General features: G+C 41.5%; 4 protein-coding genes across 4 annotated transcripts; 1 reads left to right on the forward strand and 3 right to left on the reverse strand.

Annotated features, from left to right (window-relative positions):
- Positions 1–6,100: 6,100 nt before the first annotated feature.
- Positions 6,101–7,171, reverse strand: LOC139653229 (probable G-protein coupled receptor 21). The gene has a single exon (XM_071530208.1). The coding sequence runs from the start codon at positions 7,169–7,171 to the stop codon at positions 6,101–6,103; it is 1,071 nt and encodes a 356-aa protein (XP_071386309.1).
- A 21,344-nt stretch (positions 7,172–28,515) lies between these two features.
- Positions 28,516–46,776, reverse strand: p2rx7 (purinergic receptor P2X, ligand-gated ion channel, 7). Its single transcript, XM_071530205.1, has 13 exons — positions 46,658–46,776; positions 45,533–45,680; positions 45,063–45,134; positions 44,733–44,805; positions 42,624–42,720; positions 41,115–41,195; positions 39,383–39,518; positions 37,251–37,387; positions 34,875–34,965; positions 33,058–33,123; positions 30,980–31,084; positions 29,616–29,723; positions 28,516–29,040 (listed from the first exon to the last, which is right to left on the reverse strand). The coding sequence occupies exons 1-13, from the start codon at positions 46,774–46,776 to the stop codon at positions 28,516–28,518; spliced, it is 1,758 nt and encodes a 585-aa protein (XP_071386306.1).
- Positions 46,777–50,160: 3,384 nt separating this feature from the next.
- Positions 50,161–52,966, forward strand: tas2r200.1 (taste receptor, type 2, member 200, tandem duplicate 1). The gene is given in 5 exon segments (XM_071530191.1): positions 50,161–50,175; positions 51,684–51,822; positions 51,825–51,890; positions 51,893–52,294; positions 52,923–52,966. Coding segments are annotated over 5 exon segments (666 nt in total).
- A 391-nt stretch (positions 52,967–53,357) lies between these two features.
- Positions 53,358–57,019, reverse strand: gstt1a (glutathione S-transferase theta 1a). Its single transcript, XM_071530198.1, has 5 exons — positions 56,750–57,019; positions 55,780–55,867; positions 54,941–55,097; positions 54,456–54,632; positions 53,358–54,032 (listed from the first exon to the last, which is right to left on the reverse strand). The coding sequence occupies exons 1-5, from the start codon at positions 56,859–56,861 to the stop codon at positions 53,832–53,834; spliced, it is 735 nt and encodes a 244-aa protein (XP_071386299.1). The 5' UTR covers positions 56,862–57,019; the 3' UTR covers positions 53,358–53,831.
- Between the last annotated feature and the right edge of the window lie 4,558 nt (positions 57,020–61,577).

Raw genomic sequence — 61,577 nt, forward strand, 5'->3', positions numbered from 1 at the left:
CACATTAACATCAGTGTGTTTGCTGGCTAGTTAGCTAGCTAACGGTTTGTTCAGGTTAACTGAGCTGACTCTTTTCAAGCTACAACTCTTCATGTTTTGGAGTAGAGACTAGGGCTAAAGACAAGACAGTTTACTGTGTCACAGTAACCTACATTTGGAAACAAATCCACCTTGTCACACTATTTAGCCGACTATATTTACATGTACTAGGCTGGTTGTTATAGATTTAGTAATTATTTGTGCACAGCCAGTTCTCCATTGGATCTCCATGATGGAGCCAGCCGAGGTTGCTGGGAGATTTGTGACACAACTGCAAAACCTCTGTTCTTTTTCGCTGTCAATCACTCTCAAAGCATAAGTGTCTCTTTTTTAAACTGGTGGATATCTCCTTTAGAACTTCATACGTTTACAGTGCTAAACATCAACACTGACGTACACCTACCAGCCAGCAGGAAGGCATAGCACTGCTGTACACATCTTCATTTCACATTGGATAAGTAATATCAATCAAAAATAGTTGTTTTAGTCTGCATTTCTCTGTAAATATGCATCAGAAACAAACTTGGGATGTTTCCACATTGTTTTTCTGTCTGGTAACTGATTGGACAGATTGGACTGATTGATGACGGACAGACACTTGATAGAAAGTTCATTAACTGACAGAAACACACTTCATAGTCAGGTGAAGGGTTTTATTCCAAGGGTTTCAAACACTGTTACCTCATGTTCATTGCTCAATACTTCCAAAGTACACATAATTCATTGAACACAGGTTTTTAACATAGATAATAACTTCAAGAATATTCAATAGTGAGTTTTGCTTTCATGCCGGCAATCATCTTGTAAGAGTAGACGTCACATTTGTCAGATCTCATTCAGGAATGATAGATAAATGATAGTGTGGGTGGAGGAGAGCCGGGCCGTTCCAAGCTAAATACATAAAATCTCACCCACTTCCAGCCTTCAGCTCCCCCCGTTCTCCCCGGTCCTGCTCCAAATTTGGCACTGTTGGCCCGGGATCGCTGTGAAAAGGCATTTCCCCCGGGGACCGCGGCTCTGTAGCTCTTGACTCCCGTCCGATTCTGACAACATCACGATTTTCCCACAGGAAAATAAAAACATACGCTTTGACATGGCATGTTTTTAAATCAAAGGATCAAAGCTTGGAGCGAGGAGGCTTCGTGGGATCCGGTGCCACGCAGCAAACAGCCGGACCGCTTGAGTTAAAGCTGCTTCCACCAGGGGGTTTCAGAAAAGATTCAACGGTATCATGAACACACATGAACTCACCACTTCACAGAATCACATAAATATGAAACAGTGCAATGTTTCTTTAACAACATTAAGAGGACATACAGTGGAGTCCTGCATCGCTAAAGCTAGGGCTGGACCGATACATTGGTTTTCCGATATTAGTCTTTTATTAAATATCAGATATGATGGAGGCTCCTCCTGACCGCAGCTACAGAAAAACATTTTATTTATTCATTTCTATTAGTTCTATTAGATAAACTTTATTATCCCACATGAGGAAATTCAATTATGCTATGTTATGTTTTTGGTAAATTAATTCTTCATTTTCCATTCCATTGAATAGGTGTGGTGGGTCAGTCTGCCTTTAAAGAGCTGCTGACACTTAAATAATGTCATCAGTCTGGGTTTCAGTGGAGAGTTTTAGTGTCCCATGATGGTGTGAACGCTGCTTCAGAGGCTTTTCCACCCTGTAAGAATACAGTTCTGTGAAAACACTAATTGCGTGGCATAAAAATGGCAAAATTTCAAGTATCAGCCTTCAGAAACCCGTATCGGTCGAGCCCTAGTTACATCATCACAGCATCTGAAGTGAGGTCAGCATCAAAGCAAAGCAACATTTGTCTCTCAGTTGTTTCAAAGCGACATGCTGGTGGTGAAGCTGTGAACTCACCGCACCGCCGCATGGCCACATTACAGAAAGCCCAGAATGCACTGCGTGGGTCAGACAGACAAAAAACCACACGCTAAGAGGAACATACGGCGCCGCCTCACCGCCGATCAATAACTTTCATGTGAGCCTAATCAATCGCATCAAACACGAACAGTGGCGTCCTGTGAGCGCAGCGGGAACAGTTTGTCTCTGCAACACAGCGGTCATGTGAGACAAATAAAGCTCCGCGCCGCTAATCTGCTCCCTGCAGGCCGGCCGGGCGCGAGGGGGGGGGGGGATTACATGTAGTGGGATTACAGCAGTCACATTACTACAAAACATCTGTAACAGTTACTTTCATCTGTAATCATTTACAGTACGATAAAACACAGTATTCACACTACAGATCACCTGCTGAATTAAACAAGTTTGGATGATAAGGTATTTTTGCTAACATGATTTTACTTTGGGGATAACAGTTGATCATTTAGCCTCTATTGGGAGAAATTGTTTAATTGGTATTGGATTTTGGATTACAGTAATCCAAAAGTAACTGAGAGTAATCAGAATACATAATTCACTACAGGGAATTACTTTACTATTACAGTAAGTAATCAATAATCTGTATCAGATTACATTTAAAAGTAACCTTCCTAACTAACATGCTTTTACAAATTTTTGGGATGACGGTTGATCATTTAAATTTTTTAAATTGTTTAAAGGCATATTCTGTGAATTTTGGCATCAGAGCAATCCAAAAAGCACTGAGAATAATTAGAATACATGATTTAATCCAGGGGATTACTCTACTCTACAGATTACACTGTTAAGAAAGTAATCAGTAATCTGTAGCAGATTGCATTTTAAGTAATTTTCCTAACTTTGATTTTATATCACGCTTTTACAGACTTTGGTGATAACAGTTGATCATTTAAATTCCAGCCTCTTCTGGGATAAATTGTTTAATGTCATATTCTGTGGATTTTGGCATCAGTAACTGAAAATAATCAGAATACATTATTTACTCCAGGGGATTACCATATTTACAACAACCAGTAATCTGTAGCGGATTACATTTTCAAAGCAACCTTCCCAACTGTGTCTTCAGATCACATGCGAGCAGCGCAGTAGCAGTGAGCTCAGCAGAGCCGAAGCCTTCAGTGTGATTTCCTTCTGGTGTTGATATGTTGTCATTGGAGACAGAAAGACAGAATTGTATTGCACTGACTCCCACTGTACAGCAGCAGAGCGCCGCTGTCGCCGGAAAACTACAAAACTGCTTTTTCTTTTACTTAAACTCAAAGTTTACATGGTCATTTGTGTTGAGTGAGTTCTATGACACTTTGGCCCTTGAAACCTGTCAAAACCTCACTCTGTAACTATGTTTCACTCCTGAAAAATGTCCTTTTTTTGCAGATTTGTGGTTTCTGCTGACAGCGGCGTGAGGAGAGGACGACAGGCGGGTCAGGAGTTCTTCTTCAGGTTCTGTCCACACGCTTTCCTGTCCAGAAAGCTCATTCTGTGTCTGACACGAACCCGATAAAAAAAAATAATAAACTCGTTCCATTCGAACTACGTGTCTGTTTCCGCAAACTGGCAAACGGAGCGCTTTGCCGTCAGAAACGTGATAAGATATCTGCAGTATACAACAGTGTTTATATTCATGATACCAAGAAAAGAGCAGAGTCACTAAGTTGCTGTCAGCAGCATCGTGTGACAGCAGGTGTGAATCTGCCAAACTTCACACCGTCTGAACCAGAGTCATGCAGCAAAGTCTGTTGGTAGAGCATCTTAGAAAACAAGATGCTGATCGTTAAAGTAATCAAGCAGAAATCAAACATCTCAACACCTTGCAGGAAATTACATTTTCATAACAGATACTGTATACAGAGACATACTATTACATAGCAAAGAGTATATATATTATACTGTATATCGATGCAGGCTGGTGGTCAGACAGGAGGTCACAGGTTCGATCCCCACAGCAGCCAGTGGTTCCGTCCCTGTCGAAACCCCCCCACCCCCCACCCCCCCCGCTGACCCCCAGCTGACCTCTGACCCCTCTGACGAAATTGCAACCATGTTTGCGTGTCTCAGAGGGAAATGCAAAGAAACAAATTATCCTCTGCACCGTGTTTTTTTTAATATGGCAACTGAACTGCTTTTAAAGTCACAGTGAAGTGAAAAAATTTCTTTTTTGCCTTTTCCACATCATAATATACACCTGTTTAACAATATCAAATCAACAAAATCCAATTACTTTTACTTCCTGGCAAACAGCGTATTTCCCAACTAATTAAACCATCTCCAACTTTTGAACAATCCCGCCCCTTTTATCAAATAAAACTGCCTTTCTCTCTTTAACTGACATCCCATTGGTTTACACCGTTTGCCACTTTTGAACAATCCCTCAGTGCGGTTTGTCTCGCCCCAATATCCCGGAAAAAAAGTCAAATTATGGAGGCGAGATGCTCCCAAAATGCCGTTTCATTGTGACTTTACTATATTTCCCAGTGCCAAAAGGCTGCAGGACTGGAACCTTCCTTGAATAACAGGATGAGCATCAGTCTGCTCTCTCGGCCTTGTGTGCGGGGCGTCTGAGCTCCAGGCTGTGACAAATAACTTATCTTTTTTAAACACTCCTGGAGGTCTGCTTTACATAAGAGGCTGCTTTAAAAAACCCCAAAGAGCCCAGTTAGCCGCTGTTTAAATATTTAAACTCTGAAGTGTATTTACATGAAGGCAAGAAGAAAAAAAAGCCACAAGGCTGTAAGAAGCGACTTTGACCCTCTGATGCTCTGAGGCCGGTCTGAAGAAGATAAGACTCCTCCACCTCGCTCTCCTCTGAAGAGCTGTCAACAGCCGGAGGGCAAAACGGACACGAGAGCCGAGAGGTTAGAGATTACAATGTAGGAACTCTTTGTGTCGAGGGCTTGAGGGTCTCGGCGGACAGCAGAATTATTATCCGGAAACCGTAAGACAGGTCAAGAGGTGATATCTTATGAAGCGGTGTGTTACGTGGCTTGTGATTTCAGAGTCATGTACTGTTTCAGCTGTTTCAAAGGCAACGGCCCAGAGGCTTAACACAGAACTGCTGATGAACCTGAGGAGGAAACACAAACAGAGAATAAAACTCTCTCAAATAAATATAATATCTTATCTCCTTGGCAAGGATACACCGCCGTCTGCCGCCCGGTCAAAGGAAACAATTTCCCCACTATGCTCGTGGGCATGTCCGCTGCCATCTTGGAAAATAAAGCTAATTCTTAAATCAACATTTTCATCTGAAACTGGAGACTGTGTAAACATACTTGGAGCTCGCAACTAACACTCCACTTCAAGAGAGAGAGGAATCCCTCTGATAAAACACACATGAGCTCCTGAATAAACCTCAAGCTTTTCTCTGGGAAACGAGCTGAGGCCGCTCCTCTTTAAATCCGTCCGCTTTGAACGTGATACACGTTTCCAGCACACACAGGACAATTATCAGATGATCTGATGGTGAAAGATTTGCTTTTTTCATACGAACATGAATTCATTAGCATTTGTAGTTCCCTAAGGGAAACAGATCAGCCTGTTTCAAGTGTTTTTCAACATTTTTTGCATCACTTAATTTCTACCCTGAAAGAACCAATAAAATTTGCAGATTTTTGAGTCTTGAAAAGACTTAAAACAACATTTTTTGCATTTCAGTGGATTGCACAACACAACAAGTCGTACTGTGTTGTCCTTTTTTTTGCATATGGGAGTTCTTAGGTCAGTGCAGGCTCACAGACGTTTGAAAATGGGCCTCGACAAAACCGTCGAGTGTTTATTAATCCTTCATAATTCACACACTGAAGCGTGAATCCTGTTCCTCCGGTCTGCCGTCTTCATCACCGTCTCAATATCCACCATCTTTGTCTCCTTGTCCTCGCATTGTGTCTCCACGCAGCCATGAAAGGGCCGCGTCACACCGACGAACAATCGAGAAAGACCCGGAGGAACTTCCCAGGCTCCTGCTTTTCCCACAAATCTGCCTGGGAGAGGCCTGACAGGCATCTGCAGGGGCGCCTCTCTGTGCTCCACACAGGGGTCCTCAGCATCTCACTGCGGGACCAAAAAGGCCTGTGTCACGCTCTGCGGCTCAGAGCAAAGCACGCACACAGAGGACCGACGCCTCCGAACCGACCGAACCGAACCCGTGGCGGTCGGGTGTTACACCTGGCAGCGCGGGTCGGGGCGCGGCGCCGCGGGAGCCGGAGGCTTCTTCGCTTCTGTGCAGCCGAGGCAGGAGGGGAACAGGGGGCTGAACAGGCGGCCCAGGCCCTTCCGGAAGACGCTGTTGGACAGGCTGTAGATGAGACAGTTACAGAAGCTGTTGCTGATCGCCAGCCAGGTGGTGAAGAAGGACGCCACCATGTGCCGGTAGAGCCCGGCGCTCTCCAGCAGGAAGTAGAGGATGTAGGGCATCCACAGCACGTAGAAGACGCTGGTGATGCGGAACAGCACCATGGCGTAGCGTTTGTCGGGGCAGCCCTCGCACCGCTCCCCCCGCTCGCCCTTCTCGCCCTCCGCCTGCGAGCTGAAGCGGGCGTGGCGCTGGGTGATCTCCCTCGTGTGCTGCCGGCAGATCCGGAATATACTCCCGTAGGTGAAGCAGACGGTGAGCGCGGCGGGCGCGTAGAGCAGCGCCACGATGAACGTGCTGAACCCCGGGTCGGTCTGCCACGAAGCGGCGCACCACCGGAATATGTCGCCGTGGTAACCGGGCTTCCCCCAGCCGAAGAAGGACGGCAGGAAGATGGAGGCGGAGTAGACCCAGATGAGGACGATGCACACCCTGAGCCGGCACGGCGTCACCAGCGTGGCGTAGGACAGCGGGCGGGTGATGGCGATGTAGCGGTCGACGCTGATGCACGCCAGCGACGCCATGGAGACGCTCTTCAGCACCGACACCATGTAGCCGAACGCCTTGCAGGTGAGCTCCTCGTTCAGGCCGCGGAGGTAGTGCAGGAGGGAGAGGGAGGGGACCAGGCAGCTGACGCCCACCAGCAGGTCGGCGTAGGCCATGGTCTGGATGAAGTGGCTGGTGGTGTGGTGGTGGAGCAGCGGCGCGCAGTGGAAGACGAAGATCACCACCAGGTTGCCGGCGATGATGAGCACGGTGAGGAAGAGGATGACGGCCACCTCCAGCACGCAGGTATCCAGGCGGTGGGAGTAGCCCACGGCGCCCAGCAGGCAGAACGGGGGAGAGCTGCTTTGGTTCACATCGGAGGAAGAGTTCATGTTTGGACTGGAGGGGAAGGAGGAGGAGGAGGAGGAGGAGGAGGAGGAGGAGGAGGGGGCGAGGGGTTCAGTTCGACGCAGCGGCCATCCCGAAGTTGTCCGACTCGTCTTCCTCTGCTTTCCTTCAGCTCCAACGCAAAGTGTGTCTCTTCTTCTACTTAAATCAGCATCTTTCCTCCCACAGCAGGCGGGGAAACCATCTCAGAAAGTGTCAGTAATCCGTCGGTGCGTCCAAAAGGAAGCCGGCCTGCTGCTGCTGCTGCTGCTGCATGTGTTTCAGCTCCAGAGGAAAAAAAAAATCCTTCCCAATGTAGAACAAGAGATGCTGGCCTGATGCTGCAGTACAAACCGTCTCCCCCCCCCCCGTCCTCCCCAATGTTTTATTGCATCCCCCCCACTTCCAAACACTGAGGTAAGCAGCTCGCACACAACAACCACAAAATCCAGACATCCACTTCCGCTCCTCCTCCGGTACCGGCAAAGGAAAAAACGCTGAAATTCCCGGCAGCTCGGATCCAACACTCCTCCACGCGAAACGGAAGGAGAAAAGCTGACGGTGCCTGAGCAAACAGAAAGGAGCCGTACAAACAAACACGGTGTTGTCGTTCTGAGGCTGTGGCGGTGGCGGTGGCGGTGGCTGTGGCGGCCTCGGTCTCATCCACAGTCCAGAGAGACGCGAACACACAAGGATCCAGCTGGAAGAGTCCAGGAGCCGAACATCCAGAGGCGATGGATAACGTCTCTGCTCTGTAATTCTAAGCTTCTTGTGAGCCTGGGAGGCTGCCGGCTGACTTCCAGTGTGTGTGTGTGTGTGTGTGTGTGTGTGTGTGTGTGTGTGAGAGAGAGAGAGAGAGAGAGAGAGAGAGAGAGAGAGAGAGATTAGGGAGGCAGCCAGTAACTGCCTCTCCTCTCTGCTGTAGTGGCACTAGTGATGATGCAGCGCTGCTACTGCTGCTTCCCTCTCCTCCCCCTGCTCTCTCTCTCTCTCTCTCTCTCTCTCTCTCTCTCTCTCTCTCAAACACACACACACACTGCTGATCCCTCCCCCTACTCTCTCTCTCTCACACACACACGTTTTCCCTTCCTCATGCTCTCTCTCACACTCCCTTTCCCTCCTTTCTCTCTCTCTCTCGCATACATACACACTCTTATTCTCTCGGACTCCCCTCCTCTTCCTCTCTCTCTCACACACATACAGTCTTGTTCGCCCTCTCTCTCTCTCTCTCTCTCACACACACACCCTCTCTCTCTTACACACACACACACAGTCTCTTTGCCCTCCTCCCTTGCTCCCTCAGTTGCTCTCACTCTTTTTCTTTCTTTTCTACTTTCTCCCTGCTACTGTTACTGTATCTCCACTGCACAACACCATTACTGTATTAAGCTCTATTCACACAGGACTAATATCACATGGGGACGTCCAATGATTTGTAATAATCATCAGTGATCTTGAGCTTTGCAAATCAGCTGTGTCTGACATTTGTAAATTTGTAAATTCCGGCACAAATGACCTTCCGTATTTTGGTGATGAGAGAGATTTCCTGATTACGCTAATCCCCTGCGAATCAAACTCATTTCAGCTGTAATTTGATTTAGGCACGCAACTTCCTTTTCTTCTTCTTCTTCTTCTTCTTCTTCTTCTTCTAGACATGAGATTCCTATCTTCCTCCTGTCACGAAAAATGGAGGCAGTAGTGGAATCTATAGAGGAAAATGCTTTGCTAAATCAGGACGCGAAAAATTGTAAAATCTTGACTTAATACAGTTGCATCCGGTGATTTCTGTAAATTTCATTATCCGATTATATGCAAATGCAGAGAATTCATTAATTACATGAGGTTTACACATAACATAAATGTGAATATGACTTTACTCTGCTTCTCTCATTCTCTCTCTCTCTCTCTCACTATAACTGTATCCCCCCCCCACCCCATCCTTTGCATCCCTCCATCTCTGTCTCTCTAGCCCCGCCCCTCCCCCCCCCCTTAAGCAGGAAGCTCCTCCCCCTCTTTGTCCGGCAGCCAGTGAGCCGCTGAGCAGGTTCCTCTCTCCACGGAGACGGTGCACGCCCACCCACGTGCTCACACACCCTCCCCAGCAGGCTTCCGCCACATATGAACCGTACCCGTGCAAATGCAGACACACACACATGTTTAACACACGTATAGACACACACACACGTGTACCGGAACACAGTGGGGGGATGTTCTTATACATGGAGACACACACACACACACACTGTCACACACACACACATGCAGCTCACAACAGAGGAGAATAAAGTGAAGCAATTCTTTTGATTAGGCAAGACGAATTCCTGCAGCTGCCAGCGTCTGATGAAAGGATGGATGGATGAAAAGACGGATAAAAAGACAGCTAGAAGATAATGGACGGACAGGAGAGAGAGGAACAAAGGTTGAGGCAGTAAAAGTGTTAAGGGAATGGCAGGAGGGAAGATGGGGAAGACCGGGAAAAGATGATGTGTATTTTTTTTTTATTCCTTCTCCATACCCGTCCGCACACAGCTCACCTGCTGCTCATTAAAATGCATGAGCAGCCAGATGCCGGTCTTAGGATCTGCAAACAAAAACCAGCTCAGCCCAAACAGGAAGACGCTGACAGCAAATCTGATACATGCTGTTTGTTTGTGGTGGAGGTGATGTCACATGACCACAAATTAGACGTGAAGGGTTTGATACCCAGCGATAAGGACGGGACGATATATTGAAATTCAATCTAGAAAAATGTGGCAATACGTATAGTGGGGTCAGGAACATGAATGGTGATATCAGCTCCATGTTATTCTGCTGTAGTAATCACAGCAAAAAAACGCGAGTAGAACTGAAGAAATTTGAAGAAATATTACGTCTCAACATTCACACCAATGACATTGAGCTCTCTTGATTCTGAAATGCAGGTCCAATGTATTAAGCATATAAATAGCCTCAAAATCGACTCCAATTTCATCAAAATCGAAAAAAATCGTTGAAATATGGCCACTTCTGGTTTAAACGGCCATTTTGAATTCTGAAAATGTCAGAAATGGATTCAGCATCCTCAATAACCCCCAAAACCACTCCAATATTGTCCAAATCGGCCAAGCAGTTGCTGAAATATTGTCCATATAGGTGATTATGCTAATTATGCAAATTGCCCAACATATGCAAGTTAGCATCCGGCAGTTTCTAAATGCTGGGGACCCATACTGTACATTTCTAACATAAAACTTTGGGGTACTCAACATTTCCGGGTTCACAATAGGGCTCTATAGGCTGGCAAGTAGACTATTGTGCTGCTGTACTGTATATCAGCACGGCCTCGAGTGAGATATTGCTTTTATACAACAGTAGTATAAACAAAGCTATTCATCAGGTAATGGTAATTTGAGACAACAGATGATTTTTGTCTGTTATTTGTCTCCGCCCACAAAAACAGCTCCTTCAGGATTCCACTACCAAGTGTTGCCAAGCAACAGGTAAACCCGACTGCAAGCTAGCAGCTACTTTTAGGTTAGCACAGACGATTTCAGCGTACTTTCTTCCCAACCTTCCGCCTTGGCCGACCGTTCATAATTAAGGTCAAATCTATCCATATTTGCGTTGTCGCTACTAGGTGCGAATGAAGTTAAGAGTTTTGTGTGGACGTGTACTGGGAATATCTGGTAAACATTTGTTTGTTGCACAACAGTATTGTCTGGTAGAAGTGCTAACCAGCTACTCAGCTAACGTCAGATGACATTGTCGTGATCTGCTTTTTATTTCTCCTCACAAGAAGCTCCAGGCAGCTTTCTCCACACAGAAAAACACCCTGTGTGAACGCAGCCTGATCAAGGTTACATGAGAACACCTGTGAAGCGGAGGGATACGTACAGCACAGCGTCCCAGTGCTGTTATACTGTCTATCAGCACTCATGGAATGCCTCTTGTCCAATCAAATTGCTCGACCGGAACTAACTGTTGTATAATGAACTTTTATTTGTTACATCATATCCTGGTTGTATTGAATCATGAAACTCATATTGCGTATGAGATAAGAATATCGTCCCATTCCTACCCAGCGAGGGATTGACGGTCAGAGATTCAAATCAATTCCAGGTTTTATAGGTTATATCTTTAAGAAAACATTTAAAAATTCCTTCACTGGACGGAAGGTGGCTAAGTTCAATGGCAAACCAAACAAGCACAACATTTTCACTATGATATTATGATATATTATGATATTATGGCATGATAAAAAATCATATCAAACCAGCTTTGAAAACTGTTTTGAACTGATATCAGACAGATATTTGTGAAGTTGTGTAATTGTGATGATGTATAATGTAGGGTATTTTTTTAAATCTCTGTACTTCCTATTAGCTTATGGAAGACATGTTAGATAGTTGCAGTCTATTTAAAAGCCCAACTAGGGAGTAGGGCTGGAAATTAGCAGCAGCTACAAACTCCATGTGCACACATCTTTTATATTTCAACTGTGAAGTGTAATTATGTCAACTGCACTGTCCCTGTCAAATAAACTACTAAATAAATCAAATCAAATTTAGATCTCAATTTCCCAAAACGATGCAGGCAGCAGCTCTGGACGACTACAGGCATCAAATATGGACATTTTGCTGGTAGATTTACAGGCCGTCCTGTCAACATCTATTCAACGTCCAGAATGTTGGCTGGGTATGTAAATTACCTGAAACTAATCACTCAACTGATGCGTTGAACAGTATCAGTTCCATCTGCAGAAACAGCCCAACTTCCCCAGAGGGAAAAATGTAAGAATCATTTAATCTTTTTCTTTTTTTCCGACATCAAATCTGACCCTCAAAGGCAAAAACAGGCGATGCAAATTGTAACTAAAGCACGCCACAACAACAACAACAACTGAAGAGATCAATTCCAAACTGTTTGTCCCTGATGTCTGCTGATCCACCACATCCAGCCCGAACCTCACCGCAGATATTTGGTTCAGCGGGGGAACCGGGGTCAAGACGAGCACGCCGCTCCCTCCGGGCCGCCTGTCACCGGGGAACAGGGCGGCCATTCACAGACCGTTTGTTTGTTTTTTTTTACCATATGGCGAGCGGCGAGGCGGGTAGCCGGGTCGGAAGACCGTTAGCCGCCGTGTTTACGTCTTACTTTTTACTTTTGTTTTCTAGGTCGAGGGTCAGCGGTCGCACATCTGCCGGCGTTATGGGGCCGAACGTCGGGCCGCGGCCGGCTGAACAAGCAGCCAGTTGTCTGACACCCTGTAGGCCATGTAAACATGAACCACACTCACACACACACACACACACACACACACACACACACACACACACACACACTCACGTTACCAAGTGAACGGTAAACGGCTTTGAGTAAACAGTGGCGGGCGGCCGGGAGGGGAAGCCGCCTTGTGACCGAGTGTTTGGAGAGAGAGAGTGACGTCGGTTCGAGTCCCGGCAGAGAAAGTCCCAGAACCTCTCTCCTTTCCCTCAACAGGTACTGCGATTATTCACTAGAGCAATGGTTCTCAAAGTAGGGTCCGGGGACCCCCAGGGGCCTTTGTGGGTGTTCCAGAGGGTCTACAGCTAAATGAGGAATAGTTTAAAGTGACTGTATTATGTACTGTACTGTATTATAATAATAAGTAAATATGCCATAAAATGTGTATATAGATATATATATAATTGCTATATTCGTTTGTTCCCTGGGCCATCAGGCTTAACAACGCCTCTCCACTATGCAGGGGGCTGGTCCCCTGGGATCCGGGCCACTGAGATGGGCCGCAACCGGGCCTATGCGTGTCTGTATGTATGTATATACAGTATGTATATATATATATACATATATATATATGGTGATGATGTAACCAGTCTCTGCCAGGACTGGTTTTTATCTTTGTTTATTCCTATTTGTTTTAGTTTCTTATCGTGCTTTTTCAGAATTTTTTATCTGTACCTTCCTATCCTGTAATGTACACGTTGGAAGCTACTGTACACCAGAATTTCCTTCGGGATCAATAAAGTATCTATCTATCTATCTATCTATCTATCTATCTATCTATCTATCTATCTATATATATATAAAATCGCTGCATGTATTACACTGTGCAGAATACATACAAAACAGAGACTAAACAGCCAAATCGGAAGTCTTGTTTCTGCTAATTCAAGCTAGTCTTACCTATCGAGGCTGGGGTGCGCAAACGTGACGTATTTTGAAATAACAGCTAGAGTGGAGATTTCAGCTAAATAATGGTGTAAATGTCTTTTCAAGTCACTTTGGGATCTTTTGGCTTCAGGAGACTTGGATTATGCTGTGAGAGCTGCATGGAGACATTTTATGGTTATTTTCTGTTATTCTTTTGAAGTCTGAAGACAGATCTCCAGCTACTTCAGTTGTTTTGGAGAGAGCTGCAGTGTACTTCTTCCAGGGATCTCCCGGATTGTTGGCCTCGATAGGTAAGATTAGCTAAATTTTTTTATGGCATTTTTCGTTATTATTATGACACCAAATATTAATATAGCATGGGGGTGAGTAGATAATGACTGAATTTTCATTTTTGGGTGAACTATTCCGTTAACGGGAAAGCTGTTCCAAAGTTTCAGGGCAGCGATAGCAAAAAGATATTGAATATCGGTTGATAAGTATCGGCTATCGGATGTTTCAATGCAAAAATATCAATATGGCCATTCAAAAACCCATATATCAGTCAAACCCTACTGTCCAAACATGTGTCTATCTGTCTTTTTAGAGACCATAGGGCATTGTCATGTTACTTACAGGATAATTAGGAATTCATTGCCTTGTGATATACATAAGGACTCTTCCATAGGCAGGCACACATTGGACTGAACTTGTCAACTTCTGGCCACAGGAACAGTCTCTCCACCCCAATCGATCCTTCCATTCTCATCTCCACACTATTCACAACCCCACGCATTTATATATAATTCAAACCTTCATACATCATTCATATATTCATAAACCCACACATCCTCGCCCCCGATTTTCAGCCGGCTCTTTACAGGGAAAACGCAGTCGCTTTGCATCCGCGCCGTGACCCTCTGGAGGTCCTGCCCAAATCGAATCAACCTCAGGCACATGGTTCGTTAGGAGAAGGCCCGCCTGGTGCCACGGGCAATTAATTCCTACAGCTCCAGTCTGCATGGCTGCTACTGTCTCCTCACTGTCAACAGCCGTACAAACACAGGAGCGAGCGCAGTGCCCTATGACAGGAGGATGCAGCCTATTAGTGTCGGGACACCAACAGACGTCATGACATATGACACTGAAACTAAACTGCACCGCATTATGTTTATCTATAAATCTACCGCAGTATCTTTCCTCTCTGCTCGCTTTTAAATCCAGTAACTACAGTATCAGATCAGATCAGATCACTATGCATTGTATAAATGGAGTGATTTGCAAAGGGCTTTGACATTAGACTTGTCCTTGTTCCCCTGGATGTTTTTAAAGCGTTAACTTCTGACATCTTTGATTCCTCTAATGTAGTCTGATTTTAAAGCTTTAATCTCTAACATTTGCCTTGACTGATGCGATTTTCTCATATAGTTTATCTCTGTTGTTTTGAAAGTTTCTGGAGCGTGTGACTGAACTGAACTTTTGGAGTTTTTCTTTTTTTTGTCATACAACAACAATTAACCCCCACCCCCCACCCCTGGTGGCAAATTTGGAGTGTTTCTTGAAAAAGATTTTGATCTCTGTGAGACTACCTGATTGAATAAAGGATTCAATCAAACCACAGGCCAACACGATACCATTAATCTTGAATTCTAAACACAACATGGCAGCGGTCAACAGCGGTCAACATATCGTCCCTGATGAATGATGCAGTCCTCCTCTGGGCCAATCACTAACAACTATGTCACCTTGTTTTGACCTGTAACTGTAGCGCCACCTTTGGAATAATAAGGGTAATTTTTAAAAACGCATGAACGGGGCGGTGAGATGCATCATGTCACACAGGTTTTGTCAAAACCACGTAACTGAAATACTGGTGCTTTTCTAAGCTGCAGTGGGAAATTTTGCACATTGGCGGCATACGGTAACTGAATTTTTTGAAAGTTTGAAGGACTTCATTACCCAGAAATCCTGTGCTGCGATGTCGGTAAACTAAATGTTTTCTCCTTAGTGTGTGGTGGGGAGGAGGTGGTGAAGAAGTTCAGCCCCAATATGTGACTTCCCACCAGTGACCAGAGCGACACCAGAGTTTATTTTGGGTAAATAAGTTCAATCTTGTGCAGTGCAGCTTTAACTTTCCATGGTCATCTATGGGTTGGTCTTGAAACCTATTTCTAAAAGTGAAAGAAAATGCGTCCTTTTATTCTCTCCTGAAAAGCTTACCTCATGTGTTTTCGGCCCGACAGCAGCGCTTTACTGCAGTAGATACATCATATAGAGTGTCCTGTTGTGCTGTAGCTTACAGTCTCTCACGGGCAGCGGGTGTATTCTCACCTAAAGGTCAGAGGTCAGCGGTGCTGGGATAAGCCTTGCTGAGTGCTGTGGGACAGAGGAGGGAGCCCCGCCCCTCTGCCTCCATCTCCTGGGAACCAGATTGTCACAAGCGACTGGAGTCATGTAAGGAGAGCGCTGATATGAAATCTATTCATCAGAAATCAGATACAAAGAGGTAAAATGTGTAAAATGTTGACACCCACACCGTGAAACTGATTGCTGGCTAGAAATTTAAATTCAGTATGGAATATTATTCAAGCTATTTACTGGCTGTGAAAGGTCCCTTGTTTACCAAAGGAGGAAGAATGATGCAACTGTCTGCATTTGTTTCAGCAGCAAACAACAAACATCAAGTTTGTTTGTGGATGTATTATATTTTGAAAACCCTCTCATGCCATATGGTGCGAAAATGCCATGAAATGCAAAAGCCCACAATCATTTTCTATCAATCTAACCCTGGAAATTGGAATCAAACTATTGTACATACTGTATATATTTTCAGGAATCTCTTCTTTCTTTTCTTCTTTGTCTCTCTGACATTTGATATTTAAATTCGATTTGTAAAGCTTGATTGCTGCTTGTTTGTCCGTCTAAACGCCGGTATAATGCACTGCTGCACCAACCTCACCAAGTCAAATTCCTGGTATGTGAAAATGTACCTGGCGAACATAAATCTGATTCTGAAAATGATGCTGATTGCATTTTTAATACTAATATAATGAATACTGGCTTTGTCCTTACCTCTTATGTGATTTTGACAGTGTTCTTTAATGATATTTTAAGTCTCAACAAAAAATGTAATCATTGGGACTACCTAGTTAACTAAAAGTTAAACAAAACACATTTTAAAATCCCCCCGACATGAAGGGATAAATCCGCCTCGACGGTGACCTTCCACACCAAGATTCACCTCCCTCATTAACATAAGCTGTGAATTCACAGAGGCGAGCAGCCAAAGTCTCCTCATTGTTACTGTACCAGTGCATTAGTGATGGTTTCTGACTGACTACACTGTAATCACACTAATGCAGACAGAAGTACTGTGCAGACACACTGAAGCCAATTATCAGCAACAATTGTATTTTTATTTTTTTTTCATTACTTAAAGCTATGACTTTGAATGAGTGTCTCAGGTCACATTTACATTTCAGGTGTTTAGCTGAAGGTCTTATCCAGAGCAACCAGGCAGGTGTTCCATATCCTGCTCAAGGACACTGTGACAGGATGATGACACAGCGGCCGATCTGCTGTTCCACCCGGGGGGAAACCTCATTTACTAACTGTCGCTCTTCTATGAAGGTTAAGTGAATGAAAAAAACATTATGAACACATCATTAATATAAAATGCTGTCATGTAAATACTGCAACAAATACTGCCTGGGTGGCCTAGTGGTTAGGGAGGCTGTTCATTGGACAAAAGGCAGATTTAATTTTTAGTTATACAGACAGGCAGAGCTGCTCCGGAAGCAGAAATAATCTGATTGGTTGAGTTAAATCTCAGTGGGCGGAGTCAACGAACCACAGTTTTTGGTTCTTTGACTCTGTGTACAAGAGTGCAAGTTAGCTAATTGGCAAACTTGAATGGCAAAGAAGGAACTCTGGTCAAAATTTAAATAAAAAATACAAATGGAAATGGCATCTTTTTTTCATTCATTCATGATGTTGAAGGTCAACAGCTAGCTAACTAGCTTACCTAGCTAGCTATAGGCTAGTATGGCTAGTTTGAACTTGAAGGTCAGCTAGCTAACTAGCTAACCTAGATAACTTAGTATGGATAGATTGTATTTTTCAGTTAGTAGCAGAGCGCTAGGCTTCATAATATTAGCTTCCTCCTCTCTTACCTCTTGCCTTTTTCACTGAGCTTCAGTCTAACGTTACTTAGCCAAAAACTGTGATCAGAAAGATATTGAAGTCCTGATGCAGTCAGCAGCTATGGGCGACTGCAGACGTCATCTCAACTTTCATTTTGGCTCTTTGTTTACATTGCCGCAGACTGTCACATCAGCACCTATTCAACGTCACAATGAGCCTCATGCAGCAAAATTCTCTTAAATTTATCTTATATTTTCTCTTAATTTTCTATTAAGAGAAAAAATAAGAGAAGTCAACTCCAGATGCACCAAACGTCCTTAACCATCCAAACCTGCTCTTACCCAGGTGTGCTGAATGATGAATCCCACTTGATCAGAAATTGGAGGCGTGTGGCCGATTGTTTGTTATTAGCATAGGTAACGCCCCCTAAACACCATATAAGGGCAGGTGTTGTTTCCGTGTGTAAATACTCTGGCACATGGCCAAGAATTGGAGAGGTGCTCTTGGCAATCTGAACCGGCTCAGCAGCAGTTCATCCGCCTCATCAAATAGATCTGTGTGATCTGTAAAAACTCTTCTCTGTAAGGCCTGGACGGCCAAAGCATCTCAGAGCAATATCATCCAAGGGTTTTTATAGTCTTAATTGGGATCAATGGACTAATAGTATTTCTTTAGCCCACAAATTTAATAATCCAATCATTATAATTAAATAAAACTTATGTTTCCTTGCGTTGGACAAACAATTTGTGGACTGTGAAAACAAGATGTTTTTTTCTTATCTTGGTAAGAGTGCTCTCCACCACTCGTAACATTTTCTCTTACCTAAGAGAAGAGCAAAAATAAGAAAACATTGGTGAATCTCAGAAATCAATGGGTACTAACAAAATAAGAACAAATCGTGGATACAAACAAAAATAAGAGAAAATTTGTTCGTATATCGCTTCCTGCATGAGGCCCAATGTTTGTTTTTAAAGGTTTCCATTCCCTGTGTAGCTCTGCTGGGAGAGCAAGGCACTAACTCTGCCAGGTGATTCCCACTGGAGCCACACATGCTAAAAATCTATACAATCATGATGGTACTGTCAGGCGCTTCAGATGAAAGCATCCACCAAACAACGTGTTTTTTATGTTTTATGTCATGAATGTACATGAGTTTGTGCTCTAACACAGGAGGCCTAGTGTGCACTAAGCTGCTCGCTGAACCCATCATAATAACTTAATAATCATAATTACATTCCATTGTTTAAATGGAGGGCTTTAGATAATATGGCTCCCTGTAGGTTAAATGCGCTTTCCAAACAGGCGTTTTAGCTAATGGCTCCTGGACAGATTCCCATGTAAAATCAGATGAATGAGGACCGAGACTGAACAGTTTGCACACCAAAACACACACATGCATGCTCAAATATGTGCGCACACACACACACACACATTTATATACACACATGCTCATACAGTCACACAAACATGCACACTCACACACACACAAAAACAGAAAATGGTGGAAAGTCCCCCAGTAAGCGGTGCTAATTGCCACAGCTGGCAGACGAGGTCTAATTTTAGAATCGCTTTTAATTAACTTCGCTTGAATTCATCTCAAGGTTCTGATTAAGGACAAAGCCGGGGCTGATGGGAGTGGGCGGGAAGCGGAAAAGCTCCGTGGATTTTACCGTCCCGCCGTTTGATGGCACTTCACAGCTTAGTGTGTTGACAGATAGCGGATCAGAAATATCCCAGTTATTTCCCCCACATGAGTGATTTTCTCAATTAAAGTATGCAGCAAGGGGCGGAGGAGATGTGTGTGTGTGTGTGTGTGTGTGTGTGTGTGTGTGGTGGGAGGCTTGCATGTGCTTTCATGTGTGTGTGTTTGTGATGAGCGTGCAGAAGTTGTGCGTGTACATGTGTTTGTATGTGTCTTTCTGCATGACTGTACGTGTGTATGTGCTTCTGTGTGCAAGCCAGATCTGTCCATGAGTCTGTGCATGCATGTACGTCTTTTTGTGAGTGTGTGTGAGTGTGTGTGTGTGTGTGTGTGTGTGTGTGTGTGTGTGTGTGTGTGTGTGTACTCGCATGTGTGTCAATCCATGCACGTGTTTGACTAATGGCCAGAATTATTTGGAAAATGATGCCAGTTTAATTTCATTTCAAAGCCTCGGAGTTAAGAGTTTTCAACAACTGAGCTGAGCATTTAGTGTAAAATAGAAAACCACTTCACACTTTTCACTGGGAAACAAACTTGTGGGAAACAAAGTTTGAACAGTACATTCCTGAATCCACTTAACGTGTGGATTCATTGAGGCGTCGAGGGTCGGGTGTATGAATATTCTCAATTTCATGCCAGAATGTTTAAAATGATTGAGATGTTAATTTTTGTTCTTGGTTAGAGAAAGGGAGAGAGAAGAGAGACGGATGGTAATGTTGGGGAGAAGGACACGGCCCTTCATGACACTCTGAACGACGTTAATGAGAAACCAACAATCTGTTCCAACTAACAGAGACTGAAACAGGGAGAAGAAACTGAGCGAAAGGAAAGGAGACACAGAGGAGAGATGAAAGGCAGAGAGTGAAGTTTGCAGCTAGCAAGTGAAGTCATGTTTTACCTTTCTTTAAAGGTAGTGCGCATAGAATTTTATCAAAATGAAGACTACATGTGCCATAATTCCCATTGCTTCCTATTACAAAGAGCATGTTGCTGCTTGTCCCCCCTCCCAACTAAATCCACACAATCCATATTAGAAAAGCGAGCATCTAAACGAGCCGTTTGGACTTCCCTAACTTTGTGACGTCACAAAGGTTCGCTCATTATCATTTTTGTAAGAAATAACAGACTAACAAAGTGTTTTTTTCAAAGCGGTTGAGCGGTTGTCATTGTTTATTACTGGAGAGTTTTCCCTACCTGTAGCCGCCGGGCCGCGGAGTCTCACGTTTCACTCTTGAAACGGTTAGCCAATCGGAACAGAGGGTCGTTAATATTAATGAGCCTTAAAGGCACGGCGACAGAAACGGCCTGTTCTTGGTAAGGCTCAGAGAGATGCTGGAAAATGAACGTGTAAAAATGGACTGAGAGTGTTTTTGTTACATGACACCACACACACAGCTTTGAATGGACCTCAAGACACAAAATAAAACTCTGGACAGTGAAGAATATGGGAACTTTAAAATGCAACACATAGGTGTAGTCGCATACATTCATGATGAGTTTGACCTAGAGATGGAAAAAAAATTCTGAACTGCCTTCACCCATCATACCTCAGCATCTGTGTGAACAGACCTTTTACAGTATAAAATCAAAACTCATGTTAAGTTATATACTGTCACATATTGTCACTGTTTATATCAAAACCTTATGCAGTACATTTTAGGTTTGAAAACATCAAACAGTCCAGTCTTCAGTCCAGTGATATTACAGTGGTTAAGACCCAAATACTCTGCTGGCCTAAGCTTGAACTTGTGTTTAATAATGAAAAAATACTAAAGGGAGTAGACAACCCACTCATTTCTTTTTTCCTTTTTTTTTTTTTTAAATTCAATCCATTAAATCCCTGTGTAAACAAAGCCTAAGTGAAGTGACATGGAGGCGCCACACTGACTGGGCCTTTAAAACACAACATAGAGACTTGCCTTTCTGTAATGTTTTATGTAAGATTTAATGTGTTGTTTTTCATTCTTTATACAAATCCATTATTTATTCAATTGATGTATGCTACTTCCATTCCTCATTATTATTTGTAATCAACTGATGGATTTGGTAGATTATTATTATTCTAATTTAACGGATCATCACAGGATAACTTCATTAAGGGGAAGAGAAACGTCTCCAACCTCATGTTACTCTCCTATTTCACCCAAACTCGACTTCCAGGTGCAGAATAAATTGGCAGAAAATATAATTTAGTTTATAAAAATCATCTCTCATAATATTTCCACTAAAATGATGATTTAAATAAATGTAGACTCTGATATAATGATGTTTGTGTTAATGGAGGCCATGCGTCTGTGTCGAATCTGTTGACATTGGAATATAAGATACAGTATTAAGACTGTGGCTGACTCTGAGAGGAAATTATTATTTTTTCCTTCGAGGAAGAAGGAAAAAAAGGCTGGCACGTTGCCTCCAATTCAATCCATGTCATTAATTGTATCAGCAATGTCACATTTCTTCAATTATCTGACCTGGGGAATTGCAAGGACTGGACTCTTTTTGGAAAGCAGGATGGTTGCAGAGAGCGTCCAACGTCTGAAACGTCACAGGTTCGATCCCTCAAGAAAGCCGGTCTGTTAACATCCATGTTTCCTTTCAAAGTGTCACTGAACCCCAACCTGCTCTCTGGTTGTTTCTCTGGATAAAGGGGCGGTCACACCTGAATTCATCCAACAATTTATCTTTGCTCATTGTGACGAAAAAGCATGTGTCGGGTGGGCTTTTCAAACTTGAAATATAGGAGATCACTAGAATATAACCACAATGGTTTGTACAATAAATTCCACTTTAAACAACCTTGCATCAATATTTATTCATTTTTTAGTAGCTGGTTAAGTAGCTAACTAGCTATCAATCAACTCCAGTTCTGTGGTATTTGGTTAGCAAGTTAATGTAGCCAATCCACTCTGATGCTATGCTATGTGGTTAGCAAGCTAATGCTAACTGTAGATATTTAAACATGAAAACCATTAATGTACCGCCTATGTTATGTAATATTATGAATTCCTCTATGTTGGATTTGTTTCCTCAGGTCAGTACTGGCCGGCTGTGTGAATACATAAGTCTTCTGGTCGCAACCGGAAGTGATTATTTTTATTCGTCCAAGTTTGAACTTGAAGGTCAGCTAGCTAACTAGCTTGTATTTTTTCAGTTAGCAGCAGAGTGCAAGGCTTCATAATATTAGCTTCCTCCTCAATTACCTTTTGTCTTTTTCACTGGGCTTCAGTCTAATGTTACTTACATACAGTGCCTACAATGTAAATGTTAGGAATGTTAGCTGCTGCTTGTAGCAGTTGTGTGTTGAGGTTGTGTGTTTGGTATAACACAAGTACAGGATAGCAGACACACATGCATAGATTTATTCATGTGCCTACCCATCCATCCATTTAACCTGTACTGTATCCATCCATCCATCCATAATCTACCCATCTGCAAATCCATCCATCCATTAACCCATCTGCTAATCCCCCCACCCATCCATCCATCCATTGATGAGTCTAGTCCATCCCACACTCCAAATCCAACCTTCCATGTTACAGCCAGCAGGTTAACACTATCAGCATATAGAGTAAAAAAAAAACAGAGCAGTACATGATTTACATTTAGCTGTGCAGTCTCTCTGATACCATATATCCTCAGAGCAAATAGACCGTGTCTCTGATCCACAGTAGAGTAATAACACAAGTCACATAGGGCCACGGCCAAGTCCTAAAAATAAACAACATTTCTTCATAGGGAATATAATTTAATTTACTGGAAGCCCCCCCCCTCCTATCCTCCCCCTCCCCCTCATTCCAAGCCCCTTTAAAAAAAACAGACACATGCTAACAGATTAGCCGCCACTGGGTCCAGTTGAAACACCAGCGAACAAAAGCAGCAGTGAGGGCTAGTGGATGACTAATGGGAGGAAATGGGGATGTCTGCCACTAAAACAAGTCGTTGGGAGCTATTTCGGGCTCGGAGTTGTTTAACAAAGGGCCCCATATTTCGTTCAAATGGACCATTTATAAAAACAATGGCCAAGGTCTGGAGGCTAAAGCTGGAAAAGTGACGGGCTGAAAGTGGTCATAAATGTCAAATTCGCCACCTGAAGAATAGTCCGGGGTGTAAACATCCAATATTACTCCAGCTATTGTACCTGAGAGAGGAAGTGTCGGCCTACAGAGAGCCTGTTTGTTAAAGCTGCACTACAGGAGATTTTTATGTAAAAAAAAAACACTCGTCTTATCAGCCTTAATCAGGAAGTGTGGCTGCAACAGAGGAGAGCGTCCCATTATCTCTAATTGAGACGCTGTGGTCGCTCATGGGAAATCTTCTCCACACACAGGAAGTGACAAATTGAAACTTAAACCTTCAATAAGCGATATCAGACCAACCAATCCTGAAGCTAATGTGTGCTATGTGGAGATTTCATTGACACATAATGATATTAACCCATATCCACACAGCAGCCAGCTGCGTTGCTGTTTTCACCTCTTTTCTAAAGCTTGTTGTCAAATCAGGGCCGTTCAGTAGCTTTTCTTTGTTTTAAAGGTCCCATATTTTATGTCTTGAGGTCCATTCAAAGCTGTGTGTGTGGTGTCATGTACCAAAAACACTCTCAATCCATTTTTACACGTTCATTTTCCAGCATCTCTCTGAGCCTTACCAAGAACAGGCTGTTTCTGTCGCCGTGTCTTTAAGGCTCATTAATATTAACGACCCCTCTGTTCTGATTGGCTAACTGTTTCAAGAGTGAAACGTGAGACGCCGCGGCCCGGCAGCTACAGGTAGGGAAAACTCTCCGGTAATAAACAATGACAACCGCTCAACCGCTTTGAAAAAAACACTTTGTTAGTCTATTATTTCTTACAAAAATGATAATGAGCGAACCTTTGTGACGCCACAAAGTTACAGAAGTCCAAACGGCTCGTTTAGAGGCTCGCTGCACTAATATGGATTGTGTGGATTTAGTTGGCGACCGTGCGTTTTGATACTTTCACCTTGTTTAGATCGACCATCCAACTCCTTTATCATCAGAGGCAAGGGAAATTCCATTTTCCAACATTACAGGACCTTTAAAACTGGCTTGTCTCCTCCCTCGCTGTTTAAAAGCGGAGCTCTCCCCCTCCCATCCCTGAAAAATGTTCTCGTAATGGCGGAATCGATGAAGCGAGCGAGTAAACTTGATAAATTAGTAAACTTGTTAAACTAGTAAACTTGCTACCTGCCTCTTCACTTGTCATTGTGGGACATGACCATGGGTAATCTTCAGCAGGAGAAAGATCTGTCAAAGTGAGACTGGTAACCCGTGAGACTCCTCCGTAGGTACGGTTAGCTTAGCTGTTAGCATTTATGCACGGTGCTTTGCAATGTTTGTCCTTTGTAGGCCTCTGTAGTGCAGTGGCTTTGCTGTGTGTTATTTACAAAGTACAAAGGTGTTGCAAGCTCATTTAGTCGTTCATTTAATTAATTTAGCTCAGATCATTTAGCTCATTTAATTGCTTGAGCATCGTTGGACTCCAGCCCTCCAGCCGCTAGGAAGAAGACATTTAGTTTACTGACTAGTTCACCTTACAGGATTTCTGGGTAATGAAGTCCTCATATATCCAACAGTTACCTCTCGCTGCTGCCAACGTGTCTAATTCCATAGTGCAGCTTTGACCTTTATTTATCCAGGGAAGGTTTGCTGAGCACTGTGCCCTCCTCCAGATTCATACCGTTACACACTTTCACACTGGGAGCTGTCCAGTAAAACCACAGTCTGGGGGTTCAGTGCCTTGCTCAATGGCACCACAATGTTAGTTGTTAAGGGAGGCAGAGGGTTTATCATTCTTTTTCTCTGCCCAGATTTTCCCAGACGGTCTGGAATTTGAACCAATGACCTTCAGGTCTTAATGCTTCTCTAACCTCCAGACTAAATGTTTTAATCTACGTAATGAAGGATGTACATTAAGTTCATATGCCTTTCTGTAGGTGGCGCTCTGTTCTTTGTCTGTTCAGTCATGGTGGCTATCGCTGCTCATGCTAACTACCCACTTCTTCTTCTTCTGTTTATTCCAAACAAACCGGAAACATAAAACGCATCACTTCCTGCGCGGCAGAGGTTTTTTAGGGACTTTTATTTATATAAAAATGTCACAGATTATTACTGTAAATAATGAATGCATAAAAATTAACACAAATTTTACTTTTTTAGTAAAGACCATACTATCTACACGGTTTAGTCATGTTAGTTATATAAATCAGATATAAAGTAGCAAAACAGACATTTGTTTGGATGACAAAGTTGCAGAAGAATGCCAATCAAACTACAATGAATAGCCACAGCTGGAAGAAAACAAGGCTCTACCTTTAATTGGATGTTTTTTTCCTTCAACCAATTCATGTGTATGATTTGGGCCAAGAAAAGTCTGGTTTACTTTTCGACACATTAACATATGTTGTATGGAAAAGTAACACAAATGTGGGCCGTTTCAATTACACCAGGAGCTGTGGATGATGTACGACTCCCCACTCCTGCACCTTACTGTAGCCATGTCACAATATGATAAATGAAGGCTCCTCTCTTACTCATGAGATGGATGTACTTATTTTGGACCAGAAGCTGTTCTCTCCTCTCAGCCGGAGCAGCTGCTCGTTCTTTCTCAAGCTGCCTTTCTCTTGCTGTAATCCCAGACCATGAATCTCCAACGCCAGATACGATTTAACAAAGCAAACTGTTCGCCTCCATTGTCTATGAGAAGCAAGGACACGGCACACGGCATGATGGGATAGGTGGTGACACGAACAAGTCCCATGATGCAATGACAAAAAGTTGAAAAAAAAATTATATTTTGCAAAAGGGCATGATGGTCGCAGGGCCAGAACCAATCACATTCCGGCAAAAATCTGGCTCTCAAATTCTTGCGGCCATTCAATTTTTGTTCGTACCTCTTTGTCTTTGAGTAGAAAATAGCAGAAAGAATTATTACGTCTGTGTTGAGATTTCCCAAATGATATGACCCATCTCTGAGTTTATAATAGTCTGGACAAATGGAATAATGCATGGGTATGGGTCCTGTTGGGTAACATTACCTGAATTAGCCCAAAATATTAGCTAATATGTTAGCTTGCTAGTCGACCAACAGTAACACATCATAACCAAATCATTTCAAGATTATGTTTCTCAGATATACGATTATGAATTATATTTTGGCAAAATTAAATTAACAAAATTATAAAATACAAACAAACAATGTTTAAGGTCCCACAGTATTCCATTTTCACGATTTTGTTTTCTGTTTTCCTCTGGCTCAGGATCAGAATAATGTTCTTCATGTTTTGCAGATAAATGTAGTTTAGCTGAAAGTTGAATTGAATGAGTTAACCTGAATTAATGTGAAGACTAAGTTGTCACAATACTGGACTCTGATTGGCTGACAGCAGCAGCTCCTCTAATTCAAATTAGATAAATCTGCTGAGTGGACGCTTTCCAGTTCAAATGCTGCAAACTGCCTAATCGGACGGATTTCAGTCATTCTTTAGTGAGGGAGCCAATCAGGACCGAGTTCAGCTGTGATGCATTTCCTGGAGTTAGACTGAAACTGCTTTGGAAAAAAAGGGTGGATTTTTTAAAATGCAGTATTCATTAAACATCTTTTATCGTATATGCTATATAACGCTTTTAATAGAGCGAAACAAGTTCAGTTTACCAAAGCTTCTTCCTGTCATGTGGCTCATCTTCTGCGTTGTTTAAAATCACAACAATTGGGATTATTTTCAGTTTAACACTTATTTTTGAGAGACTAGTGAACTATCAACATCCAATTCAAGTGGATGCAAAATAACTCAGATTGGCACTCTACATTCCAGTTCATCGTTTGCTTGTTCTTTGTTTTTCCATGAATAATCTACAAGATTTATTACAAATATTGGAGGGCAGAGTTCATTTCCAAACTGCTATATATCCATTAAGAAAAAACATTACCTGAGGCTCCTCAGTCAATATCTCTAAGATAAAGATCCTGTCTGTAACAAAGGGCTTAAATTGTCTACTATTCTTTCAATAGAGCCATAATCAGTTTCAGTTTTTTGTCAAATAGTGCATATCCCATGTTGGAACAAAAGTCTTCATTTTTCCATATGATATGATGGATGGGCACACATTCCAGGCGAGATAAATCCTTTGTCAGTTGTTAGTAACGTTAAATGCTATTTCTGCCCTATAAAGGCAAAAGGCAGTAACTGCTTAAGAGTGTGAAACTGAGAAAAATGGCTTTAAAGATATTTTTACAGCGCAGCCAAGTGATATGAAAGACAATCCTTGAAATGCAGTGATTTGTTGACTTAGTAAGAGGTTATTTTTCACCCTGTTATCCTCCTCTGACCCGCCGCCGACTGACAGAAATGACTAAATCTCATTTTCCGCCAAGTTGAGTGAAGATACTGCCTTTTCTCCTTTGTAAGGCCGGTTAACACATGCGGTGTTAGTAGGTCAGAGAGCGGGGGGGTCCCTGCTCTCTGAGGGGCTGCGTTCACACTACAGGCCTTCATGCTCAGATCAGATTTTGTTTTTGTCTTGCCTGTTTGAAAAGTGACCCATATCTGACATCAGTGTGAACCGACACTCTACTGTGAAGCGACCCGCATGCGCAAAGTAAATCAAGGAAGCTGCTGAAAGTGAAAGTGAAGTTCCGCTCCAAGCTTTAATTTTAAGGAATATTTGCAGTGGAGGTCGGATGAGACTTTGTCTGCTGATGAAGACGACTTCCACGTTGTTTCTGTCCTCCATCTTTTTCTGAAGTGACGACAGCGATCTGCTGTGGATTGTGAGGTAAAAACCACACAAACTCTGATCTGACCGATCGGACACATTGCCACGTATCAGATATGGATCGGATTTCGCACCAGATACGAATGCGGCCCGAATCTGAGTTGAAAAGATCAGATTCCAGGTGTTTTTTGGTGTTCTCACTAGAGCTGAACGATCTATATCGAAATCACAATATGAACTTCTGCAATTTCCAAATCGCAGAGGCTGCAGTAAGTTGCTTAAGACAGAGTTTGGTCCAAACTGGATTTGTGAGCAAGGTGTTTTAGAGCTGCAGGTAATCTTTGGCCTATGAATCAAGTACAATATTGGAGGAAACCTTCCATCAGACTCAAACTCAGTAAATCGCACACTGACAAAATCACTTTTCTTTCAACAATTTTAAAGTTCTAAAAAAATGACGACAAGAAAACTTGTGATGATATGAATCGCAGTTTAAACAGCAATTGCAATACTCAAATCAAATAATCGCAATTAGATTTTTTTTCTTTCAGCCCTAGTTCACGCCGCTCTGAAATAAATCAGATCTGTGTCACATGAGTCGGGACACTTCCTCCTGTAGTGTGAACGCAGCCTGACGTTCCCCTTCACAGCTCTCCGTTGGAGCCGGTCTGCAGGGACGCCGCCCTCGCCGGCCTGAAGCCGCTGTACTGCCTGTCGGGGTCGGGGTACTCCTCCCTGATCCGCCGCACGCAGCAGCTGGGGATGGCGGGCGGGGCGTCGGCGGGCGGGACCCCGAACCTCCAGGCCACGTACTGGCTGTAGGCGCAGTGTCGCAGGGCGGCGGTCCGGCGCTCCCCGGCCGGCGGAGACAGAGGGTCCCGGTACAGCAGGACCGCCTCCAGGAGGGAGCGACGCAACACCAGCTGCTCGAACAGAGGAGAGGAGGTGATGCAGCGGCCGGAGCTCCGCCTGCAGCACAGCTCCTCCTGGGGGAGAGGGGGGGAGCCGCAGCAGGAGCACCGGCACCAGGCCGGACGACCGGAGCCGGGGGTCGGGCCGGAGCCGGGGTCCGGGCTGGGTTTAGGGTCGGAGACAGCCTGGGCCGGCTGGTCCATGGTGACGTCCTGCTGTAGCACACACACCATGGCTCTCAGGTGTCCTGTGCCCTCCTGCTGACAGCAAGAATACACAGTTGTCATCTATGACTAGATTTAGTTTTCCCAAATTAAAATTTAAAATAAACATTTTATACATTATCAGTCTGTGTCTGTCTGGGAGCCTGTATGTTCAGGCCTAAATTCATTGCTCATTCAAAAACTGTAAATGCTTCAATCCTTGTTACTTTTTTATAGGTACATTTTTTTATAGGCAGTTTTTTACAAACTGCCCTAAAGGAAAAATGTTGCTGTTTTATATAACCTTGACTTGAGATGGACTGTGTTACGGATATCAATGGTATGGCCTGTATGCTTCTCTTCCCTTACTTTTTCCCTTGTGTAGCTTTTATGGATTATATGTGTTCTACCATGTGAGATTGTTTATGTGAAACTGTTTTCTTGTTTTTTTATGTGAAACTGTTTAAGCTGCCATCTTGACCAGGACTCCCTGGAAGAAGAGATCCTGTATCTCAATGGGGCCTTCCTGGCTAAATAAAGGATAAATAAAAATAAATTTAAAACAGCAAATAAACAAGCTTCCAGATGTGGCACATGGGAGAAACCTCTTCACATCACAGCAGACTAACCTTGCTCTGCTGGACGGACAGCGGCTTGACGTCTTGTAAACTCTTCTTCTGCGATCTCTTCACCAGCCGGATGTGGGTCTCGTCCACGAAGGACACAGAGAGGATGCACTGCAGAGGAGAACACGCCATCGTCCAGCCGCCCAAACACACATTTACATATTCAGGATGCTAGTTAACTATCTGGTAACAGGGTTTGGAAAATTCTGTGGAAGAACAAATATCTTAACACAGTTTATTTCAGGAAAGGTGGTTTCTATGTGCTGTAATACCTGTAAAGCCTGGAAAAAAAATCAACTTATTTTGTATGATTCCTGAGTTTGTTACAAAACACAATGTGATGTACGGACACATCATACAGACATTGGAACAAATGTCTGTATGTGTTTTAATCACTTGTGAACTGCCGTGATCTTGTACATATTTCTGTGCCATCTTGTCCTCGTAGTTTACTTTTTATATTTTTATATTTCTCTTTCCTTGCTGATATGGACCTATGTGTCTGAAATAAAGTCGTATTGAGTGTCTTGAAAGCCCATGTGTGCTAGCTGCTGTGAGCGGATGGCACTAGAAAAGATAAAGATCTCATCATATATCATATGGATTCGACCGATATGGGGTTTTCATGGCTGATACTCTTTTTATATATATATATACACAATATATGTACGTAATACATACCAGTGTTTTTGGCTTGAAGCTGCCAATAGCCGATATTTTGTGCTGATATTCGGTGTATGTTCTGTGTATTATCATGGCAATAAAATTACAAGTATTCAGTGTTTCCCCCCCTGAATTTTATACAGGATGGAAAAGCCTCTGAAACTGCATTTAGACCATCATGGGAGACTAAAACTCTGCCCAGATTGATTAAATTATTTTAGGGTTAGCAGCTCTGTAGCTGTTGAGGAAAATCACATCCTCACCTCCATCATATCACCGGTGAACAACACTGACCGGCTGATATCGGTTTTTCACTGAAAGGCCAATATCGGCCCGATATATACCGGTCTAACCCCTAGTCACGACATTACTTGTCGATATACATCTGCTCCAATGCTACCAAGTCTAATTCCTGTTCATTTATTGTTGCTGATGAATAAAGTGGAGCCCTGAATGCCTAAAATTAGTTTAAAGATGTGATTAAATGAAACTTTAATGATTCCTGTGCAGAAACTGGGGAAATACTAACAGGATACAGAAGACTTTACAGACTTCCATCTTGTGCTGGGGAACACAGACTGTCCATCATCCCATTTTTATTCAAAGGCCAGTAACAGGAAACCAGTATATCAGTCTAAACCTACGTATCATTTCCCATCTTTCCATTATATCATCAAGTCACGTCAAATCAAATCATCCGTCACCTGCTGTTTGTCCTGGACCGACTCGACCTTCTTCTCCGAGTAGTCCTGTCTGGCCTCTGCTGAGTAGCAGCTGGTCCCGATCAGCCAGTCGATGAACACAGTGGTCTGAGGAAGACAGAGAGACAGACAGGGAGACAGACAGGGAGACAGACAGACAGACAGACAGACAGACAGACAGAGAGAGAGACAGACAGACAGACAGAGAGACAGGACTGTCAGTTCATCCACAACACACACACACACATCACAGTTAAACGGGCAATAAAACAGTGTATTTCAGTGGGGACTCAAGTCACAGTCGTAATTGCTTGAGACTTGACTTGATGCATGAAGAGAAGACTTGAGACTTGACTTGACTTGGGTTCTGGTGACTCGGGACTCGACTCCGACTTGTACTCTGATGACTTGAAAAGGTTTCTAAAGTCTTGACTTGAGATCTTGTGTTTGTGTAAATGACTTAGATTGAAAGTGATAAGATTTGTTCCAGCAGACGACTGAATTTAAATTCTGTTTTCTGAATTTGTATGGAATGATTGAATTTATTGAAGTTGAAACTGATTATAGAAATCAAACTCATGATGCTCTTACCAAGTTTTTATCTTATTAAAACCATATTGCATTGAAAAGTCCTAGATATTTAGTTTTCTTTAACATATTAAATTGATACTGGACTGGTTCTGACTTGACTTGCTGTTCTACATTTAGACTTGAGACTAGACTTGAGACTTGAGAGCAAATTTGACTTGGTCACACCTCTGCTGCAGATTCACCTCCCAGCCTCCACCTGCAGTGGGGTCAGAATTTGACTGATCTGGGTTTTTGAAGGCAGATACTGACACAATATGTTAATGTAACATTCATAAGCCGCCTGACACTACTGCTTACTGTAACTTCACTCCTGAAGGTGCTGAAGGTGCAGATGTGTAGACACACATCTCTTCCATGGATTTCATTCCTAAACTTAGTTTGCCATCTCAGAAATCTCTTTATCTTCATTCTTTTCAGAAACCAACATTGTTTTGCTTCTTTCTTGTTCCAATGTTTACATTTCCGCCAGACAATGTCAGACATTTCTGAATGCGCGCATTAATTAAAAAAGATTAAAATGTATTTGGATAGGAAATACTTTTCATTCACAAAAGGCCTAGCAAACGTTTTGTAGACGCACACATCTCTTCTATGGATTCCATTACTACACACTCAGTTTGCCATCTCAGAAATTTGGCTTTGATATCATCTGGAGTTGAATAGAAGCAAATCAAAGTTGAATGGAAGTTACAGCACTGTGCAAAAGCCTTAGGCACCATAGATTTTTTATATAAATTTTGTTTTTTTTGTTTTTTTATTTGTTTTCTGCATTAGTGTCAGTAGACTGCTCTTTATAGTGCATTTTTTTATATTTAGATATGTTTCATTATTTTTGAACGCATCTTCGCTTTATGGAATTTTTTTTTTACATGTGCCTAAGACTTTTGCACAGTACTGTAAGTCAGTGGTTCTCAACATGGGGTCCGGGGACCACCAGAGGTCCTTGAGGGGGTTCCAGGGGGTCCCCAGCAACGTGATGAATTATTAAACACAATTAGAGAATGTAGAAGAATGACTGTTTTGATCATAGTTTCTCTGTTATCTCTCTCCCTACAGTACAGACAGTCATGGGATTCTGGACAAAATCATATCTAACAATAAAAATATTCTCAGATTTGGGTCCAAGAGACAAAATCTCATCAAATGGGGGTCTGTGGCTCTAATGTGGACTAAATTAGGATCCTTGATATGAAAAAGGTTGAGCATCACTGCTGTAAGTCACATGATAACCGTTTCTCTGATAACAGCATGTAAAAATGAACAGGGATCTTCAGCAGGGAGAGAGAGCTGGAAAACAGGCTGAACAGTCACTGTGCAGTTCTGAGTTCCTTTAAAACTCCTTTAAAGCTGCACAAGGAAACTTCCCACTTTGGACTTCTACAGCATCTACCACCGTTTACAGCATGGATACAGGATAGATGCAGGATAGATGCAGGATAGATGCATGAATGGAGATTTGTACAGTGTGAATTCAGCGAGTCGTCTCTCACCAGAGCGTAATACGACAGCGTTGATCCGATGTAGATGATCAGCTGGATGAAGCTGAACCTTCCTGCCTGCACACAAAACAAAACATTTGTTGTATTCATATTTCACATTTTAAGCATTTAGCTGACACTCTTCCACGGCAACTTAAAGGATCAGGCTGGTGTTTTTTAATGCATTTCTTACCGTCAACAAATCCTATGAAAATAACAAAATCAGCAATGAATTTGTTTTGCCAACAAATCTCGTCCATGTAGCCGGTGGCCAGTGCAGCCATGTCCCAGCAGCCATAGAACTCCATTGTATTAAAAAACGATTAAAAACACGTCACAGAGCCATGCTGCTGCTCTGCAGCATATTTCATCATCACCATGCACCGGGCCGGACCACCTTTTCCTCAAACAACTTAATAAGCCGGCTGCAAACACTTTCCATCTCAGGAAAGTAGTTCCGTAGCACAGAAAATAGTGGGATGGGAATAATGTTCCCATTTGAATTTGATTTGGTAATAACTACAACAGCCTGACTTTTCATGGTAACAGTTAGCAATTTTTTAAAATGTAAACTATGTCTTTGTGAGCTGTGTTTAAAGGTTTTTAGCTTACAATTGGAGCCAATGACTTCCAGGTTGACGGCTAAAAACGGAACATGGGAAGTCAGAAACTAATGGGAGGAGAGCAAACGCATTGTTGATTTTGTTATTTTCACAGGATTTGTTGACGGTAAGAAATGCATTAAAGAACACCAGCCTTATCCTTTAACAATGAGGTGAATAAGCTTAAAGTCCTAGAGATCACTGACATTACAAGCAACCAACAGTGAAGAGTGTAATGTTCAAACAGCCTGACAACAGATGTGACAAAATATCCCTGTGTCCCTAAAACGATAATACACAGGAGAGACGAGTTGGAGAAGGAAAAGAGAAAGAGACAGAAGAGAGGATTTTTATAGACTGGAGACAGAAACATGTTGGAGCGAGTAGAGGAGGAAGACAGGATGTGATTTAGAGGAGAGAGAGAGAGGGAATATAAAGAGTTGTTTTTTTTACAGGAGGTGTTTAGAGAGCGAGGCTCGAAGCTCCTCAGATGCTGATGAAGGCCAGAGGGATGGAGACGCTGCGTCCGTCCACCATGAATTTAATTTAAACTTTGAGAAGAATCCTGTCTGGGCCGAGCGGGAGGCCGTCTATACTCTGAACAGACGTTCAGCGTAAAGAAAACAGTCTGAGCACAGAGGCTGCTGCTGATTTAAAGCTAGGAATCACAGAACATGAAAGGTTTAGTTTGAGTTTATTTGACTTTATTTTGTATTTTATAGTTTGTTATATTGTTTCATTATGTGCTGTCATGTCTGTCTGTAACTGTCTGTGCTGCTTCTGTCCTGGAATCCACATAAAAAGGCAAAGAACATAAAATAGAAATGGTGGGAGACACAAAAACAAGTTTATTTGCCATAAATAGTGAGAACAAATGCTAAAGTGCTTTAAAGCAATAAATGAACACTATACATAAGTTGTACATTATACATCTGTGTTTCCCACCTTTTCTATTTTATTTTCTGCTTCTGTCTTGGCCAGGTTTCCCTTGTAAAAGATTATTATTATTATTATTATTATTATTAATTAAAAATAAAACACTATAAAACTGCACATTCCAGTGATTCAAATACAAATCTGAAACCAGATGAAATACAAACTGTGCAGGTGACACCAGGACAGGAATCCCCAAAGGGCTTATAAAAAATACATCAAAACCCAAGAGAAAAAGTCTAGAAAAAACATAAAATAAAAATCAAATCAAATCAAAAATTTAAATCAACCCACCTTTCCGAACACCATGACGTCAAACCGGATCCCAAACGCTTTGTACAGCGTTCGCTCCTCAGCTCCGTTCACTGTGTTGTACTTTGCAAACCTGATCATAAGAGAGTTAGATATGATAATAATGTGAAACTGCAGCAAACAGCCAGATGTGATTCATTATGAAAGTCACAGCAGATTCTATACAGCGTGTGTTCAGATCCTCTGTGATAGAGAACCTGTTACAAAGTGGTTTCCTATGGTAATGAGCAGGGTTAGACAGATATATGGGGCTGATATTGGCCTTTTATTAAATTTCAGATATCGTCCAATCAGTGTGGTCCAGCTCTGATCTGATGCAGCTGGAAAACCTGACATGATGTTTCATTTTCTTTGAATATTTTATTGATTCATTTAATTGTTCCGTTATGTTTCTGTAAATTAATTCTTCATTTAAAAAGGCAGTAATGTCTCCCAGAGTTTCTCTACCATTGAACAGGTGTGGTGGGTCTCTCTGCCTTAAAGAGCTGCTGACACTAAAAGAATCTCATCAGTCTGGTTTCAGTGGAGAGTTTTAGTGTCCCATGATGCTCTGAATGCTTCAGAGGCTTTTCCACCCTGATGAGAAGAAAACTCTGGGAGAAACACTGAATACTTGTAATTTTCTGGCATGAAAATGGTCATTAAAACTTGCAATGACAATTACTTTTCTGTATTTTCTTTTGAGGAGCTGCTAACCATCTGCAAGAATTTCATTAGTTTGGGTTTTAATGAGAGTTTTAGTGTCCCTTGATGCCCCAAATGCTGTATCCACCCTGCCAAGAATAACATTTGGAGGAAAACCTTGAATCCTTTTTAATTGTTTTTTCATTTCTTCAGCATGAAGATGGTACAGTTATTAAAAATATTTACTGCCTCCATCCTTAAACCCTTGGATTCAGTCCATCATTCCGCTCTGCGTTTTATCACTGGTGATGCTTATGACACCCATCATTACACGCTCTACCAGAAGGTTCTCTGGTCTTCTCGGTGGGAAAGACACGATAAACCCCGGGATTTGTTTATCTGCAAAGCCTTTAATGTGAAACCACCATCCTACCTGACTACAGTACTGGACTGGACCATCAGATCTGATCAAACCTGATCCAGTGAGCCGGTTTTACTCCAGGTTTCCCGAATTAACCGAATTAACTCTAAACTCCTCTAAAACGGCTTTGAATTTTGTGCTACAGCATATATTAAATTTATATTTATTTATTTATTCATATTAATTTATTAATTCATTGCATTGTATATTATTGAATTTTACTGTTTTTATTGTCCCCCACCAAAGGGGGGATTATTGATCGGTCTCTGTCCGTTCGTTCGTTCGTTCGTTAGTTAGTGAGTCACACTGTAATGTTGACTTTGTGCCACTAGGGGGCGGCATTGACAATGAATGGGGACTCAGTGGTAAAGCAATACAGTTAAAGTTATCATAGGTAACATAACAGTCTCCACACGCTACACACTTGGAGACATCAGACTGGGTTGATGTGTTGAAGTGAGAGTCAAACCTCTAACAACAACACACTGTAGTTATTGTCCAGTTATAGTCCAGTGGACTGTTGTTCTGTTATTGCATCATCACTGCACTGCCACTGTGCCTCAGTGTTGACTACTTATATCATATTACCACTTACCTACTGTGCAATACCATATATCACTTATCATTTAGCATTTATATTATTCATAACACTCACGCTCCTGGTGTTGTATGTTATATTGTATATTGTATTATAAATTGTATTGTAGTGTACATTGTGTAATGTACGGATTGTATTTATTGCGTATTGAAGATCTTATATTTTGTACTGTATTGAGTAAAAACAGGACAATTACAGTTACTACATTTCAAGATATAACTTGTAAGCCTGATTCTGAGGAGAGTAGGCAACAGAAATATATGGTCAGTCTGTCCTTTCATTGTCCCATACCAAAATGCTTATACAATTTCACTCATATTTCAAGTTCACTCAGTAATCACTGACTGACCCAAGGGTGGAACTACATCACTGGTGGGGGACAACATGTTTACTATTTGCTTGTTATGTTATTAATTTGTAGATTGTTTGGTACTTTTATGAATTGTTTGTTAGTGTTATGAGTTTTGATGTAATTCAGGTCTCGCTTGCAAGAGGAGATCTGGATCTCAAAGGGTTTTTACCTCAGTAAAAATAAAGGTTGTATTTGCAGCTTCAATACAAAAATAGCAGTATCAGCCTTCAAAAACGCATCAGTCAAACCCAGTTATGAGGCCAGCAGTGAATTTACAATAAGCAGCCATGTTAGACAGCTTCTGACTATAACAGCATACTGGACATGACCTTTGACCCCAGAGTGAAGCCCAGTCAGCCTGACCTGAAGTTGAGGCCGGGGTAGAGCGTCTTGTTGCTCTCCTTCTCGTCCAGCCGTCTGAAGGAGTATCTGGGCAGGCAGCGGTGGGAGAAGCGGTCCAGGTTGCAGTCCCACTTGATCTGGATGCCGATGACGCCCCCCTGTGGCCGAGAGGGGGGAAAGGTTTACCCAGAAACCCCAGGGGCTATTCAGGAAATACTGGGCTTTGGTTTCAGGGTTTGTACAGAGTTAATACATCCATGGTTTGTACATGGAGAGACAGCAGCACCCATATAAATGACATTTGAAGAGTTTCTCATCCACCTTGGGGGGGAAAGTGACTCCTGATCTGATCGAGACTTCTCAGCTCCATTCTGTCCAAAGCTTTGTTCAGACTGCAGGCAAATCTGATTTATTTCTCAAATCCGATCTGCAGCCTTTTTTAACTATGCTCCAAAATGATGGAATACCTAAAGCCATAAGAGATTCGAGCTCAGTGAACATTTTTAAACGACAGCTAAAAACCTATTTATTTAACTTGGCTTATCATTGAAGTCATTCTATTTTTACTTTTTTTTTTTTTTTTTTTTACATATTATATCATTTTTACCAGTTTCTGTTTTTACTGTCCCTTTTACCATCTACTGATCTATTTATTGCTACTCCTTTCCATTTGCCCTTGTTTTAATTTGTATGTTTTCAATTTGTATTTCTTTTAATATCAAGCATTTTTTTTTTTAACGTAAAGCACTTTGAACTGCATTGTTTGTATGAAAAGTGCTCTATAAATAAAGTTTATTATTATTATTATATTATTTAGGACCGACTATCCACACTGTTATTGGTTCAGGCACCGTTAAGCTTTCTGCATTGGTCGCCGTGGTAACGACATAGGCGTTGTGTACATATGGTAACTGATGCCATGTTTTTCAAATGCGGAACTAAAACAAAAAGAATGGAGCTGCATCGTCTGAAGTGCCAGCAGACATGTCATTTCTGTGTCTGTCCATGGCCGGTTGTTTCCATTCTCCATTTTGGTTTCTGGTGTCTCTGGATGTGACACCAGCGCCGCGTGTCACGCTGCGAGTGACGTAAAGGACAGATCGTCAGACTGAGACGCATCTGTAGAAATCCACTACATACAAATGTGGCTAAAATCTGATTTGCAAAAATGGTTTCCATGTGTTTTTTTGTTGTTCAGACTTGACAAATCAATCTGACTCCAATCTGGATATGCCAAAATCTGATTTGGGATAGCAGTCTGAACATAGCGCATGTTGTTCAGTCTTCTGTCTTATCCCTAAACAAAAGAGCAACATCTCAATTTTTGAAACATTAAGCCATACATTTCAGGTAACTTTTGTTCTCAATATGTAAATACAGCATTATGGAATTTGAAACCCTTCAGTTAGATTTTGGGAATTAGCTGATGCTGTTATCCAGGCCACACAGGACACAGGTGATATAGACCAGTGCTTCCCAACCTTTGTCCTTAAGGGAGCCCTATTCTATCACTGAGTAAACAGACGACCCCTGACGAAGTGACATATTTGATGGATATTTCATATTATATTCAATGCATAACAATAACAGCACAGAACAACTGATAACTGTACAATTAACCCAAATAGTGAACGCAGGAAGTTTGTGTAAAACGAGCAATTTGGATGAATATTGAGCAGATTATGTGAATATTGCATCAGAGATTAGTTTTCCTGATATTTTTAGGAACGTTTTATACAATTCTCTGTATTATTTATTTTTAACTATCATACATACTTATTAAGCTTATTTCGGACAAATTCAGTGTTTTCTTCTCCCTGACGCTCTTTGGTTGTTTTAACTGTGAACTTTTCTAATGCAGGACGAGGCTGTTCAGCAGAGTGAATACAGCTTATGTTCATGTCTTCACTGCGCCCTTATCCTCGTTTATATCTTAAAAAAACATCTAAACTTTAAAAATAACAATTACATTTAGTTCTTTTCTTCACATAAATTAATGAAATACTGAGATATACTGTATAAATATATATTTTTAAGTTTTCTTACACCCCTTAAAACCAAGAAGGCCTTGCGACCCCCTGTGAGGCTTTGGCGACCCCTAGTGGGGGGTGATATAGACTTTAACTGTAGAAACATTAAACAGGTGATCTCACCTCTACTGCCATCTCAGAGAAGTTCTCCCGGGCCTCCTGCACGATGTCTCCCAGTCTGAAGATGGGACACAGCGAGTCGTTGCTCCTCTGGCAGCTCTTCAGGTACGCACCGTTCATGTCCGGCAGGATGTTCCTGCTGCAAGGAGCAAGACACTCTGACATGAGCAGACATGGTGAATCCCAGTGTTTCTTTTTTTTTTTTTTTTTTTTTTTTTTTATTATTTTTTATTGCGTGAATAAGGGTCTGAATACAATACATTCAATATTTCAACATGTTACATAATCGTCATTTCAAATTCAAATTCAATTCAATGATTTGACCCTGTTTGAGTTGCTCATTCACAAGTATCATACAGTCACATACAGTTGTCATCACAGGTAATATAGCATCCCCACCCACACAAACATATACACACTTATCACACACACACACACACACACACACACACCAAAACAGAACAAAATAAAAATGAAAACAGGGTTCCTTAAAATTTATGGATGCTGCTGTCCTCCGACATTGTCCTTTCAATACTCAAGTAATATTTCATTAATGTTTTCCGTTTTTGAAGTGTAGGTGCTTCTGTATTTTTCCAGTTTTGCAATATTAGCTTCTTATAAACTAATGACGAAAAAAGAATTTGCCATCCAGTTGGGTATCTTATTTTCCCAACATTTTGAAAGAGACAAATCATTGGTGAAAATGCTACTTTACAATTACAAGTTCTTGAAATCCATCTTTCAATGTTCTCCCAAGTCTTTCTAATTTTCTCACAATACCAAAAGGCATGTATAAGGGAGTCACTCTGCGTGCCACATTTTAAACATCTATCAGAGGAGCTGGTGTCAAACTTATGAATTTTGTCTCTACTTTAGTGTATTCTTGTCATTAATTTATACTCTATTAGACGTAAATTTCCGTTAGTGGTAATTTTATATGTGAGTTGTAAACATTCCTTCCATTTTTTTTTTTTTTTGCATCTACCATACCAAGATCTTTATTCCATTTGTTATATATATTTTGCCCTCAGCTTTGGTAAGAATATTCTATACAGCACCTACTAATCATCTCTTTTTATCCCTTTTATTTAGAATTTCCCCTATTTCAGTTGAAACTCTATTTCCAAGGTCAAAGTTATCTGTTATCCAGGTGAATCCCAGAGTTTCTCCACCACTGAATAGGTGTGGTGGGTCACTGCTGAGCTGCTGACACTAAAAGAATTTCATCAGTCTGGGTTTCAGTGGAGAGTTTTAGTGTCCCATGATGCTCTGAATGCTTTTCCACCCTAACAGGAATAACATTCTGGGGGAAACACTGGTGCAGTGGTGTGCAAAATATTTAGTTTAGTTTCACTGTGATAAAACCTGGAGGCAAAGTGTTGTTGTTGTAATTCCTACTGGTTTCCAGTAGAGGTCGATACAAGTCATTTAAGTGTTCAAAAAAACTTGCAGTTAGTTGCTGATATTTTGGATTTATTCAGTATCTCAGTCATGAGAATGAAAGATTTTCTCTGATATGAAAGCTGATTTGTGGAGGGACAGAGTGATGCACAGTGTAACCAGAACACCAGGTTAGCAAACTGTCTCCTTTATCTGGATATAATTAAAAATTAATAAATGAATTACCCTTCTTGGGATCAATAAAGTTGTCTGAATCTGAATCTGAATTTACAGCCTCATGCAACTTGGTAACTGCAGTCATCATATCAAGAGGATCAAAGCACAGCAGCCTCACCGGATGAAGTTAAACGCAGGGAATCTGATGTTGTTCTTGATCAGGACCGTGAAGTTCTCAGCTGCTGCCAGCAGAGCGGGCCTGAGGACACACACACACACACACACACACACACACACACACACACACACTCATCTCACTGCACAGTGGAGTCAGGGGTTCAAATAACTCACATACCAACCAAACTGGAACTGCATCTTAAAATGTTGAATCATTATGTCCTGATACACAGCACAGCATGTGAAGCCGACTTTATCCACTTTGGAGGAACAATACATCATTTAGAGCCAGTTTGTCACATGGAGGAGGAAATAAAATGATCAAGTTGTGTTAAGAAGTGTTGATTTTTCGGTATCAATTATTTAGATTTGGCAGTGTTGATTGGAGAGTTGTTTGTCCACTTCTAGAGCAGATGTGGCTCTGGGGCGACAAAAAACGGTAACACTTTATAATAACCATCATTAATAAATGGTAAATTGATAGTTAATTAAACTTTAGTTAATAGTTATTTTACTGTTAACAAACAATGAAATGATCATTAATAATGTTTACTAATTATTAGTAATGCTATAATTTATGTTATTTTATCATTCGTTTGTGTAATATAAAATCATTTGTTTATAAATTATCATAGCTTTTTACCCTTTTTACCGTCTCTTATCAGCTATGATACAATATATCATTTATAAACAAATGATTTTATATTACACAAACTAATGATAAAATAACATAAATTATAGCATTACTAATAATTAGTAAACATTATTAATGATCATTTCATTGTTTGTTAACAGTAAAATAACTATTAACTAAAGTTTAATTAACTATAAATTTACCATTTATAAATGATGGTTATTATAAAGTGTTACCCAAAAGACTATCAAAAGCGTTAGATTAACTCAGATGGGTGTGGACTATATAAACATTTTTGACACTTTTTTACACTTTCAGTTAAATTAACACTGACAATTTTGCTGTGATTTGAAGCTTTTCTTTCCAACATGAGACGTCTGGGATTTGCTCCAGTTCTGACAAAATAACTGGTAACACTTTACAATAAGGGTACATTAATTAAGGCTTAGTTAATGCTTAATAAGCATTAACTAACCCTTAATTAACAGTTAACTAATGTGTCTGGTAATCATTTACTAATGGTGTTCATGTTAACTAAGGTATTAATTTATACATTATTTAATAGTCATCTTAATAAACTATTAAATAATGTATAAATTAATACCTTAGTTAACATGAACACCATTAGTAAATTACACATTAGTTAACTGTTAATTAAGGGTTAGTTAATGCTTATTAAGCATTAATTAACCCTTAACTTAGTGACTTATTGTAAAGTGTTACCAAATAGCTGCTGGTATGAAATTAAAACTCTCTCTCAAACATCGCTGACGCTCTCAGCAAACTTTATCCCTTTATCTGCAAAATGATAACTTTGTAGCTCTGAGGACAAGGAGCCGGTTCAGACTGGTGCTGTGTGGAGCAGACTGTGTTTACCTGGGCGGTTTGGTCTTGGTCTCTATGGGACACCATGCAGACACCTGACAGGTCTTTTTCATCACACCAAACTTCACACAGGAGCCGGTCTGAACGCCTGCATGAGGAAAACACACAGGAAGAGTCTGCACAGGAGAGTCTGTGTGTCTGCAACCAACAACCATGAGTCCTTCAGCTGTGTGGGGCTGGTCTGGTTCTGCGTATGTTTTACTTCCTTCCTGTGATTACACTTGTGCTGCTTTGTTTTATTCCTTCATCTATGATCTGTATCCAGCATTTTACTGTTTTTATTTTAACTTTCTCTTCTCATTTTATTGTAAAGCACCTTGTAATCTTGTTAAGAAAAGTGCTATATAAATAAAGTTTTTTTTTATTATCATTATTATTATTTAGCAAAATAACAGACTCCTTCCTGCTTGCTCAAACCTGTATTGAGAATTGAAGGATTTCTTTAAGTTTATAATTGTAATTGTTTAGATGATCTGTGTATTGTTCTACAGGAACATTTAGTCTCATAGGGGCTGTGGGGCCTGCCTATAGGGTGGGGGGGGGGGGTAAGGCCACTGAAAAGACTCTAGGCTCCTTCCAAGAATCCTTCAAGATCTCATCTAAATTGATTTCCTTTTGAGAGGAAAAATTGAGGGAGTCACTCTCAGAGAAGTTCTACTGACTGACCAGAGGTGTCACCAGTGTGACAGTGACTGCTCAATATCTTTCTTTCTTTTTAATTTCGTTTTTAATGTCATTTTATGTATTTTTTCTGTTTTATGTGAAGCACATTGTACGCACATACACATTTGCCTTGAGTATGAAATGTGCTATATAAATAAAGTTTGCCTTGCCTTGTTCATGTAGGTCGCTCTGTGTGTGCTCTAAGAGTGTGAGATAAACTGTGACCTACAGTGTTAATGCAGCAGAAAACCGAGAGCTACTGACGGTGTCAAATTCCAACACATCATTGACAAATTCCTCTGCTTTTTGTGGAAAGGGGTGCTAACTGGCACCAAGCCAAAAAAGCCATTATAACATCTGTATAGTTTAGTATGTGTTGTGATTGGCTTGCTCTCTGGCAGCGTCACCACTAACAGCCGAGCACCAAATCAAACCAGACAGGACTGAGGATTGTGAGTGAAAAATATAAAGATGCATCCGTTCAAAATTATTGTTAAAGCTGCACAAGTCAAGATGTCTATGTAAGAACACACCTGTCTTATCAAGTTAAATCACAAAGTGTGGCTGCAACAGAGAAAAACATCCCAGATTCTCCTTGTTTGTCCAAATTAAATTCTGCTGTCAGTTTGCTCACTGGTGGGAAATCTTCTCCACACAGGAAGTGACACATCAAATCTTACATCAAATATGAAACTGTCTCCTAAACAGCAGCGAGCAACACTCCATCCAGAACCAGCTGGACTCACCCCCACACCCCCAGACACTAAGAAAACATGTACTGATGTCACATTACAGGATTTCTGGGTAATGAAGTCCTTCAAACTTTCAGAGATTCAAACAGTTCCCTCTTGGGGCCACTAAAGTTGCAAAGTTGCCGAACAGTTTTAACTGGAAATGAAGAAGTTGCATCTATTCAAAGGGTGTTTCATCTGAAAGAGAACAAACTAGATCCATTTACTATTCTTTCAGCTAAGATACTGTTTAGAATGGAGGCCACTTTTTAATGTAAATTCCAACTATTTCAAATGAATGCAACTTTTTATCTTTCACTTATTTTGTTATTGCTCATTTCCCCCCAACAAATAGATAAAAGGCTCTACTCTGAAATAATGTGTACTAGCTAGATGCTAGATGAGATACTTCTACTGATTCTTTTTGGAAATTCTCTTTCCTCTTGGCCCCTCCACAGGGGGGTCAGAGGTCAGACAGAGCAGCAACCCTGGAGCTGGATTCAGTGTCTTGCTCAAAGACACTTCAGCAGTGCAGATGTTTGCCGACAGAACCCGGGTCGTCTGGTCTCTCTCTCTCATTGCTACGCCTCCCAGCTGGTGCTAATGCGTGCTAACAGGTGCTAACTGATGCTAATGGGTGCTACCTGATGCTAAACCAGTTGTGACCAGACACCAGCAGTGGAACAGAGTGAATGAAGACTCGCACCGTGGCTGTGCTGGTCCCAGGCTCCTCTCTCACAGTCCTTATCGGTCTGACACAGTCTGCCGGACGCGGGAACCTGGAATGTAAACACTATTGCAAAATTAGAGAGTTTTTAATAAGTCAACTGTTGATCTGAATCACTGTACTGTTAATGATAAAGTACCATAATAATTAAAAGATATTCTTGATAAACTGTCGCAGATCTAGTGGTCCGAGTAAAGACTATGATGTAAAAACTATGACAACCACTACTACTGCTGCTACTACTAATAATAATAATAATGATAACAATAATAATAATAATAATAATAATAATAATAATAATAAAAGCACCTCTGGACACTTTCCTTGCTTCTGGTTCTTTGTCTCAATGATATTGGTGATCACAAAGAAGGAGTTTTTGTCCTAAAAGAAAAGAAAAACAATCTTCAAATTCACCTGAAGGACCATCTTACCCTCCTATATACCCTACAAACACCCAGCACCCTGAGACCCCAGCACCCTGAGGCTCCAGCACCCTCCTGAGGCCCCAGCACCCTGAGGCCCCAGCAGCACCCTGAGGCTCCAGCACCCTCCTGAGGCCCCAGCACCCTGAGGCTCCAGCAGCATCCTGAGGCCCCAGCACCCTGAGGCCCCAGCAGCATCCTGAGGCCCCAGCACCCTGAGGCTCCAGCAGCATCCTGAGGTCCAGCACCCTGAGACCCCAGCAGCACCCTGAGGCCCCAGCACCCTGAGGCCCCAGCACCCTGAGACCCCAGCAGTACTCTGAGGCCCCAGCAGCACCCAGAGGCCCCAGAACCCACCTGTGAGGGCCCGCTGTAGTCCACCACGTCCCAGACCACCTCCTCCCCTCCGGGCAGCCGGGTCAGAGCCACTCCCTTCACCTTGGTTGTGACTGAACTCACCACCAGGTCAAACTCCTGGTAGTTTCTGTTCCACAGCATCATGATGCTGCAAAACACAATTTACAAAAAAATAATGAACAAAGAAACACAGAGACAAAAGGTCGGTTCATATTTGAATTAGTAAACAGATGAACAAATGCATAAATAAATCAGAGAACCCTGCAACTTGATCCTTATTCTCTTTTTATGCATTTTAATTCTTTATTTATTCTCTCTTCTTATACACTTTATCTTATCCTGTATTTCTAACTATCTAATGTGTTATACCTTGTGTGAAGCACTTTGAATTGCCTTGTGTACGAAATGTGCTATAAAAATAAACTTCCCTTACCTAATAAAAACAGAACTAATAGCAATCCTAAACTAATTTTAGACGTATACCATACAAATATCACAGCAAAACTATAGGAATACTATAGGAATATTAAAGTAATAGCATAAGAGGTTAAAAAATACACACCATAAAATATGATAAGGTCATTAAAGTCACTATTGACACCACAGGAATAAAATACTGATACCACAGGAGATAAAAAAAAACAAACAAAAAAAAACAACAACATATCATTAAGTACCATATGGTCACTATAAACTCGCTAGAATATTATAGGAATACTACAGTGATACCATAGCAGATTTTTAAAAAAAAAAATACAATAAATTCACTATAAACTGTCTATCGAGTACCGCAGGCACGCTATGACTTCCTATGGGATTATTATAGGAATAATAAAGAAATTAATAGAAAAATAGTAGAAAATAACACGTGCCAAAACAGTGTTATTTTCATTAGGGACGGCTCATTTCATATTGGAAGTCCGCACAAAAGCATGAATAAATAGCCAAAAGTAGGCTACCATCAACATTCACAGGTTTGTTTTTTTCGAGTAAAATGCCAACTTCTGCAAAATAATCTCACAGTTCAACAGACTTGTGGAAGTGAATCATTAGGAACTGAACTGAGTGTCCTCCCCTCCTCCCCATGCCGAGATGTGGGGGCGGAAATATTTCATCTGTACTCACCAGATGAACATTAAAATGACTCCGTTCAGAGTCCACTTCAGCGAGCCGAGCCGCACGCTTCTGATCCGGACCAGCTTGTTGGTTTCGTACTGGCAGAGACCGAGCAGTTTGCAGGACATGTTGTGTCGGCTTGGAGCTGGACCGGACCGGAGGAATCTGTGAGTCAGCCTCGGCTCTCCTTCCTGTGTGCGGGGTCACATGTCCAGTCTCCAGGCTCCGCAGCTGGTCTCTTCATCCTCATCAGCAGCACGGACAACAACAGACTCTCACTTCACTGTTTCTGAAGCTGCTGCCTGCTCACACTTTCACTCACAGCCCATGTGTCTGTAAAGAGTCAGAAATACAGTGTGTCTTGCTTTTACTTTTAATCTTAGAAAGTTTACTACTACTACTGCTGCTACTGCTACTACAACTACTACTACTACCACTACCACTACTACTACTATTACTACTACAACTACCACTACTACTACTACTACTACTACTACAACTACCACTACTACTACTACTACTGCTACTACAACTACTACTACTACCACTACCACTACTACTACTATTACTGCTAATACCACCACCACTACTACTACTACTACTACTACTACAACTACAACTACCACTACCACTACTACTACTACTACTGCTGCTACTACAAAAACTATTACTATTGCTGCTACTACTACTACTACTACTACTACTGCTATTACAATACTAGCCTACTTCAACTACTAGTACTACTACTGCTGCTGCTACTACTGCTGCTATTACTGCTAATACCACCCCTACTACTACTACTACTACTACTACTACATCTACTACTGCTGCTACTACTACTGCTAATATCACCACTACTACTACAACAACTACTACCACTACTACTACTACTAGGCTACTGCTGCTACTACCACTGGTACTACTAACTACTGCTGCTACTACTACTGCTACTACAACAACTACTACTACTAGGCTACTACTGCTGCTACTACTACTACTACTGTTACTGGTACTACGACGACAACAACTACTGCTATTGCTATTACTACCGCTACTACTAGTAATCAAGGACTTTTCAGTGACTTTCAAGGCTTTGTTTGCTGAAATTGAAGGACTCAAACTTGTCATGTTTTGGGGTGAGACATGACACCATGACACCATGACACCATGACACCGGTCAGTTAGAACAATCTCATGTCTTTACACCTGATCTTGTCAAGTCCAGAAATCCTGGATAAATCCCTCATGTTGAAGCTGCAGGGTTTTCCTCAGGATGGGAAGAGTTGATCCAGAGAGCTGAGGCTGACTGAGGAATATGCTATTTTAAGAAAATTTTCTAAAACTTTAAAGGTCTTATTTTTATTTTTCTCTAATCCACAGACTGTCAAGGCCTTGCCTTGCCTTACATGCTGATATGCAGTATATATGCAGAGATGTGATCAAGTCACCTTTACGCGAGTTCCAAGTCAGTCTCAAGTCTTGTGGCACAAGTCTCGAGTCAAGTCTCAAGTCTAAATGTAGATTACAAAGTCGAGTCCAAGTGAAGTCCATGTCATTAATGTCAAATTTCAAGTATAAATGTAGAACAGCAAGTCAAGTCAGAGTCCAGTATCAATTTAATATCTTAAAGAAAACTAAATATCTAGGACTTTTCAATGCAATATGGTTTTAATAGGATAAAAACTTGGTAAGAGCATCATGAGTTTGATTTCTATAATCAGTTTCAACTTCAATAAATTCAATCATTCCATACAAATTCAGAAAACAGAATTTAAATTCAGTCGTCTGCTGGAACAAATCTCATCACTTTCAATCTGAGTCATTTACACAAACACAAGATCTCAAGTCAAGACTTTAGAAACCTTTTCAAGTCATCAAAGTACAAAGTCAGAGTCAAGTCCCAAGTCACCAGAACCCAAGTCAAGTCAAGTCTCAAGTCTTCTCTTCATGCATCAAGTCAAGTCTCAAGTAATTAAAACTGTGACTCAAGTCTAAGTCACGTGACTCGAGTCCCCACCTCTGACATGATAATATATAAGATGATGATATATAATAATGCTGTTAGTATAAAGCATGACTAACACAATAGTGCATGAAAATCAGATCACAAGTTAAGCTCTACCTATATAGATGCTGTAGATGGCAGTGCTGCTTGTTGTCAGATGGATCTGAATCAATGAGACTTCACATTAATTCACATAAACAGCTACTGGCTATAACTGTCAGCAAGGATTTCCTCATCCTGTGTGAACAGACAAGAGCATGAGGGACATTTTCTGATCTTGAGCGCTTTCATTGACCCAAATGAAGAGCGCACGACTTCTGTGAGAAATTTGAATGGGTAAATATCAGCTGACTGGCCGATTTAAATGAGGGGTTGAAGAAAAACGCAAAATATAGGGTTTCCATAATGTCATAAAAACGTGACAACATGACACTTCTGTCTGGTTTGGAAACAAAACCAGGGAATCAGTGGCTGGATTCACCAATGTGTTCTTAAGATAGATCTTAAGAAATGACATAAGAGGAAATTTTAGGAAGTTCTTAAAAAGGCTCTTAAGTGCAATTCCTCAATATTTTCTTAGTAACAGTCTCATTTCTTACGAATTTCTTTAATTTTCCTACTTGATAACTTCTCAAAATAGGGCCTGAATTAATTCTGGTTAATAAACTTTAGGCTTACTGCCATTGAGGCTAGGAGACAAGGCTAGGAGGCTAGGAGACAAGGCTAGGAGGCTAGGAGACAAGGCTAGGAGGCAACCCAAAGTGCTTCCATCTACAAAACAATTGGGGAAAAACCTATTTAGAGCAACTAGAGCAAAGATTTAAACATTGGTTGCTGTTGGTAACTGTAATATTTGCAGTTTATTTTCAACAGACATGAGACAGAGGCCTACCTGGCCCTACACCAAATAAAGCTTTACAATAAATGTTCATCTTAATGTTAGGTGTAGGGGAACCTATGAAGACTTTGAACTATAACCTACTTGTCTAAAATATGTTTAAATATATGATATTAGAGGCTTACCTTTTCACTGTAGGAGTTTTAAGACAGGTGAAGGGCCGTCTGAAAGTTAAGAAAAAAATCAAGAACATATTTGAGAACTTTCATTTCAAGAATACCGTTTATTCCTAAGTTTTTTCTTAGGAAGAAACATAAGAAGAAAGTTAAGAAAATATATAACAACTGTTTTTGAGAATAGCATTTTTTCCTATTTTTTTTCTTAAGACTAAAGTTAAGAAAAAAGTGGCACTTGAGAAGATTTTTTTTTCTTAAGAAGATTTTGTGAATCCGGTACCTGGTCTTCTAGTTCAGGTTCAAGAACTCATGGGACCCGGTGGGAAAAGTGGCTTGGAGCGATCACAGTGAATCCCTACAGAAACATACATGTCAAAACATACACTGTCCCGTAACCGAACAATCACAGGTTCAATCAAGTGTCCTTGAGCGAGACGCTGAACTCCTACCTGCTCATTCATTTTACAGTAAGTCGGTCTGCATGAGAGCGGAAATGCAAACGACCAAGGTATGTAATGATAACAGATCTGATGCTTTATTGATCCTCAAAGGGAAATCCTCTGTTCTCTGCCTACAGAACAAGCTGAGGCAGAGAGAGACGGTAAGGAATGTGAAATGTCCCTGTCTTCTTTTCTAGCTTCACACTCTGGCTCTTATCTCTTTACCCAGCATGCTTTTCATAGATGGGACCTGGGTGGACATGGGTCTGTTTGTTTTTTTTACAGTCTATGGATGAGACACAAGAACATTTGTTACATCTATGAGTGCGATAACGCCTACAGTTTATTTTCTTTGGGCCAAACCATAGTGGAAAAGTTTATGGTTTAGGTTCACACTGTCCAGTAACAAGTGAACCAGGGCTTGTAAACAAAGGTCACGTGACTCACAAGTAGCTTGTTTATTGGACAGAGTTTTGGTCACATGTCATCCTGCAGGTCAGAGATTTTGGTGAAAGCAAATCTGACTCCAGTTACTGTAACTTTATCTAACATGATGGACTTGTCTGCCTCTTCTTCTGTGGTGTTCATACCAGTTAAGAACACATGAAGAAGTAGCTGAATATGAGCATCAGTCATTTTGTTCTGCTAGGCTTTCCAAGCATGAGGAACCGCATCCATCTCCTTCTACCCATAATCCCTTGCATTTTGGGGTGGTTTCCTGTAATTGGATGGATTATCGAACCGCACTGCAGTTCTCTTGTTAGAGGACTGAGACTCTCGGTGCCGTTATTTGGTGCCACCAGAGTTCAAAGGTCATCGTTCTCACCTGGACAAACCAACCAATTAAAGGAGGAAACACTGCAGAGTTCAGAGAAACAGATCAGAACATGATTCATGTGAATGTGTTTGTTAGGATGTGGCTGTGACCTTTGACCCTCATACTATTGGTTACTTATCTAGAAATTTTATCTTATTCTGCTGCGCCGCTTATCGAGATAAGAGGATAAGAGCGGCAGCTAAATGAATGAAATGTAAATTCATGTCAAGGAAATGCAAATGCCAGGAAAGGACCATGACCCGAGCACAGAGGAATAAAACCAGGACATTACTGAGTAAACACAATAACAACAACAACAGAACAATGACAGCATGTACAGACACACACACACATGCAGACACAGTAACAAAACAGACGCCAGCCTTGGTTGTACACAGACACACACACACACACACACAGATACATATGCATAGACAAGCTGTCTACTGTACACACAGATAAACACAGTTACACATTTGCATACACACACCCAAACACACACATACACACACATACACACACCGAATTAAAGGTCCCTTACAACATCTTTAATTATTCTGTTCATAGTAGAGGCCTGTACTGCCTTGATCACTTCCATAAATGCATAACGAAGCACAGTGATTGGTCTTGCTAACGTCTAATTTGTATTTTCATATGCAGCGACATCAGGTCCGACCCGCTGACTCACAGGAACAGATTTGCATGCAGGGAGTTTTCATGTTCCTCTGTCAGGACGGTGTGCATGTCGGTCTCCTCCAGAGCCGGGAGGACTTCCTGGGGCTTCTGGGAGTTCTGTGCAACGTCTTCAACCTGCTCGCCACGCTGGCCCAGCAGTGGAGGTCCGGCGGCGTCCAGAGGCTGAGCGTCCTCTACTGCGTCCGGGTTCTCAGCTTCTCCTCGGGGCCGTCAAGAGGAACGTCTCGACCGTCCCGACCTCCTGCCTGATGTTCGCGCCCTTCTTCTACCTCCGCTACCCCGAAACGAGGATACGAACGTTATGGAAAACTGCACTTGCGTGGTCAGGAAGCCTCAGTTCCCGTCCTGGGTGGACGTGGAGGCGTACGTGGTCGTCTTCGTCTGCTCCCTCGCCCTGATGCCTCTGATGACCACGCTGCCCACCTCGCTGAGGCTGGTCGTCTTCCTCTGCAAGCACACCCGGTCCATGAAGAAGAACCAGAGCGGCGTCCACAGCGCAGACTCCTACCTGCAGGTGGCGCTGGTCGGCGTCCACGTGACCACGCTGCTCACCGTCTCCTTCTACTATTTCCACGCCACCTTCGCCTCCGGACTCAGCGCGGACACACTTTTTCTCGGCTCTTCCTTTTCTTTTCAAAATCTTTTTATTGAGATTTTCAACAAAAGTTCCCAGGGTTGGGCAGGCATATTCCACATTGTTACAAAATATCCATCAATGTAGTATCATAAAAAAATAAAAAGTGATAATAGTGACAGTAATAAAGTGAGACGTCCCTACCCCCCCCCCACCCTCCCACCCTCTTGATTACCTAGAATAGGTATGAGGGACAGTATCTAGAAATAAAGAAATAAAACTAAGGATGTAGCTATTTCCGGAGTGACAGGGACGGTTTGATACGGGGAATTTTCAAGTAATTATCTATATAATTAATCTAATTGTTTATCTAATTATCTCTTTGCTAAGCTATGAATGATGAAAGTTTATTAAAGTCCTTATTCTTGAATGATTTGAAACAAGGCGAGACCGATATATCGGGCCAATATGGATGTTATTAAAAATCGGATATCGGCAAATTGGTGTCCTCCATGATTATGCTTCTTCTTCTTCTTAGAAGTAGTCGTAGTAGCATTAGTATTATCAGTATTAGGCTAGTATTAGTATTATTCCAGAAATTGCACTGCAATTTTATTTTCTTTGCACATTTCATTTATTCATTTAATTGTTCAATAATGTGTTTTGTAAATTAGGTCTTCATTTAAAGGCCTAATATTTCACTACTGTGTTTCCCTGCCACTGAACAGGTGTGGTGTCACCCTGCCTCAAAGAGCTGCTGACACTAAAATAATTTCATCAGTCCGGTTTCAGTGGAGAGTTTTAGTGTCCCATGATGCTCTGAATGCTGTTTCAGAGGCTTTTCCACCCTGACAAGAACACAATTCTATAAAACACAGAATGTTTGTCATTTTTGGTAATTCTTTGAGCGTAAAAATCTCCAAATTGAATGACGGCTATCGGCAGCTTCAATCCAAAACTGGAAAGAAATTAGATTAGATCAGATCTTCTAGACTCAGATTACTCAGATCATTGATTGTGTAATAACACTGTTGTTACTTTTTAAAAACACATGGCATTTATTTCTCTGTGAAATTGTTTTGAATATACTGTATACGTCAATAGACTTGCCACAGACTGTCTTTTTGTCAAAATAAAAATTTCAGAAAGCAGAAATGTCAGTTATGAATGGAAAAAATGGATTCCGTCTTTCTGTTTTATTATTTGGATGGATTATTTTAATTTATCATTGTGTGAACTGGTGATGAAAAATGTCCATTGATACAACACAGTTTCCATAAGCATGGTAGGAACATGGGTTCATGAAGCTTCGTCCTTCTGTCAAGCTGAGGTTTCCAGTCTGAGGGTCGGTGTCCCATAAGGGGTCACAAGATTAATTTGGGGGACCAATAGATGATTAATGGAATCTGAAAAAATACATCTCAAATATACAAATTTATCATTGTGATAAATAGGACTGAACACCAACATTTTTCAATAACCTTCCAGACTGTTTTTTGCAATTCACAAATTTTCCCAGATCTGTAAATAGCCAAATTAATTCTCCATACTTGTCAAACCTGCACAGGATGAAATTAAAACAAATTTAGACCGTTTTTGTCAGTCAGAGTGTCTCTGCACCTCAGACAGAAACATCCTCAGTTGAACATCTTCTGCAGCTTCGGCTTGAGCAGCTCCAGCATGCCGTTGTCCTGGAAGGTCTGCGGGAGTTTGTCCACGTTCATGATGACCTTGTGGGCTTCGTCGAACAAGTCTCCGCCGATCTCCTTCTTCACGCGGTCTCTCCAGGCGCTCAGCACCGGCCGGCCCTCAAACACATCCAGACCGGTTCCAACCGGCTGCGACGGGAAGGGAAACAACTTCAGTCGTGTCTTCAGGAAATTATTTACAGAGATTTGGGCTAGTTTGGCAAGTAGATGGCTGGCTATTGTCTGACAGACTATGGGGCACCTCATTGACTATGCAAACTGTCGACCAATCAGAGTATTCATTAAAACCTGGGTGGAGGTGACATCACTTAAACCAGGAAGTAGATTGGAATTCTAAATCTGTTTGATTCTGTTGAAACCAGAAGGAGAGTTTTTCAAATTTCCACAATGCTGACTGTTATAATAATTTGGGTAACTTTAGATTAACAGGTTCTTTGTTAAATGATACCATGAAATTGAGAAATGCAATTCTCACTGCACCGGACCTTTAAGGATAATTACAACACTAAATTAGATTTACAAGCAGCAGCAGTAGTAGCAGTAGTATATTACCTGCATGAGCTCCACTACTGCCACCAGATCTGCCAGAGAGATTTTCTCTCCGGTGATGAACGGTTTCTTCTGCAGGAATTTCTCCTCCAGCAGGTTGACGGACTGAGTCAGATCCTCCAGAGCAGAGTCCATCTTCTCCTTCGGGACGTCCGAGCCCGTTATGATGGGAACGAGAGCCTGCAGGAGAGATATTTAGGCTTTTATGAAAATATATTATTATTAGTAGCAGTAGTAGCAGTAGTAGTAGTTTTAGGTTTAGTAGTTTTATCATTATTACTAGTAGTAGTAGTAGTAGCAGTAGTTCTATGAAGTACTTTACAAAAAGCCATAAAAATAAGAAATAGTAAAAAATATAAGGGGACAATAATTTGAAACACACTTAAAGAAAAATTGTTAAAAATAGAAAGAAAAAAGCCCTTAAGCAGCAACACAGATGATGTAACACGTTATCTGGTGAAGTAGGTCATGTTCCAGTGCAGTCGTACCCTGAACCAGAAGACCTTTGACCCGTGGGCTCTGACGGCGCCGTGCTGCCAGGACAGGTACTCATTAACCCGCGCTCGCCGCTGCAGGTCTGCTGGGTACCAGTGGTCCGGCACCGAGGCCGAAAACTTCTCCGCCAGGTACTTCAGGATGGCAACACTGCAGCAGAGAGGCAAAACACATGAGGAGAATCAAGGAATTGTCATCATGTATTGTGACGGAGAAGCTTACCTACATTCTTAAAGGGAAAAAGTGATTGTATGAAGAAATATAGAGGCTGTTTATGGACTTTCTAGAAATGGGACATATTGGTCATATTTTGTAATGTATCACCCCAAACAAAGGTATAATATGAGGTTGGGGATGTATGGGTCTTACTGGATCGTGGTTGAGTGATCTGACCTTTGGCCTCGGCTCGGCCTGACGTTTAGTAAACATTGCTGAGATTATCACTTTTTTAATTGCTCGGCCCGACATGAACTGTTGGTTCAATATCTCCTCATACTGAAATGTGACGACGCCACAACTCCGTAACTTCAGAATATAATGGTTTATAATGACAGTGATGTAGTTGTAAATGAAAAGGAGTTTAAACTCTCATCACAAGGCAAACAGACACCAATAGAAACTAAAATCAATTATATTTTCAGAAGGGCTTTACTTCAAGCTTTTTGTGTCACTCATTTAGTCTTACTTTCCACAATGTATGTTAATAGCAAGGGATATGAATACAGCAATGGTTATTATGTTGAAAATTAACACAAATAATAAGTATTTCCTTTATATTTATATATATATGTATGGGTCTTACTGAATTGTAAACCTGAACCGTGTGCTGTACCTTTCTGTCAGAACGAAGCTGCCATCTCTCATCACAGGAACCTTCCTCACCACGTTGATTTTGCCAAACTCCTCACCGTACTGCTGACCTGAGGCAGTGATGGGAAAATGAAAACGTAAATAGACGGTCAGACAAATAGATACATGCATGCAAATGTTCATGTAAATACATACATGAATGAAGATCGTTGTTCAAAAATGAGATATACACCATTTGGAATAGAAAGTGATATCTACTCACTAGAAAATGTCTGATAGTACAAATTTAAAACAAATTCTGGTGCTTTTTGGAAGATAGCTACTAACTAAAGTCCCATATCTTCCTCTTCTACTTGCTCTCAAATCCCTCTCTCTTGCCTAAAAAAAAACCCCTCTGTCTTTCCTCCTGCACTTCACTATCATACACGATCACTGTGACCTTTGACCTCCTCGCTACTGGTTGTTTGTAATGTCGGTGACCTACTTGAAGCTTATTCTACCGTTGACCTCACTGGAAGTCGCTCTGGATGATAAGAACATCAGCTAAATGAATAAAATGTAAAAAAATGTGAACTGATAGCAGGATGCAGGCCCAGTGGGTGATGCTGCTGCTTATGTAAGAAGTTCACAGTCTGCAGGTCGTTCAACTCCATCCTGCTGCAAACTGTTTTCTATAGTTACAAAAACTCTAAATAAAGTAAAAACAAACTAACATCTGAATGCAAAGGTGTAACTAAATCTGTGAAAACCGTTCTATGCATTTCTTTCTTTGCATATTTCAAGCATTGCTGCTCATGTAACAAGTTCAAAGTTTTCCGGACATTCAACTCTGCACTTCTGCAAACTCCATACAGTTCCAAAAACTCAAAAAACTAAAATTCAAATGCATAACTTTAACTAAAACCCCGTCTAAAGATACATAAAACAACAACTGGATATTTCTAAAACAGAGTGTCATCACATTTCCATTGCATGTGGCGGTCTGGGCCTACCTGAGGCCAGATCCACAGCCTTGTACTCAAAGGGAATGCCGACTTTCTTGGCAAACAGGAAGACCGAGCGGCATGGCTGGGAATGCAGATCGAGGTAGAGCTCCAGCGGCATGGTGCGGCAGATGATCCGTTTCAAGCCCGTTTCCTGTCTGTTTCCGGTCTGTTTGCGGTCTGTTTTGCAGTCTCTTCCCAGCCTGTTTCCAGCCTGTTCCCAGTCTGTTCCCGGTCTTCTCTTGACTGCGCCTGTTGTCCCGTGTGTCCAGAGCTCCTCCTCTCCTCTCCTGTCGTCTCTTTAAGGCCGGAGCAGTGATGTTTAAATGATGGCGACAGTTCAAAGTAAGCGGCGGTCGTGGTTGAGTGATCTGACCTTTGGCCTCGGCTCGGCCTGACGTTTAGTAAACATTGCTGAGATTATCACTTTTTTAATTGCTCGGCCTGACATGAACTGTTGGTTCAATATCTCCTCATACTGAAATGTGACGACGCCAGAACTCGGTAACTTTAGAATATAATGCTTTATAATGACAAGCAGTTATGTAGCTGTGAATGAAAAGGAGTTTAAACTCTCATCACAAGGCAAACAGACACAAGTATAAACAAAAACCAATCATATTTTCAGAAGTGCATTACTTCAAGCTTTTTGTGTCACTCATTTAGTCTTACTTTCCAACACCATATATGTTAATAGCAACGCATATTGATATAACAAAGGTTATTATGTTGAAAATTAACACAAATAAGTAATATATTAACTTTATATTTATATTTTATATATTTTTTTTCAATCTTATTTCATTGATATTGTCTGTTATGTGTTTTGTGGATCTTGTTTACCATGTAAAGCATATTTGAGTATTTAGAAAAGCGCAAAACAATTAAAATGTATTATCATTATTATTATTATTACAACACATTATTATTTACTGAATTTCCCCAAGGGGATCAATAAAGCGCTATCTTATCTTATCTTAACACAAAATGACCATAATATATCTGTGATTAGAGTTGATAGGGTTGTTGATCAATGCCAAAGACTCATTGATTACTTGGCCAAGTGTTGACATTTCTGGCTTTTAAACCTCACTTTTCGTCAAAAACAGATACCAATAGAAACAAAAATCAATCATATTTTCAGAAGTGCATTAATTCATGCTTTTTGTGTTACTCATTTTGTGTTACTTTCCAACACAATATATAACAAAGCTTATTATGTTGAAAAGTAACACAAATAAATAATATATTCACTTATTATAGCACAATATGACCATAATATATCTGCAATTAGGGTTGATAGGGTTGTTGATCAATACCAAAGACTCAATGATTACTAGGCCAAGTGCTGACATTTCTGGCTTTCAAATATCACTCAGTTTTGGAACAAAGCCTCCACACCCACTGCAGTTTCAACTCACTGTTATTATTGTTTTTGCTGAAGCTTTGGGTCCATCCATGTTGTTGTAGTTCCTGCTGCTCACCAGTAGAGGTCGATAAAGGCCACAGATGACTTAAGGCACCTTTAAGTTCACATCAGTTCATGTTTGCATTTATCATTTGTGTACCGGACTTCATACCTTGTGCTGAAATATTGTTTTGTTTACTGGGGGGTGACAGAGCTGCTGCTGAGACGGACAGATTACAGAGGGAGTAAAGTCTCTCCTCTGTCTGTGTGGAAACTCTCTCACCTCCACCTGGAATGCAGCGGACTGGAAATGACAGTTATGAAACAGAAAGAGGCCGACTGGGTCAACATGTCAGACTGAGTGTTAGGGGCCAAAGCAATGTTTTCCCCACATGAATGTCACGAACATGTCATGCAGCTACTATGAGTCAAAAAATGTTATATGTATGTATTTTTATGAGTCAAAACCCTACAGTAATACCATAGGAGATTTAAAAAAATATGCGATATTGAGTTCCACAGACATACTGTAAGTCCTATAGGAATATTACTGTGTTTTGTTGTGAGATACTGGTGTATCAACCGCATGTATTTAGTTTATTCATTTTAGTGTTAGGGCTAAAACAATGTTTTTCCTTCAAGTATTTACTATAAGATAAGATAGCACTTTATTAATCCCCATGGGGAAATTCAGGAATACTATACTAATATCCCTAAAATATCATGCAAGTGCTATTAAGTAAAAAAAAAAACACAAAACGTAAAGAAAAACCTAAAGTAATACCATAGGAGATAAAAAAAAATACCAAAGTACAATTAAGTCACTATAAATTCACTACATTGAAAACCACAGACATACTAAGTCCTATAGGAGTATTAGAGTGATTTTTGTGAGGGATTTGTGTATCAACTGTATGACTTGTTTGTTTTTTCTCTTTTTCAGGCCTAGTGAATATTATAGGAATATTACAGTGATTTCTTTTGGGGATTCCTGGATCAACAGCGTATATTTTCATCTCTCTTCATCTGTCAGACCCAGTGTTAGGGCTGAAGCCATGTTTTTTTTTTATTTTTTCCCCCCAAACTAAAACTGCACTGAGAGAGACTCGGGACTTCATCAGAACTCTTTAACGACCAGCATCATTAAAGTGCGTATCATCACAGCGACTGGAGAAAATTGACGGGTGACGCAAAGGGAAAAACCGGAAAACTCATTTATTCGACCACAAAAAAAAAAAAAAAAAAGCCAAGATTAGCAGCAGCAGAACGCTTTCCTCCTGACGCTGTTTTGATCTTCCTCCTCTGCAGAGACCCGGGCCGCCTTCACCTCGGCCCCTTTGTTGTGGCGAGGCCCGCCGGGGGTCAGCCGGGGTCACGAGGGCTAATGCCTCCAACCCCCCCCCAAAAAAAAAACCCCAAACCTCTCCCCCCCACCCCCAGGCCCGGCTTTCATAGCTCCCCGCCCGGACCAATGAGCGGAGGCAGGCAGCTGGAGGCCGGTCGCTCCCATCCTCGGTCTGGTTCGCATTAGACGCCGGGACACATGTGGTCTTTGTTTTTGAGAAGCGGGTCTGACACGAACCCATAACCGGCCGAATGAAAAATGGATTTTTTTTTTCAGGCAAACGGATTTAGGCCGCGCTTTGTTGGGGCCGGCGTCTCGCTCCAAACAGGAGGTATTGTAATGACAGGAAGCATATTATTTCACTTAGGGCTTCGTTAAGGAGCGGGGACGGCCGCTCGCGATGTGGAACGGCCGGTCTGAGAGCGATCCCTTTGAATGTGGGTCAGTTGTCAGATATCTATTGCCAGATAACTTGTGTAAGATGTTTCAGCTCAACTTTATATATCGCATGTCACAGTTTTACGGCGGCGTGTCTCTATAAAAGGCAATAAGACTTTCTTGTTCAAAACTGAGATTTACGCTCCAGGCGTTCAGATAGCACAATGGCTCAGTGTTTAGCTCGGGGACACATGGCGGTTGACGGACATGTTAACTGCTGCAGGGATCAAACCTGTGACCTTTTGATGACGGGACAACCTCTCCAACCATTAGACCACCCAGAGCAAGTTAAATAGCCAAGGAAACGGTTTCAGAAAGCTTCTTAAAGGATGTGAGCCGCGTTTTTTTTAAGTTAGTGCCAATAGTCCAGCTTCTTCTGTGTTTCTGCACACAGTCAGCGTAGTCGCAGATATCAGCGCTCGTTTGCCTCCTTCATTTGTTCTTTCGTGTCCGGTATGAAAAACAAACTTCCACAGAGCGAGAGAATCCATCCTAGGAAACATGAAGCCAAGCTTTTCTGTTTTCTCCTTGCTTCATTGGGCTGAGTCGAGTGTTTTCATCTCAGTCTCCTCCAGGAAATCATCCTCCAAAACACAAACTTTATCCACGTCTTTTTAATTAGTTCCGTCTTTGTTAGCCGGGACAGCATCTCACTTCAAACTAGGTTTGAGAGAATAAAGTTTGTATTTTAAAACCCACAAAAAACAAGTAAATGTTTAAAAAATGTAATCACATACAGCATGCAGTGCAAAATGATCAGGGGAAAAAATGCAAACTAGACATAAACAGGAGTAAATGGGCTGTAACTCTACATGACATCACTCTTCACCTTTAAGACATGCACGCCATTTGAGATGGGCAGATGTAGCGAGGGTTAACCCAGATTTAACGGGCCATTCACACACACACACACACACACACACACACACACACACACACACACAGCATTAGCTCACTGGATCGCCATGCTGTGCAGTTAAGAAAAAAAAAAAATGCCCAAACCATAAAATTCACACAACAAAGGAAAACACTGAGCTTCAACAAGATAATCTGTGCATCTGATAAGCAGACCGTAGCTTCCATTCAGAACGCACCAACAGCTGCAAAGACTTTTATCTGCAACCAAAAGATCTTCGGCTTGATTTCACCTGGACAAAGCGATAGTAAAACATGGTCTTGTTGTCGGCCTCGATTTAGCTTGCAGGTGTCACATAATGCTATTTATTACAGAACACTGAATACTGAATGTATGAAGGGTTTTATCCCCAAAACGGCATATGGAAGCAGAATAAAGCGTTCTATATGGATGAAAAACAATATTTCTGGAGGTTCATATTTCATTGTGAGCAATATCTAAATGTTCCAGTCTGCAGAAGTGTTTTGTCAACCAAGGACTTAAAAGAAAATTCCCTCTCTGATCCTTTTTTACACTGTTAGATCTCATCGATCTGTGGTGTTCAATGCTTTCCTGGACTTATTTTGTGATGAAATATTGTAATTTACGTTTTTTAGTGAACCCACTTTCTCTCAACCTGCCTCGTCTACTTCTACTTCAGTTAGTGATTTCCTACATTTCCCAGAATGCCTTTCAGCCCATACTCAAAACGCAACATATCTTGTGTCTGCACTGCATTCTGGTCTCTCTC

Source organism: Centroberyx affinis, unplaced genomic scaffold (genome assembly GCF_046629955.1).
Source record: "Centroberyx affinis isolate AG114_WGS23_722 - 3 ecotype Tasmania unplaced genomic scaffold, CSIRO-AGI_Caff_v1 ptg001898l_1, whole genome shotgun sequence".
NCBI classification, from domain to species: Eukaryota; Metazoa; Chordata; class Actinopteri; order Beryciformes; family Berycidae; genus Centroberyx; species Centroberyx affinis.

Bases quoted from the DNA above. Each gene is read 5' to 3' on its own strand.
- p2rx7 (XM_071530205.1), bottom strand. From the start codon at position 46,776: ATGTCCTGCAAACTGCTCGGTCTCTGCCAGTACGAAACCAACAAGCTG. The intron at 44,806-45,062 runs GTGCTTTTATTA...TTTACATTCCAG, and splicing joins AGCAAGGAAAGTGTCCAGAG to GTTCCCGCGTCCGGCAGACT. The intron at 42,721-44,732 runs GTGCGAGTCTTC...TTCCTCATGCAG, and splicing joins CTGGGACCAGCACAGCCACG to GCGTTCAGACCGGCTCCTGT.
- LOC139653229 (XM_071530208.1), bottom strand. From the start codon at position 7,171: ATGAACTCTTCCTCCGATGTGAACCAAAGCAGCTCTCCCCCGTTCTGC.
- gstt1a (XM_071530198.1), bottom strand. From the start codon at position 56,861: ATGCCGCTGGAGCTCTACCTCGATCTGCATTCCCAGCCATGCCGCTCG. The intron at 55,868-56,749 runs GTAGGCCCAGAC...TCACTGCCTCAG, and splicing joins GGCTGTGGATCTGGCCTCAG to GTCAGCAGTACGGTGAGGAG. The intron at 55,098-55,779 runs GTACAGCACACG...TCTCTGCTGCAG, and splicing joins AGCTTCGTTCTGACAGAAAG to TGTTGCCATCCTGAAGTACC.